The 70,085-nt window shown below is 43.2% G+C and overlaps 5 protein-coding genes across 9 annotated transcripts in view; 4 read left to right on the forward strand and 1 right to left on the reverse strand.

The window, feature by feature from the left end:
• The window catches only part of ddr2l (discoidin domain receptor family, member 2, like), an 18,369-nt gene extending 14,733 nt beyond the window's left edge, over positions 1 to 3,636 (forward strand). For all 4 annotated transcript variants that reach the window (XM_069523197.1, XM_069523198.1, XM_069523199.1 and 1 more), the window contains one exon: positions 157 to 3,636. In XM_069523197.1, the coding sequence (XP_069379298.1) occupies positions 157 to 291 (135 nt within the window). In that variant the 3' untranslated portion in view covers positions 292 to 3,636. The remainder of the gene's footprint in view (positions 1 to 156) is intronic.
• A 5,605-nt stretch (positions 3,637 to 9,241) lies between these two features.
• LOC109644542 (protein-lysine 6-oxidase) lies at positions 9,242 to 14,607 on the forward strand. The gene is made up of 7 exons (XM_020109943.2): positions 9,242 to 9,894; positions 10,893 to 11,001; positions 11,296 to 11,427; positions 11,495 to 11,651; positions 12,351 to 12,446; positions 12,973 to 13,088; positions 13,301 to 14,607. Exons 1-7 carry the CDS (start codon positions 9,351 to 9,353, stop codon positions 13,305 to 13,307), a joined length of 1,161 nt encoding a protein of 386 aa, XP_019965502.1. The 5' UTR covers positions 9,242 to 9,350; the 3' UTR covers positions 13,308 to 14,607.
• Positions 14,608 to 16,685: 2,078 nt separating this feature from the next.
• Positions 16,686 to 27,094, forward strand: sncaip (synuclein, alpha interacting protein). 2 transcript variants are annotated; one of them, XM_069523201.1, is made up of 12 exons: positions 16,686 to 16,824; positions 19,883 to 19,967; positions 20,110 to 20,182; positions 20,329 to 20,894; positions 20,972 to 21,140; positions 21,216 to 21,490; positions 21,962 to 22,141; positions 22,357 to 22,470; positions 22,758 to 22,883; positions 23,105 to 23,274; positions 23,574 to 23,663; positions 24,419 to 27,094. In XM_069523201.1, the coding sequence occupies exons 2-12, from the start codon at positions 19,911 to 19,913 to the stop codon at positions 25,395 to 25,397; spliced, it is 2,799 nt and encodes a 932-aa protein (XP_069379302.1). In that variant the 5' UTR covers positions 16,686 to 16,824; positions 19,883 to 19,910; the 3' UTR covers positions 25,398 to 27,094. The 2 variants fall into 2 exon arrangements, with proteins under 2 accessions (XP_069379302.1, XP_069379303.1); XM_069523202.1 differs by having other exon boundaries at positions 16,693 to 16,824; positions 19,880 to 19,967.
• Positions 27,095 to 38,100: 11,006 nt separating this feature from the next.
• Positions 38,101 to 42,069, reverse strand: rnf214 (ring finger protein 214). Its single transcript, XM_020112890.2, is given in 7 exon segments — positions 38,101 to 39,161; positions 39,163 to 39,201; positions 39,818 to 40,027; positions 40,154 to 40,382; positions 40,504 to 40,637; positions 41,012 to 41,241; positions 41,696 to 42,069. Coding segments are annotated over 7 exon segments (1,764 nt in total). The 5' UTR covers positions 41,856 to 42,069; the 3' UTR covers positions 38,101 to 38,399.
• Positions 42,070 to 42,841: 772 nt separating this feature from the next.
• On the forward strand, positions 42,842 to 58,362 carry snx2 (sorting nexin 2). The gene is made up of 15 exons (XM_069522929.1): positions 42,842 to 43,101; positions 45,437 to 45,536; positions 45,616 to 45,770; positions 46,215 to 46,281; positions 46,879 to 46,922; positions 47,015 to 47,156; positions 47,386 to 47,464; positions 48,420 to 48,495; positions 50,688 to 50,801; positions 51,202 to 51,295; positions 51,518 to 51,723; positions 52,272 to 52,415; positions 56,512 to 56,592; positions 56,701 to 56,772; positions 57,144 to 58,362. Exons 1-15 carry the CDS (start codon positions 43,000 to 43,002, stop codon positions 57,192 to 57,194), a joined length of 1,527 nt encoding a protein of 508 aa, XP_069379030.1. The 5' UTR covers positions 42,842 to 42,999; the 3' UTR covers positions 57,195 to 58,362.
• The last annotated feature ends 11,723 nt before the right edge of the window (positions 58,363 to 70,085 follow it).

A 70,085-nucleotide genomic window follows, 5' to 3' on the forward strand; every position in this document is an offset into this window, starting at 1 on the left:
CACCCACAAAGACTAGTTCAGCACAGTTCTGCCTTGTCCTTGTGTCCACGTTCTCATGATTCCACCCCTCACAATCTAAAAGGTCAATCTAGTTTTCCCGATTCGCCTTGATGGTTCTTATACCTGAGGAATGTTTTTGACTCTCCTGTGTTTCAGATTTTTCTCTACACCCCGCCTCTCTGCCCACCTTCTCTCTTTGAGCTGATGATGCGTTGTTGGAGTCGAGATATCCCCAACCGACCGTCCTTCGAGGGACTTTACCAAGCCCTGAGGCCCCACGTCAACCAGTGAGCCGAGGCCACTGGGATGTACCGCTCTGGCTTTCCTCCGCAAAGCATTTGTTTGTATCTGGACTCCTGGAAAACGACAGACTGACGTGAAATGAGAGCGAGTCTCAGTCAGAGGAAAGTGACGGAGCCACAGGTTGGTTTGCTTTGTGGGAATGGCTGAGAGACAAGATGGAGATGGGAAGGGGATGAAAAGGCTGGTCGACTCAGAGGAGGAACGTTTCACCAGATCAGAACCTTTCAGTCGTAGTGAACAAAGATTTTTAAGCTTTCCACAGATTTCTGTCAAAGTCAGTTTCAAAGTTTCATCCATCTCAAGCCTCTTTGACCAAAATATCTTGTCGGACCTTTTGACAAATCTTCTTTTCTTGTTGTTGTGGTGCCAAAGGTGCCTTAGACTTTATTTCCCTCCTCTTCAGTCCTGGTAGTGTCTCCTGTCCCTGTGGTTTTTATTATTATTGTAAAGCACTGTGTCTGTGTCTCAGTTATTCGTGTTCATATATTAACCCACACTGGAGCTAGGGTTAGGGTGAAGTTGTAGTGTAGGATTTTATTTTTTAAGATTTTTATTCAGTTTCATTGTTTTCTTGGTTTATTGTATTTTCACGTGTTTTTTGTGGATGTTGTCCAGCTGAGGTCGATCAGTGTCACACGGCTGCAGTGAAACCTGCGTCAGTCACTGTGGCTCGTGAGGGAAAGAAAGACAAGAGGAGGTTAAAACCAAATAAGATAAAAATGACTGAGATAATGAACAAAGATTGTTAATGTTAAAACGATTGAATTATTCTGGTAAAATTATAAAACTCATCCATATAAAAAATTGTATCAATGACATCTAAACTTGATGTTTTTATCCAAAGTGATGACATTTGAAGGAGGTGAGTTCACCTTCCAGTGCAAATCACAACTCTGGTTCTGAAAATGTGGAGGAATCAAACTTTATGTAAATATCGTAATGTCAAGGTATCAATTCATCTCTGTCTGTTTGTGGATCTTAAAACACGAATGTTGGAGTCCATCAGCCTCATGGTTGAGTTAGCTTGTGGTTTGTGTTAGCCAGCTAGCCACAGATCATTAAGACAGAAACAAATTAAAATGGCAAAGAAAATGATGTTGTTAGTTTGCATAACTGCAGTTGGTTAATAACTTGTTCGCTGGGGACAAGATTTACTTCAGTGTCAGATATATGCAAGCTAACTACATCGGCTAACTAACCGGCAGGTTAAGGTTCAGCGAGGTATAAATTAGGTTATAAGACTTTAGGGTTCGTTCCAGAAACAGTGGAGGTGTTGGTTAACCCATCACTAGTTTTCTTGCCCTCCCCCACATTGACAGTATCATAGTTAGACTAAGTTTGGTGTTATTTTACTGCTGCAGCCAATCCAACCACATTGAGGTCAAGTTTCGACAACTGGAGATGAGGCATTATGTCCATCGTAGCCTGAACGTAGCAGAACTACTGTGTTAGAATGGGACCCTGGGATCCGAGGGCCTGAGGAGCTGATCCACCTGAAACAGATGAAGATCTCACCCGTCGCTCTCTTCATCAACCAGCCAATCACTGCTGCACCTTCAGGCCTGACACTCTCAAGGAGGAGATTTCAGAAAATACAGATTCCTTCTCTAAATCAGCCGCGATGACCCGTCAACAAGGTGTTTCTTCAAATCTATGTTAATCTGCTCTGCATAACATTTGAAAGAGTTGTTGATGCAGAGAAAGAGGTGATGGAGATGTTACACACACGAACCGCACGATTGACCTTTTTATTAAGCTTTAAACAAGTTAAACCAAAGGCTCAACATTCTACTACAGAACATTGTTCTGTCGATCAACAACAAATCATCTCTGTTGATCTGACGTATGAGCTAAAAACAGGAAACGCTACCTTTGCTTTTCAGCGTCAGCTGTAACTGTTCCACACACATGGTTCCACAGTAACGAGACGGGAGTCGATACTAATATGTATTTAACACACTGAGCTTATTGTGCCATTAGCAATAATGGAGCTAGTGTTAGCTGGTTTTAGCTAAATGCTAAGAGTTAGACTGGATAGCTCTTCATGTTAGCAGACCTGCTACACTGACAGTTTTACCATAATTTCCCACTTTTCAAAAGCATTTAAGTTGTAACTTGAACTTTAATAGATATCGTACGTATTGAACAAGCATGGCATTTATTGGCTAACTGTTTTCAATGTTTTGTTGCTAATGTTTTAGTTTTGTTATTGATTAAACAGCTGGAATCTCAGCAGCTGTATCCACTGATATGATGACACTGTGTACGGTTGACGTTAAACACATGGCAGATTTTCTTTAGCTTCCCTTCCACATGACTTTCACACGGCATAAGCTAACATGGAGAGCTAGCATGTTAGCAGTTCGTTTGGTAACCAATTAGCGTGTTTCCGGTGTGATGAAATCTTCGCGCTGAAATAGAGATCATCTGAATGTGGTACAACAATTACATTTTGGTAAACAGCATTTTACGCCTCATTCTTTTTATGTTTAAATGTTAATATTGAATAATATTTTTCAATCAGGTCATCTTAAAAAAAAGTGGCTTGAAAATGTGTCCGTTGTCCAAAATGTAAAATGGCGTAAACCACAATAACCTTGGCAGAAACGGAGAAGGAGTGTTCGTTCAGCCTGAGCGCATCTTCCAGTGTTGCAGTGTTTCGTTATCTGTACTGTATCTTCACATTTCTACGAGTGTGTGTTTATCAGAAGTTTTGTGAGTGAATATTTTTGAACATTCCTCTGAACACTGGGAGCTCATTGAGATTAACGTGGTTCTAGTTGCTGTCGTGTCCATTAGATCAAACGAGGGAGAGAAGTTTTTAAAGGGAAAAAGTGCAGGAAGTAAGGAAACCACTAAACTCAATCTCCCAGAGTCCTTTGCTACAGTGAGCCTGTGCGTGTTGTTCTGGTTGCATCGGAGGGGTTGGTGTGTTGTGTACAGTACAAGTGATCTCTAATATCTCAGTGTGTGAATGCAGATTAGGTGTGATAATTGTTATTGATAATTGATTATCGATCAGAATTTATTGTAGCTACTTCTCTGATTATTTCTGTTTTGGGAAGTTTTTTCTTTAATCCAGCAGATTTGAAAATGTTTTTGTTTTCCTGCTGCGTCTTCTTCTGATTCTCATCCACTGTTTGACCCCCCCCCCCCCCCCCACACACACACACACACACTCATCTTCAGTATTGTTTCAGACACATATTGTACATAGGCTAGTAGCTGTGTATATTAATATATTGGGAGTTTAGAACTTTCCTTTTCACTTTGTACCCTCTCATGTCTCCGTTTGTTTTTCTTATAATGAAATAATAAAATTTGTCAAACAGAGTTTAAGCACTAGTTGTTTTTTTCATGAAGCTATCGACACCTTTCCAGCTGATAAGAATATGTGGGTCCACCATCACAAACATGGTTAGATCACTTATTCCTTACATTTCCCAAAGATACCAAAGGCTACATTTTTGGTAAATGACGTTGACCTCTGGGACGTGAGGTTTGTTGTGAGTTGGTGTCGATCACTACATCAGTGGATAAAACTCTGGTCAGAATTTCTCCTCCATGAACACGTGGACTCTAAATGAATGTGTGAATCTGTTGCAGTTGTTTTAGTTGAGTTTCAATGAGATAATCAGTGCAGTGTACCAACATGTTAATGTGTGGTTCACCAGCAGAGGGCAGCAGTGAGACAGACCTCCCCCACAGTCTGAATCCTGCAGCCTCACGTCCGAGGTCACTTTATGTCTCAAACATGTGAAACACACAGATCCTCTGGTGTGTGACTGACGGAGATTCTGAACTTTGAAATAAGTGAAATATTATTGTGTATTTTCTTCAGTATATCATCTGTGTGTTTCACTTTAGGTCGACAGCAGATATTTTTTTCTTGTTGCCCAGATTTTACAGCTAACAAATATGAAATCAATCAATAATATACCTTCATTAAGGTTGATTTAATATATTTTATCCACTAGGGGCAGCATAACAACCTGACATACACGGGAGCGTGATGATGTAGAATGAGAATCTATTCTCTTTTTATTTATGACACAATGTTTAGGAACTTCAAATCTGCTCCAATAGTAAGTCATCACTTCCTTGGCTCCGCCAAGTTTCACTAAAATCACTCCTGTAGTCTGTAGCCAGACAACAAACTTAAACACAACCTTTATGACAGAGGTAAAAAGAAAGTAGACCTCCGGCCTCATGGTGAAACTGAAGGCAAGTTTCCAAACTCTGGATAATAAAGTATTTGTATGAAAAGAATCAAATCAAACAAAGTCTCTAGCCAGGATCACTTGGATAATGACGGTTGGACATAAATTGTTTTTATTTTTAGGACGAGCTCCTCCTCACCTTTGTCGAGCCACACTCACTATAATTGTGTTTGGTGGAAGCTGAGCTAAGTGTAACAAACAAAGAAACCACGAGCAGAAGTTGGTTTGCAGACGTGGGTTCAGTGGCCACGAGTTTCATAAGAACGGTTCAACAACATTTTGGAGCCAAATGGAAAATCACTGAGGCCTCAACAAGGATAGAAGTGAAAACATAAAAACTCTGCAGGTTCAGGTGACAGATACTCGACTCTTGGCTGATTGGATGGAGTCAAACAGAAGAAACTATGAAAAACTTAAAACTTTAAAACTTTAACACTGAGTGAGGGGTCAACAACTTTTGAAGGTGTTGTCTTCCTCAGTGGTGTGATGTTAGAGTCCAGCCAAACCCGACCTGCTGTAATTGTTGGTGCAGCTTTGCTTTCTGTTGTCGTCCTGATTGTGTTTTATTTTTATCTCCTCAGTGTGAGAACTGTCACGTCTAACACATCGTCAGGATCTCAGCGGTTTAGAGCTTATCTGGTCACTTTGGGACGATCACTCTTCCGACGTTTTCTTTCATTCCATTTTATGTGCACCAAAGAAAAACGTAATCAGCAATTCTCGAAGGTCTGGGTTTAATTTGCCAGGTCGTCCACCTTCCGCTATTCTTCTGTTTAAGAAGTTATTTGATGCAACAAAATTGAGGTCAAACGTCACAATTAACAACTGAGACTGACTCCAGATTGCTTGAGTGTTTATCGGTGAGACCTCGATATCACGACTTCACACCAGGATCCCTTACTGCGAGGACTCTATCCATCCTACTGTCATACTGTCTGGGATATTTTTGACTTCATTTCTGAACAGTGGAAGGAAGTAGAGAGGTGTGGTCTGTCTTTACTTATGGTCCACGCTAACAAATTTAAAATCATGACAGTGACATCTCTGTTGCCCCAATGCATGCTGGTAAAGCTGGGCTGATGTTGACCTCAGGCAGAGAGAAAGTTGAGTGTCGCTGTCTGCTGGTTAATGGAAGGCATGTGGATCTGTCTTCTAGCTGTTTGACCCTGGACTCGGAGGTCAGGGGTCAGTTGGTTGAGGTGGGATCGGGCTCTGTTGTGGTTTACAGTGTTTTTATTGAGCCTGGTTTCTATTAGCTTCTATTACAGCAGGAGGGCGCTGTTCTGGGTGACGGACGGGAGAGGTGACTGCAATGTTCCAATTAAAATGTCTTTAGTCATTTCTGCTGAGGCCTGAAAGAATGTTGAGTCCATAGCGCTCGTTCTCTGATCGTCAACTTTACCACCTGAGCCAAAAGTAGAAATTCCTCCAGATATTGACTCATAAAGCACAAACAAGTGTTTTCCATCAGTTGATGTGAAATGACTTCCAATGGACAGAAGAAGACAAACCATAAATCTCCAACAACTTCCCTAAAAGCCTTAGAAACCACCTGGAAACACAAGAACAACCGTTCAAATCTGTCAGTGGGGGGGTGGTGTAGCGGATAGATCTGAGCCGGAACGTAAAGCTTTGGATTCACCAGTCGATCTTCCATCCCATAGTCATTATCTCTGGGTAGAGACCAGCAAACGAGACTGCAGGTACAAGCAGCTGAAGTACATATCCATGTTTAGCCTAGCTTAGCACAAACCCTGAAACCAGAGAGAAACTACCGAGGCCAATCAGAAGAGGAGGAGGATGAAACCTTCTGGAATTAAAGATGGACGTTATGACAGTTCCTCAAAACTCGTCTGGTCAAGTGTGTGTCGACGGGACCTGGTCAGCGTTGTGTATATTTGCACATGGTTGCATTTAGGTTCAGTCCGTTGCTTCACGTGTCTGATTTGCCGTGTGCAGGTGTGACGTTAATCACCGACATGGCACAAAGTCTCCAACACCTTCAAATCAGCCTCATACATTGTGGAAGGTGTTTGTGTGGAACACTTTCACTCATCGTCTCTCAGACTCACAACCTTGATGAACTGTGTGATGTTGTGGGTTCTTCCTTTGCCATCCCACACACACACACACACACACACACACACACATTAAAGATGATGATGATGATGTTGCTGGTGATGAAGGCAGTGCTATTGTGTCTGGTGTTTCCATGACTCTTTATGTGTCCTGTGTGCTGGAGGCCCCTGCAGGCAGCCAGCCCTCATTATGAAGCTGTTTAAACGGCTCAGATCAGGCCGACACCTGCTTCTCATTGGAAACTGCAGTCGCTGCTGCCTTGTATTCCTGAAAGGGAAGTGCAGAGCGCTGCGATAAAGTCCGCCCGACTTTGATCTTTACACAAAGGTCATAAAAACGCAGCTCTTGTTCAGCTAGATGATTTTTTTCCTTTCACAGTGGAGGAATCAGTTAAAGTGTGCACACGTGTTGTCAGCTTCCTGATGTCGGCACGGCTGCTAACAGCTACTGGAGGAAACAAGAGTGAGTTGAATGTGAGCTTCTCTACTAACGTCAGCTTTATCTCATATGAGCCATAACCCACAGGCAGAGAGAGATGAAGTCATGACATCACATCCAGGCTGGCGTCTGTTCCACGTCCGCTGTCCATCCACCATCTATAGCGCTCGTCCTTCTGAGGGTCAGAGGGGGCTGAGCCAAGCTGACACAGGGCGAGAGGCGGGATCACACCCTGGACAGGTCGCCGGCGTTTCACAGAGACAATCATTCAATTTAAAGTCTCCACATAACCAAACCCCTGTCTGCATGTGTTTGGACTGTCGGAGGAAGCCGGAGAAAACAGACACGGGGAGAACAAGTGAACTCCATTTGAAGAATTGAATTAACACAAGTTTGGAATTCCTCCTAATTTATTTTCATCCTTTCATCTTTTCATCCATATTGATAAAAGTCATCCTCTCTTTTAAAGTAATGTGTAACTTTCCCCAGTTTTCTCAGTCACTCTGTTATTACAGAATTCATAGACTCATCTGTTGACGTTTAAGTAGCAAATATCTCTGACTTATGAAAAATGCTGTTTATTAAATTATGCTGAAAGCCACTAATTTTTAAAAGATGACTTTATGATGTTGTTTATCAAAAAGACCATCATACTTTTGACAGAGTCGCCATTCAAACCTGCAACTTCTGCTTTGACCTTGAGAGGATGAGGATGGATCCAGAAGAAACATCCAGATCTGTGGGAAGAGTTTACTGAGGTCTGCGCTCTCGTTAGTGTCAATCTCAGGAAACAAGAGAACAGACACAGAAACGAATGGGAGTCGATGGCAGAAATGATTTAAGAAAGATAAAAGTACATGTTCAGTTTAAAAGTTTGTCTTGTTAGTCGTGTAGTAACTCGACTGAAGTGACTTATATGATTATAACTGTTATGGATCAGTTTAAAGGAAGAGTGTGTGTGATGAGCAGTGTGTGTGGCAGCCTGTGTGTGTTTTTTACAGTGCAGAAGGAAACTTCGCAGTCGCTAAGTGTTTCAGTTTCAGCTCTTTTGAAACATCCTGAGCGCCCAGCGGGGATGGCGAGGGGGGGGGGGGCGTTCTGAGGGGGAAAGTTCCTCTAATAAAACCAGACAAAAGCATCTTGATTGTGCAGAACCTCTGCTCGAGCTCCCAGACGCTGTTGAGGAAAAAATGTGGAAAATAAAAGATGAACGACCTGAAAGAGAACGGTGACGTCAGTATGGTCATAAACATGGACGACACGTCTCCACTTCCTCCTGTCGTAAGAAAAAGAAGATAAAATATCTCAGATACAAACGCTGCCATCTTGTGGTGGTGATGTCATTTGGTGTCTGTGGTAGTGATCGTGGGGCGGAGCCTTGGCGTCGATGTCCCACCCATACACTCAGCTGTCAATCAAGATGTCTCCGCCTGTTTTTATATCATAAATAACTGATTAAATCAAACTGATGAGAAACGTGAACAAACATCAGAGAGAAGAGCTGAAACGACAGAAACATCTTTGACAAACATTTATTTAACGTCTGCTTTTTAGTTTGGTTCATGTCCCATCTGCAGACATGGAGGAGGAGGGTTTATGACCTGTACTACAGCCAGACACCAGGGGGCGATCAAGGTGATTTTCCCTCACTGTTGGGATCGGTCGTCCATCTTTGTTTATCGTCGTGTCATTTGAACTCACAGCTCAGAGTCTTCAGTTTGACCACAGAGAAAATCCAACTGTAATTACAACTCGTCCTCTGGAGAGAAGGTCTGAGAAGGAAACTGTGATTTCAGCTGCTGTTAGAGAACAAACAGTTAGAGAACAAACTGTTAGAGAACAAACAGTTAGAGAACAAACTGTTAGAGAACGAACAGTTAGAGAACAGTTAGAGAACAAACAGTTAGAGAACAAACTGTTAGAGAACGAACAGTTAGAGAACAAACTGTTTAAACTCACACAAAGTCCGTAGTTTTGGTAAATGTGATAAGAGTTTCATTATTCTTTTAAAAGTGCAGCAGGGAGGATGTTTGTTTCCTCTCACTTCACATGTCATTTAGTCCAGATTTTAAAATTTGATCCCTTCAGATAAATATCAAAACTTGTCAAGGTCACATGATGAGGGTCAAAGGTCAAAACCTTAAAAAACTCCTCCTCTCTCTGCCCCCCCCCCCCCTCTCTCTCTCCACCCTGAGCTCAGCTCCGTCACTTCACCCTCAGATCAGCAGCGGTGTGTGTGTCAGTGTGTGTCTGTGAGTGTGTGTGCAGGAATACACAGTTTTTCAAGTATAATATAATCTGTCCTCAGACATGAAGGAAGTCTCTGCTCAGTTTTTCTTTTGGTCTTTCTCTCATCTTTGTTTCCTCTGGACTTTTCTGACTGAAGCTCGCGCTCAGGACGCAGCAGCAGCCGGTGATGACGCGCTCCGCCGCGGGTTGACATGGCAACACAACGGGCAGGTTTTCAGCATCCTGAGCCGCGGGGCTCAGTACCGACCGTCCAGCAGGAGGCAGACCGGCTCACCGGGCCGCGGTGACCCCGTGGTGGTGGTCAGCACCGGGAACGACACTGCGGTCTCCGCTGGAGCGCAGCCCCGCAGCGCCCCGCGGGTCCCCGCAGCCAGTGGCACTGCGCAATTACGCACGATAACGCGCCGGCGGCAGCAGCAGCAGCAGCCGGCTGATGGTGACGGTGCTCCGGTGAGACGAGAGGACATGATGGTCGGAGATGATCCGTACAACCCGTACAAGGCCTCCAACTATTACCCTTATTATAACTACTACAACTCCTACTACAGACCCAGACCCCGGACACACCAGCGGCACGGATACGGAACCAGCTACCACCAGCACGGTACGAGTCCACGAGTCCTGCTCTCACTACTCACTGCATGAATCTGACACGTTAAACACATCATCATCTCATGAAATAAGAAAGTTGTGCCTCTTTCTCTCTCAATATCAAAATGAATGGTACATATATCTCCACATATTCTATATGTGATATACAGCCACTGTTATTTATAGAGCACTTTTATATGCAACCGAACAAACTGTTCAAATACAGAAAGAACTGCATGAATCATAATGGTTCTAAAAATAATAGTAGAGATAAAAAACAATAGTAACCTGTCACACGAGGTAAATTCAGGAAAAAGACATTTTTACCTGAAGCTTAACAGGAAGAGAAGTGTGTTTGCCTGTAAATGTTTTATGTCACAATCTATTTGAGATGTTTAACTTGTTAAAGATTATTCGAATGATTTGCCTGAAGATGCTGCAGTGTTCAGGTTTAAAGGATCAATCTTTCGTCACTGATGGTTTGTTCTCTGGCTGAGTGAAGGTAAAACCTGCTGAACCCGCCCTCTGACCGTGTGATGTCACACTGATGGACGGTTACCATGGTATCTGAAAACTGCATCTGCAGCATCTGGAAGGTTCAACTCAGGGCAAAGAGTGAATTAAAGCCACGTGGAACACGTGACGTCATATAGTTTGTGTTCACACGTCCAGACTGAAGCTCGAGACTCAACAAGTCTGAACCGATGAAGCAATAATCACATAACAAACACTAAAATGACATCAGAGCTAAAAAGTGACATCATCTACGGAGGAGATACATCTCCAGACCAGGAGGGGGCAGTAGACCAGATAGAGTAAAACATCAGTGGTCTGTCATTTTGAATCCACAAACATAAATGTCAACCTGTCGTCAGTTGTTTGAGGCAGTGAAACCTTCTTTATTCAGTTTAAAAAGAATTTCTCCAGGTCTCAAATGTCACTGAAGGAACTGAACTAATGAGACGAAGCCGTGTGGGTCGTTATAACGAGGAATCGTCTGATTGTCCGCAGGTCTCCCTGATCTGGTTCCTGACCCCTACTACATCCAGATCGCCACCTACGTGCAGAGGATGCCCATGTACAACCTGCGCTGTGCTGCCGAGGAGAACTGCCTCGCCTCGTAAGACAGAAGTTCCTCTGCTGGAGTCCATCATATATAAAATATATATTCAGCTCCAGAACAAACGAAGAGACCGCTCCAGATTTATCTTGAATCTTTGGCAGCAGTTTCATTTCAGAGTCGTTTAAAGAATAAAACAAAAAGAGAGACACCAGACAGGAGAGTATCATGTTGTGTATTGAACAGTTCACATGAACGACTGGAAGTTCTCTCAGTTTATGCTTTACATAAATAAACTGTATTGTAAAATATGAAACATTAAACTGACTCTCGTCCGCGTGTCGTCTCCTCCAGCTCCTCCACATCTGCTCAGGATTACGACACCAGAGTTTTGTTGAGGTTCCCTCAGAGGGTGAAGAACCAGGGAACGTCCGACTTCCTGCCCAGTAAACCTCGATATTCCTGGGAGTGGCACAGCTGTCACAAGTAGGTGTCTGATGTTGAAATGAAATGGGAGTGGTTTTATAAACTGACGTCACTGTTTGTGCTTCAGTCATTTCCACAGCATGGACGAGTTCAGTCTGTACGAGCTGCTGGACGCTCAGACACAGACACAGGTCGCTGAGGGCCACAAGGCCAGCTTCTGTCTGGAGGACACTTCCTGTGACCCCGGATATTACCGCCGCTTCGCCTGCACCTCACACACTCAGGTACACACACACACACACACACACACACACACACACACACACACACACACACACACACACACACACACAATCACACACACGCTATTTGCAGGAGATTCATTGCCACACATTGATGAAAACATCAACGATGTTAAATCAGATTAATTTTTCCATTTATCATATGAAACAGGAAACACATGAGAGAAGGGAGTGAGCAAAGGAGCCTGAAAACAAGGATGGAAGGAAATACTGTAGGAAAGAGGAAAATTAGGAGAACATTTTAAATATGTAGAAAATATACAGTGTTTAAATTAATAATAAAGAAATTATAGTTGACTATTTGTATTTGTGTTTTATTTAAAATAGTTTTTGGTCAAACTGTAAAATATCAAAACTCGATCACGTCTTTTTCATAAGGGTTTGATAATGACATCTTATAATATAATTCACTCATATATATATATATACATATCAGCCAATATATCAATGTATCTCAAATGTTTTACTTTCTAACTGACTATTGGTATCGATCCACATCAGTCAGGTTTTTATTATTTGATAGTTTGCAACGATTCTCTGGTGCAGAGACGTCATTAGCCTAATTTAGCTTAGCACAGATGTTTGTTCTGAAAGAGATCAATAACAGAGTGTATGAGGGTGAGCAACAACAGTGTGTGTGTGTGTGTGTGTGTGTGTGTGTGTGTGTGTGTGTGAGTGTAGGGTTTGAGTCCAGGCTGTTATGACACCTATAACGCAGACATCGACTGTCAGTGGATCGACATCACCGACGTCTCACCTGGAAAATACGTCCTCAAGGTAAAACAAACGTTCACACATTTAGTTTTGAAAGAAAATCTGTTGTTCTGTATTTTCACCATCTCAGCACATGTGGATCAATCCGCCTCTAAAAATAGTCCCCAGCAGATGTTGCATGAGAGAAAATTACAACTGTTTTCTCAAACATTAAACTATTTATCTGGATAAACTTCTAAACTTCTTCATTCAAGCTCCAAGTGTTTGGTTGCATCTGTTTTGATTCAGATTCATTTATAATAAAGTTTATGGTTAAACTGTAAAATATCAAACTTTACTTACGTTCCTCCGTGAAAAGGCTTCGATAACAATTAACTTTTTTACACTTTAATATCAGTATCGTCGTCAGCTACAAAAACAACTTTGTTCAGGCTCAAGTTTTCAGATCTGTGTAAAAACATGAAATAACATTTGACTGATGAGCAGAGATCCTGTTCAGACGTTTTAATACTGAACATGGACCCAAAGAGAATTCAAGACAAAGAAATAAAAAGTGCATGATAATATCTGAAGGGTTTATTTTCTGTAGGTGACAGTGAACCCCCGGCAGCAGGTTCCAGAGTCCAACTTCAACAACAACGTGGTTCGCTGTGACGTCCAGTACACCGGCACCGCCGCCCACGTGTCCGGATGCACCGTGACATCGTAAGAAAGCTCCTCCTCCTCAGAACACGCCTGTTTTAACATTCAGACCCACACTGGAGATCAGTCGATATGAAACTGAGCTTCATATATTTCATTTTCATGCTTTTACAAATAGCTCAGAATTCAGTTCTGACCAGTTCAGTGAGTCTGGGACCAAATGTTCATCAGTACTTTGGATCAGATATTGATTGTGTTGTTTGTCTCTGTTGCAGCTACTAAGATGAAATCATGACTTTTCCTCGATGATCCTGAAGACGAACGAAGACGAGAGAATATTAACGTTACACTTTGTTTACGTGGGACTTTCATTATAAAATCAAAACCAGATTAAAGCAAAAAAACATAATTATTAGAAATGTCATTTGAAAACAACTACACCAAAGGAGTCAGATGAAAGGAGTTAGATTCATGTGATTAAGGGAGTTTAATCCAGCCAATTAAATAATTTAGATTATTCTAATAAATAAAGTTAGATCAATGTAATCAATGGACAAGGATTAATCTGATTAACCAAATTGTAATAATCATTTAGACTTTTAAAAAAAGTTAATTCATAGATCCGTGTCATCACTCAGGGGCCGCAGCCTTTAAACACTCTGTGACCACAATGTCTGAACCTAAACTAGCTAGCTTGTTAGCTCAGTCACTGGTGTGCAATGAATTCTGGGATAGCTTGGGACGATCCACCTGTTGAAAGACACATTTGTCTCATTTGTGACGTCACCCCTTCAGTTTGTCATCGGCCTTTTTGAAGCCTCCAGCTAAACTTTCTGTTCAGCGCCATCTTGGTTTTTTGAAACCAGAAGTAATCATAAATTGAGGGGGGTGGAGCCTGACTGAGAGTTGGTGGACACTGCACGCCCACCTACACCTGCCACCTGCACCAATTGGACGGTACTAGCTGTCAATCATGTGGTCATTTGCTCATAGATTTCTACAGAGACTCAGCTCTTTTAAAAACCAGTCGCCCCCTGCTGGTCATTCCAGAGGATGCAGGTTTCCTCCACATTGGCTTCCCTCTCTGGCTCCAGAGTTTTGAAAAACAGTCACGCTGATCTTAGTCTCTGATCGGGCTGAAGAAAACTTTCATTATGATGAGATTGTCCTTTCTGTGCCTCCATAGATTCTTTACTACAGAACCGACGCCTCACACTTTTATTCTAAGTTAAACATTTTACAGGTTTCAGGGACAACGTTAGTGTTTTAAACTTCCTGTTTCAAAGTTTCATCTTTCTCCTCCTGCTTCCTGCTGTCGAGTCGATCTCTGAGTTTTGGTGCTGAACGTTTTCACAAAACCAGCATTTGGTGAAAACTAATGTGTGTGTGTGTGTGTGTGTGTGTGTGTGTGTGTGAACGCTGTACAAAGTGTGTATACAGAGTACACAGTGTGTGTACTCGTGCTTGACGACGGCTTGATAACCACTCATAACCTGCAGAGCTGTAGATATAAGGCGAGCTCACATGTTATCACCTGCATCACTGCTTCATATCACATTAAAATACTTTTGCTTCAATCACTTTTTTTCTGTCTGAATTTTCAGTTTGTGGTTAAAAACCAAGAATAATTAAAAACTATATTCATCACCTCTTCACACTGATGTCACAGTGAACTTGACCTTTGACGTCTTGGATATGACATCACATCATTTTGATGAAGAAGACCATGGCGAAGGGCGACAACTTCAATCAAAACACAGGGAGTGAACAGAAAATCAAAACCACGTGTTCAAAAATAAAGTGCATTAGGGACAAAGTTCAGATTAACAGTAAATTGGAGTTGAAAAGTAAAATGTATAGTCGTCACTCTGAGTCTGTGAAACTCTGATCAATCTTTGCTGTTGATAAAAGTTACAAACACTCGAGTATAAAAAAGTGTTGGGCTGAACTCTGACCACACGTCCGTCAGAACCAGACTCTGCCTCTAGATGACGCTGTTGAGTTTGACCATAGTTTATAACATGAACCCTCAGACAGCAGCAGAGCGTCTCACTCTGTCATTATGGAAACTCACTGGACAGTTTTAGCTCCGTCTCTGCTGCAGCTTTGTGTTTTTCCTCCCTGACAAAGTAAAAGTTATGTAAGTGAAACCATGACGTCAGAGGAAGATGACTCCGACTGTCAAGAGAAACAGAACAATAAAGGTTTGAAGTCACACAGTTGTAGTTTTGTGTTCAATGTGCTTAATTAAACTTTAGTTTTTATTAATAAAACACAGGAAACAGCAGTTCTCTACATGAAAGTAACAGAACAGAGTAGAAATACTCTCTGAACATGATCTTCTAGTACCAGGATTGTTATTTAACCTGTGATATTAATGTTTCTTTATTCATCTTCATCTTAATTATCTCAATCATCAAACAAGTTCTAAACTAATATAGTTCTGGAGAAATACTCTGTAAAGTACTGCAGTAACTGAGTAAATGTACTCAGTAAATGTACTCAGTTAATGTACTCAGTTAATGTACTCAGTTAATGTACTCAGTTAATGTACTCAGTAAATGTACTCAGTAAATGTACTCAGTTAATGTACTCAGTAAATGTACTCAGTTAATGTACTCAGTAAATGTACTCAGTAAATGTACTCAGTAAATGTACTCAGTAAATCCCGCTAGTTTAGGAAGAACCAAGTAAAGATTAGATTAGAGTTAGAATTTTCCTGGTGTTAAAGACACAACACAGACACACAGTGGTTTTATTCTGTCTGTAGTTTCATTCTGTCTGTAGTTTTATTCTGTCTGTAGTGTTATTCTGTCTGTAGTTTTATTCTGTCTGTAGTTTTATTCTGTCTGTAGTTTTATTCTGTCTGTAGTGTTATTCTGTCTGTAGTTTTATTCTAAGTCTGTAGTTTTAATCTGTCTGTAGTGTTATTCTGTCTGTAGTTTTATTCTGTCTGTAGTTTCATTCTGTCTGTAGTGTTATTCTGTCTGTAGTTTCATTCTGTCTGTAGTTTATTCTGTCTGTAGTTTTAATCTGTCTGTAGTTTTATTCTGTCTGTAGTTTATTCTGTCTGTAGTTTTATTCTGTCTGTAGTTTTATTCTGTCTGTAGTTTATTCTGTCTGTAGTTTTATTCTGTCTGTAGTTTTATTCTGTCTGTAGTTTTAATCTGTCTGTAGTTTTATTCTAAGTCTGTAGTTTTATTCTGTCTGTAGTTTTAATCTGTCTGTAGTTTTATTCTGTCTGTAGTTTTATTCTAAAACCAAACTAACGGTTTGACTTCCTCTTCAAAGATCGTCTATTTTACCGATGTGTTAGCAGGACGGAGTAAAAAGGAGACAGGAGCTGTGACACAGGCAGGTCTGACCCTCTACAGATGAAAGTAGGTAAATATGTATAAATTAAAATCCTGAAGATATAAATTAAAATACTGAAGATATAAATCAAAAGTTAAAATTGAATCTAAATGTAAATGTGAAATTCATAATTTCGATGATTCTACTCTTGTAAAAATAAATGATATAATTGTACATGAATGTAAATCCACGTGTTTTAAAGTTATATAGTAAAATAAATAATAACGAGCAGAATAAACATTAGTTCATCGTATCTGCTGACTGGTCCACGGTCTTCAGAAATGTGTTGGGAGTGAGAGGTCGTGTCTGTGCTGCGGTCTGTGCTCCATATGTCTTTGTGCTTTTCATCGACAGAGAAAACTCCGCCGGACCCGAGGCTCCGCTGGCGGCTCCGCTAACGGCCTCATCCCGGGACCAGCTCCGCGGCCGCCGTCACTTCCAGCAGGTACGGTTCCCCTCAGTGACGTTCAAACCGGAGACGGGCCGTTTTGTCCCGGAGCTTTCTGCTGCTGCATCCCCGGCTAACCTTAGCGTTAGCTGCTCCGGAGCTAGCTGCTAAGCTAATTAGCCTCCTGCTGCTCGGTGAGCAGGGATGAGGAGATTAACCCGAGACTTAACTTTCACCTGTTACAGCTGAACTCACGTGTCGGTGACCAGATAACTGCCCACTAACCGACCCTCTGACCAACACGTGCTTTAAAAAGAGAGAATAACCACATTACATCAAGTGTTAATGTTTGGATCAGACACTGAGTGTTAGAGACCAGCTAACTATCCATCAACTAATCCGTGAACTAACTCTTAGTTCAGTTAAAGAAAGTAACTGATAATAAATGTTTGGATCAGACACTGAGTGTTAGAAACCAGCTACTCACTCACAAAATAAAGAAGATTCCACATTCAGAGTTAAACTTGTATTAATTAAATGCACAGATCTGTATTTCTATAAGTGTATTTTGAATTCAGACCAAGCAGTGACAGAGTTCTCTGGTTTAGTTTCTGTTGGGATCCTGAGTTTAAACCTGAACTGTTAATAAAGGTCTAACGATCGCTGTGAGCGGATGATGTAGAAGTTTCTTATATTTTTCTCTTTGTGTTGATTTTGTTTATGGATATCGTTTCAGGGGAAACTAACTTAGTGTTTGTTCTGAACGCATCATAAGATGTTCTGTCAGGTCAGTTTGAGACTTGAGTTTTAAGTGAAGCCACATCACTGCTGAGATTGAACCTGGCGTCCTTCCAGTCTGCAGCTCCTAATGCCTGTAATCAGGTTTCCATGTACCGCCGGTCGAGGTGGTGGAGACAGCAGGTTAGGTGTGCGTTGCCATGGCGATGTAACCCTAGAAACTCAGGGTTAAACCTGAACACATCCTGCAGCGTCGTGCGGTCTGGACGTCAGAGTCACTGCTCCTCGTTTACATCTCTGTTTTTACTCCAGTGGAACAAACGTGTTGTCGTGTTGGAAGGTTTTCACGTGACCTCTGAGTGAAACTTGAGGAAACTAATGAATTTAAACTGATCCTGGGTGAAATCTTGTGTTTTCAATTTGCCTGGAAGGATTTTCACTCGTCAGCTGTTCACAAACAGAACAGACGTCCACGTCCTTTTTTAACTCGGTCTTATTTTGGACGTGGGGTTTCAGACAGTTGTTATCAAGGATGTTCGGCTGCAGAGTTCCTCAAAGCTGCAATCAGAGGCTTTTATTTTGACCGGTTTCAGTTCTGTGGTTCCTCCCACACAGTCTGAAAACAGCTCCTCTCTTTGTAGCATGTTGCTGCTTTTCTCAACGTCATGCTGCCTCAAACCGTAAGAATGGGTTCATTTAAAAACATGTGGAAAATGAATTTAATATGTTTTAATACGAGGGTTGAAATCAGCCCCTGACTCAAAGTTAAAAAGCAAAACATTTTCGTATTATTGTCCAGCAGAGACATTCTCTCATTCTAAAGCCGTCTTCAGGCGTGACCACCGGGTAGAATCCAGAGAATCGTCTCCAGAGTTCGTGTTTCACAGCTGAACAACTCAGCAGCAGGTTTTCTGCACAGACTCGTTCACAACAGCGTCAGATCCTCCTCGTTCTTCAGGTGAGAGGTGGAGCAGACAGACAGGAGGTGATGGATTAACTCTGCTGCAGAGGTCATGGGATCATGTTTACACTGTCGTCGGCTCTTATCACCACAAACTCTCTCGACGTCTCGGTCGGTGTGCCACAGCTCCCGTGCGGTTCATGTCTGAAAGGCTTGTGTCTCTGAGCAAAGCACGAAACAGCATTAGTCCCCCTGACCTCTGACAGTCTGTCACCACAGGGAGGTTAGAGTCCAGTAGCTGATGGTTCAGTTATTATTGTTACTGACACATTCAGGTTTTAATGTTGTAGCTGGTGGAGCTAATTTTAGATCACTGATTTATTGTTTATTATTTCCTCACATGTTTTATGTGTTTTGATAAATGAGTCGGTTGAAGATTTTTCTCTTTACATGAACTGAACCTCAGGCTTCTTCTTCGTGCTCAGTGTTTTTGTTCAGGGTTTAGTTTTGGTCACCGGGGTCGGATCTCGCTCTGGTGTCACTTCAGGTTGCGTGCTTGCGTCTCTAAATCCGTGTGCGCGCTGCACGAGTCACGCTGGTCTCTGATCAGTCCTGAATATCCTGCTGTTTGTTGCCTGTGATCACAGCGGCTCAGCCACTTTGTGCAGTCGACAGTTTGAGCTGCAGTTTTAAAGCTGAGGTATTACTCTGCAGAGACGCATCAGATTTACTCCAACAACACGTTTTACACTTTGTTCCATGAAAATCTTTCATTTCCTCTTCACTGTCGCTGCAGCACTTTGTCACATCGCTCAGAGAAAGAACAGAATCACAGAAAACAAGTTTCTCACTGATTCGTCCAGTGTTTGATTCCTAACGATCATTTAATGACTTTGACCCTCTGACGTCAGCAGTAGAAATGTTCTTCCAGTGTTTTCTTAATGTGATGTCATTTCCTGGAGAATGCGTCATGTCTCTAGAATCTGTGCCACCTCAGCTAGAAAGGTTATTTGAGGTTAAATGATAAAAGTACTAAACTTACATAACTTAAATAATTACATAAATTAGACATTCACCAAATTAAAACATATTGATCCAAAATATTACTAATTAAAGAAACATTAACTAAATATTTCTTAACCCTCCATAAGTTATTTAAAAATATAAATTCTTTAGTTTTTGAGAGATGAAAATTTGTTCCTCTCCTGCCTCTGCACATGAAACATAGTGACGTCATCAGCGAATGTGTTGTGGTGGAAGAAAGAGAAAAGAGTTTTAAATGATATGGTTTTTATTTTAGATCCATTAAATCACAATCGTGAAAACAACTGGGGGCGTCTGATTCCAGAGGGTTAACAAGTGTTTAACTTATATTTATGATCAAGATGCTGTGCGTGTGTGTGCGTGTGTGTGTGTGCGTTCTGAATCTGTCGTGTGTTAAACAGGATGATGTTCTAACGTGTTTTTCTTCAGCAGGTTGTGAGGCTGATGATGTGCTGTGAAGATGGAGGCTCCTGAATATCTGGACCTGGACGAGATCGACTTCTCTGAAGACTCAGTGGTCAGTTTCATGTCTGTCTGTCGGTGGATAGAAAGCGTTGCTAACTCCAAGAAAAGAAATCCTGTTCTTAGTATTTCGCAGAGTAAACGATCTATTTTCTGTTTACGTTCGGTCCTTGTTGTGTTTCCCTCTCGGCCCACAGTATTCTGTGACGTCTCTGAAGAGCATCCCAGAGCTGTCCAGGAGGAGTGATGGTCAGGCCGACGAGAGACCAGGTAACTCTAGTGTCATGAAAGTTTAGCCTAATAAGAAATTACAAAACTTTAGCAATACAGTATTTGATGTCCTCGTCTAGTTTTTATTCACAATTTCTTCAGTAAGTTGCTCATGTAATCTCTTTCCATCTCTGTTCCTCGTGCAGCTCCATCCATCAACTGGAGTCGTGGCGTTTCCTCCCACAGTGGCGGGGGAATCAAACCCACAGGGCTCGCCGAGGTCCATAGTAAGTTCCGGCCGGTGAAGAGAGTCTCTCCCCTCAAACACCAACCTGAGACGACCGACTCAGACTCCGATGGGAAAGCCCCGGGTCAGGGGCTGGGTCTGGGGGAGCCAGGGGAGGCCAGTAAAGATGACCCTGGCTCCGACAAGCCAACTCATGCCTCCACCTCCTCCGACGGGCCGGGGGAGAAGGTGAAGGGCCTGGGCAGCGTCGGTGTTGGTGTCGTCGGAGGGAACAACCCTCAGGCTCTGTTCGGGGAGCTGGAGCACTACGATCTGGACATGGACGAAATCCTCGACGTGCCTTACATCAAATCCAGTCAGCAGATGTCCACGCTGCCTCGCGTCCCCCACGACAAGCGCTCAGTGACGGGGAGCAACCTGGGCGGGGGCACGCTGGAGAGGAACCGGGGAGGAGGGCTGAAGAGCTCCACTTTGTCCCACAACGAGCCCCTGAGCCTGGGAAGCAGCAGCAGCTCGCAGACTCAGGTACAAATGACTCCGATCAGATTTGAACAGATTGAATGTTGTGTCTTTATCTGAAGCCTCCCTTGTGTCTTGTGCAGTACTGTGTTCTGTCTCCGGTGAAGTGGTCGGACCTGAGGAAGTCCAAGTCGATGGATCCAGATCTCCACCACCTGCACCGCTCCCAGACTGGAGGAGGTTACCAGCCAGAGCTGCTCTCCTCCGGACTCCTCAGCTGCTCGTCCTCCCTCTCCTCTTTTTCTGATACAGGTAATAAAAGTTCTGTCTCTTTTTCTTCTTTCTTCGAGGATGAAGCTTCTGTCATGTTTGGATGTTGTCTTCCAGACAAGCTGCTGTCAGCGCGGGTTTACCCAGACTCCCAGACCCAGAGGCCGGGCGTGGAGCCTCCAGGGGGCCCGGCTCTTATGTTCCCCCTGCCCGGGTGCAGCGTGGGCAGGCAGGACGGCTCCAAGCCCAGGGCCCCTGGAGCAGGAGGAGGAGGTGCAGGGGGGGGTGGGGGGCTCAGGGGGTTTGGAGGTGGAGGAGCAGAGTTGGATGAGGAGACGAAGAAGAACCAGAACATCATGAACATCGTCAGAGAAGGACAGATCTCGCTGCTGGTGAGTGTGACATCATCAGGGGGCGGAGCACACGATGAAAGGTTTTGACCAAAGGAGGTGGGACTAAACTATATCTGATGTTTTATCCTCCTCCTCCGACTCCTCTTCTTCCCTTTGTCCTGTTTTTCTGTTCCTCTTTCTTCCTCCTCTCAATCTATCCTTCTCTTCCATCTCTCCTCTCCCTTTCTCCCCATTCTTCTCCTTGCTGCTCCTCTTCTTTATTTTCCTCCTCTTTGCTCTTCTTCCTCCTCCTTCTGTACCTGTTCCACCACTCCCCTCACCTTTCTATGCTACTTGCTCCTCTTCTCCACCTCCACATTGCATCCACATCTTCCTCCCCTTCATTTCTCCCCCACTTCTTCTTTCTTTCCCTTCTCCTCATTTCCCTCCTCTACTTGCTCTTCCACCTCCTGTTTTTTTTCCTTCTCCCTCCTCCTCCTCTCCCCCCTCTCCCCCCTCTCCCTCCTCCAGCCTCACCTGGCAGCAGATAACCTGGAGCTGATCAGAGACGATGATGGAAACAACCTGCTGCACATCTCAGCGTCTCAGGGTCACGCTGACTGTCTTCAGCATCTCACCTCTCTGATGGGGGAGGACGGACTTAACGAGCGCAACAACCAGCAGCTCACCCCTGCAGGCCTGGGGGTCAAGGTCGGTATCTGCTGTGTGTGTGTGTTTGATGATGTAAGGAAGCAGTGTGGGCTGATGGGAGTTGTAGTCTTCTCTGGAGTCAACTTGTTATGGTTAGGATACAGGACGCCAGACAGGAAGTGTGTTATCAAGAGACAAGCTGAGTAACAGTGTGCTGGTTCCTGACTGGTGTGTCTGTGTGTGTGTCTGTGCGTGCGCGTGTGTGTGTGTTGCAGAACGGTCACCTGGAGTGTGTGAGGTGGATGGTGAGTGAAACCGAGGCCATCGCAGAGCTGAGCTGCACCAGAGAACATCCCAGTCTGATCCACTATGCTGCTCGCTATGGACAGGTAACGCACACACACACACACACACACACACACACACGCACACACACACGCACACAGACACACACACACACACACACACACACACACGCACACACACACACACACACACACACACACACACACACGCACACAGACACACACACAGACACACACACACACACACACACAGACACACACACACAGACACACACACACACAGTGACGGGTCTGATGTACGCGTGCGTGTCGGGTTCTCTTGTTTTGATAAAGAGTTAAAACGTTGTCTCTGTCTCCGTCCGTCTCTCCAGGAGAAGGTGTTGCTGTGGTTACTTCAGTTCATGCAGGAACAGGCGATCTCATTGGACGAAGTCGACCAGAACGGAAACACGGCCGTGCACGTTGCAGCTCAGTACGGACACCTCACCTGTATCCAGGTGAGCAGTTTCCTCTTCATCACAATGTGTTCTACTCTGAAGTTCGTTCTCGTGCAGTGGAGGTCAAGTGTTTTTTGTTTTGTTTTATTGCTGGTAGGAGGTACTTCCTGTTGCAGGATGTTATCAGTCGTGTCTGCTTCCTGTTAGCTCGCCAGCCGCAACAATCAAAACACTAAGTGTTAATGATCTGCTGTAGATAAAACAACCGTGTGTGTTTCCAGACTCTGGTGGAGTACGGCTCTAACGTGACGGTCCAGAACCAGCAGGGGGAGCGGCCTTCCCAGAGTGCCGAGAGGCAGGGACACACCACCTGCGCTCGGTACCTGGTCGTCGTGGAAACGTGCATGTCGCTGGCCTCGCAGGTCGTTAAACTCACCAAGCAGCTCAATGAGTAAGTTACAGTCTGTGATGCCATTGGTTCACGTTTGACTTAGTGACACCGGCGACACCCAGTGGCCGGAGGAAGTATTGTATGTTTTCAGGTTGTCCGTTGGCCCCATTGTCGTGAACACAATATCTTAAGAACAGCTTGAGGGAATTTCTTCACACTTGGCAAAACATTTCTCTCAGACTCACGGATTAACTGATTAGATTTGGGACAAAGCCTCTTGATGAATGACTGTAGACTGAAACTCCACGTGTTGGTGGAGACAAACAACCACAGGGCGCTGATTCTAGGTTTTCATACAGACAAGCAACAGAGAGGATGACTCTACAGAAACAACTGCAGAGACTGATGGACCCCAACAAGGCAGAAGGAACGCCCTCCCGATCTCCCAGGTAACACACACACACACACACACACACAGTTTGGAGTTAGACTAATTTCAGGATGCTGGGATTAGATGTTTCTACAGTAACACACGTGTCTGTGGATGAGAAGAAACACAATAAGAATAAGACCTGATTTCACTAATGAATAAAAATCTACGTTTAGTCGTGGAGAAGTTCGCATTGTTTCTCGAATGTCACTGTTGGGAAAACAGCCACAGTCGCCACAGCAGTATTTTGTATGTTCTTGATACGATGATAATCCAGTGATGAGACACACACACACACACACACACACACACACACACACACACACACACACACACACACACACACACACACACACACCTGCAGGTGATGGTGGGGCAGTAAAAAGTGAGAAATGAGCAGCGGCAGCAGTTTTCAGGTGAGCAGCACAAAAGGAACTTAAATACACCTGGTGCTGGTGGAGGGAAGAAATACTGTGTAGAATTTACTGCAATTATATCAATAATTAAATACTTTGATTGAATACACTCAAATTAAGTCCATATCTGTTCTAAAATGACTTAGTTACACTGCACGCTGGTTGTGTTGTGGTGGTGGTATAAGTTGCAGTAGCAGCAGTAGTAGTGTTAATTATGGCAGTACTACTGTTAGTAATATTCACATTATATGCAGTGATGGTAGAAATAGCAGTAGTGGGTCATAGTAATTATTAGAAATATTATCAAATGCACTAAAAGGATGTAAAGCAATAATTTCTCTCTCTCTCTGGACTCCAGCTCCCATCAGCCCTCAGTGGAGGCGTGGCCAGAGATGATGTTGACAGCAGAAGGGACTGACGGTCATTGGTTGGTTCGTCAGGGAGGTGTCAGTCAAGACTCAGTGCTCCGCCAGCTGCTGGGGAAGGAGGCGTCAGACTCGCTGTGTCCCAGGGAGAGGCTGCCTCCTGCTGGGGGCCTGAGCAGAGAGGGCCCCGCCGGCCCTGGGGCCCCCGGGGCCCGCAGGACAGGGCTGGTGGAGAGGAGAGAGCTCAAACTAGCTAGACTCAAACAGATCATGCAGCGCTCTCTCAGCGAGTCTGATTCGGATGGTTATCCCCCCGAGGAAGGTAAAAATCAAGGAGCCCCGCCCTCAAATACTGTGCGCCCTGATAGGCCATCACACCTGCCAATCACAGAGGAGGAGCCGGTGTCAAATCACCTTAATTCGATGATGAGGAAGCACCTCCCCTCCTCTTCCTCCTCCACAACTGAGAGGAAGCAGGCGTTTTCTCTCAGTGGTTCAAAGTCAGTGGACAGTATCGGTTACAATCCCTCCCCCACCTCCAGCGACCCCGAGGCCGCAGACGCCAAAACACCAGACGCTTCCCTCGACCTGCAGGACGCCGCCAACGGCCAGAAAGTCGCCACCAGCCCCAAGAGTGCACTGAAGTCCCCCTCGTCCCGCAGGAAGACGTCCCAGAACCTTAAACTGAGGGTGACCTTTGACGAGCAGGTCCACAAGAGCTCCACTCAGGAGGCGGAGCCAACCAAAGGGCATCATGGGAAGGAGAGGACTTCAACAGGAGGCTCTGAGAGCAAGCGGCCGTTTGGGGCGTTCCGCTCCATCATGGAGACGCTGAGTGGAAACACAAATCACAACAACAACAACAGTGGTGGTCAGTCGGGCGCTTCCTCTCAGAACTCACCCGGCAGGAAGTCAGAGAGTAAGAGCGGCTCAGGAGGAGCGAGAGTGAAGAGCAGAACCAGCAACGTTTAACCAGCCGCTGCCTGGGGACGGCGCCGAGCACAGAGCCAATCACAGACGAGAAAACAGACCGAGAGGCGGCGAACATGAGAAACTTCATCAGCACGTTCAAACATCTTCGGTTCACCTGTGGCTGCAGTGATGTCATCGGTGATGTCATTAGTGATGTCAATAATGATGACATCACCGATGATGACATCACCAGTGATGTTCTTTACCTCACACAGGTGAAAAGACGAGAAGTGAAACTGTCTCAGTTCAGATTTAAATCGATGCTGTGACTGAATCGCTGCCGAGCGACGGTTGTGTTTTTATAAACGTTCAGTATTAATCAGCGGAAACTTTTCATATCACACTTTATTTAGCTTCTTTCACATTTGAGTATCGGACTACAAACATTCCCAGAGTTCAGTCTGCTAAAAGAAAACTTTAATCTTTTCGTCAGCAGATTGAAAGTGTCTCTGAGTCACGCTCATGATGAACCTATGAATTATTAATATTTATGTTGATGCACCGTTATATGTTATGTGATTATTTTAATGTGGTTATAATCATGCACGTTGTTTACGTGCACCAGCACAAATACTTTTAAAACCACTGTATATGAACTCTAGTAGTATTTAATTTTTTGTACGTTATATTCCACACGTTTTTGTACGGTCAGTGTTTATTATCTATGCAGTATTTCCTGAAGTAGACGTTAGTCGTGTGATGTGTGTTTCAGACGTGAAGGTAGAAGGATGCACCTTTGACGGAGGCCGGACGACTCAGTCCAGATGTTCAGTTGAGCTAAAAGTTCAAAATACTGCATTTCTTTGTTAACACTAAAAGTTATGATGGTTTCATAAAAGGGTTTGTTTTAGAAACACTTCATTTTCCAGGTCTGAGAAGTTTCTCATAATTTCCAGTTTCCTGGAGAAAAAAACGAATTGAAGTGAGACACAGACGGTTGCTGGTGAAACTTTGAGTCGTGTGGACGTGAACGTGTCTAATGTTTCCAGGAGCTTCTAAAGTTTATATTTGTTTTATTGTGAACAGGAGGTGATTCAATCTATCATGTTCACACAAAACAGTGATAGAATAAAACTGTGATGTGTGTGAGCGCCCTCTGCTGGATCACAAGGTAAATTACTTCAGTCTGTTAAACTAAAAACTGTTGAACTGGTTAAAATATCAAGTTTCCCCCAAAATTTATAGAAATATATATAAAAAACTACTGAGTAAATATTTCTCAAAACCAACAGTTAATTAAAATCCCACCATAACGTCGTCTCCATGTTTCTGATCATTTCAACTAAATTACATTTGTTTTTTTGTCAGAAACTTTCTGGGAAAGTTGGTAAAATACAGAAAGTAAAAGAAGGTTGGAACTTCTTCACACGCAGGAAAAGGTTTCGCCTGAATCGTCTCAGATCTTCGTCATTGTTGGACAATGTTTCTGTGTGTGTGTGTGTGTGTGTGTGTGTTGATGAGATTGTTTTTGAAATGCAGTTTTAGTAGAAGAGTCGTCGTGGTAACATCAGGACGAGGGAGGAGCTGGACGTCCGCAACGTGTCGGATGATGTTTACTCAAAAAAACAAAATATCAGTGAATGTTGGAAAACACTTTTTTTTATTAACCTGTGTACAGAGACGGACGACTGATTTTCAGTCCTGTATTTAAACTAAAGACTGAAGACAAACTGAAATAAACTGATGTCTGGACTTCACACGCTGTCAAGTCACTTTCTTCAGCTTTAGTTTTCAATGTTTTACTGTTTCATTTTAATTTCAATATTATTTTAATGTATTTTTAAACTCCAATAAGAATTTAGCAGTATTAAAAATATATAGCTTGAAAGAATCTTTATTTATATTTATAATATTATTTGATTTAATGAAAAATAACATGAAAGAAGTTCACTTTAAAAATACATTGACAAATTTATTGTAAATTTCACTTTGTTTTATTTCATGAAACTTTGAGATTCAAGTGTAAAATTCAACATGTTCAGAAAACGTCATTTTCCTCCGACTGTTGCTGCAGCTCCTCTTTTCAGCCTCTGTCTCAAACTGCACAGGAGACAATCCACTTCCTGTTTACATCACACGACTAGTGAACGTGATGGGTCATGTGATGTAAACAGGAAATAGAGTAAAGTTTTCAGGTGTTAGTTTTGAAGCTTGTCATAATTTTTGTGTTTGACTTAAACATCGTCGTTAAACACGAAGACGTGAATGTTCACGTCGTCTTCAGATCGAAAGTAAATCCTGAAGCAGAGAAATCGATTAATTCTGAAGTTTAACATCAAGTTTAGCAAACTTCTTGAAAAATGAGTCTGTCTTTACTTCCACTGAGACCTCGTCCAACACGGTCAGAGTCCGTCCTCAGGTCCCTGGACCTGCTTTTGACCACAGCTGATCAAGATGGATGTCGTGTGCGAATTGTGCTCTCTGGTCATTTAATGGACGAAACCAAACGGAGCGTGTATTTATTTCATCGCTTCAGCTGCATCAGAAACAGTCACTTAACGCAGCAGGATTTATGTTGTTTGTGAAGCAAATTGGCTTTTGATGGTTCCCACGCAGGGTCGACCGCTTCCCCACGGAGCCTAATGGGGTTTGTTGTAATCGTGCCCCTCAATCATCGCCGCGAATATGAAACATGAGCCTCCGCCTGACAATTAGCAAAACAACTCCGAGTGAGACGAGGACGTGAAATGTGAGGAACGCAGGATTTATCAGGTTCTCAAACGACGCCGGTTCATGGAACAAAAAACAAAAGCTATTTATTTTCTGTTTCTCTCTTTCTCCTCTCGCTCTTTTTCTTGGAGGGGGAGTTAAACTGATAAATTAGACCTCATTTATTGGACAACAATTTCAGTCGATACCCAGGGGCCCCCGCTCTGCGGCCTGACGAGGCTCCAGAGCCGCTAATTGGTTCGCTCTGTGTGGATGGAGAGGGTGTTTGGTGGGGGGGTGTTTAAAGGGGGCGGGCGGGGCAACCAGGACGTGTTGTGTGTTTGGCCGGAGCTGACGCCCACACACACACACACACACACACACACAAACACACAGGAACAGTTGTCTCGCGGCGGATGTCCACGGCGCACGCCACGAAAACAGACGAGACAAGCGCTTGATTTGACAGCCGGGGTGGAGGGGTGGAGGGGTGGAGGAGTCATGTATAGATTTTTGTGTCTGTTGTTTTGGCTTATTTGTGTGCTTCTTTTACTCAGTCAATCAAATTTAATTGACACCGCTGGGCTGGGGCCGGGGGCCCCGCGCCACGCTGGGATGACAGGCCTTTAATGCCAACGAGAGGAGAGGAGGTTCCTCTGCCTGTGAAGGACGGAGGGGGCCGCGGTGAGAGGGCGGGGCCACGGGGACAATTCCTCCACCCGTCAACAGCATTAATTGATGTAACGACAGCGATGATGGATACTAATAAATACAACCTTTAGGAAAAAAGCTAATTAGACGGCGTCCTGCTCCAAACGCCACCGCTGGTTCCAGGCAGGATGATAAACACCATTCGTCTTCGGCCGAGGACGTTGGACGGACATGACGTCCTCATTCACATTCTGATCAAACCCAGCATTTGCATTTTGGCCTCATCAAGACGATGATGGAAGTCAGGACGAGGTGGGAGGACCCGAACGACGGTGAACGAAACGTGTCGGTCATCACTTTGTTGTTCAAACCAGAGACTGTAAATAAAGATGGACGACATGACAGTGCCCACAAGCCAAAACATCTTTATCGCCCCCTGGAGGCTTGCTGTAGTTTAGTTAAGAATCCCTGCCTCCTCCATGTTAGCAGATGGGACATGGACCAAACTAAAAAAATGTTTTTTCTTCTATTTATCTTGAAGAAAAGTTTTATCTCAATTGATTTCACTGAATCTCTTGTCTTTCTTTTACATGTTTTAAAAAACTAAACAAAGTTTGACTTAAAATTTGAGCTTTTATTTTCTGTCAGAAAACAGGAAACAGTTTCTCAATCTCAAAATTCACGTTTTGAATTTTTGTCAAACTTTAATCCATCGATTCAAACTTTCACAGCGACAGAATTTCACTCAGCGATTTTGCCACTTTTATCTTTTCAGACGAAGGTTTTTCAAAAGATTCAATCAGACAATTCTGTGTAAAACTTTTTATCACATGATGTTTTCTCACGTCTGTTTGTTTGTTTGTTTGTTTACAATCACTCTGGATCTGAATAACAAACGGATTCATTCTGCGGCAGGTTTTAATGTCCTACACTGAACTCATTGTTTCCCACAATGCATCGAGAAAAGTGATAATTACCATCATGCATTCATGGTTCTACTCGTTTTTCTCGTGAGGAATCAAATAAACAGGTTTATATTTGCAGGTGTTTTCACAGACTGATCTTAGTTTATGTTCTTTATCTGAGTTGTGTCTGTTAAATGTGTAAAAATGAGCAGAGCAGCAGAAACTGCAGCAAAACAAGTTTATTTCTACGTTTAAATATTCATCATTCAACCTGTTTCTACCTCAAAGTATTAAAGTGTGAAACAAACGTTTAGAATTTATGGTGGGATTTAGTGAGTTCTATGTGGTGAGTTCTATGTGTAGAGTTCTATGTAGTGAGTTCTATGTAGTGAGTTCTATGTGTAGAGTTCTATGTAGTGAGTTCTATGTAGTGAGTTCTATGTGTAGAGTTCTATGTAGTGAGTTCTATGTAGTAACTTCTATGTAGTGAGTTCTATGTAGTGAGTTCTATGTAGTGAGTTCTATGTAGTAACTTCTATGTAGTGAGTTCTATTTAGTGAGTTCTATGTAGTGAGTTCTATGTAGTGAGTTCTATGTAGTAACTTCTATGTAGTGAGTTCTATGTAGTGAGTTCTATGTAGTGAGTTCTATGTGTAGAGTTCTATGTAGTGAGTTCTATGTAGTAACTTCTATGTAGTGAGTTCTATGTAGTGAGTTCTATGTAGTGAGTTCTATGTAGTGAGTTCTATTTAGTGAGTTCTATGTAGTGAGTTCTATGTGGTGAGTTCTATTTAGTGAGTTCTATGTAGTGAGTTCTATGTGTAGAGTTCTATGTAGTGAGTTCTATGTAGTAACTTCTATGTAGTGAGTTCTATGTAGTGAGTTCTATGTAGTGAGTTCTATGTAGTAACTTCTATGTAGTGAGTTCTATTTAGTGAGTTCTATGTAGTGAGTTCTATGTAGTGAGTTCTATGTAGTAACTTCTATGTAGTGAGTTCTATGTAGTGAGTTCTATGTAGTGAGTTCTATGTAGTGAGTTCTATGTGTAGAGTTCTATGTAGTGAGTTCTATGTAGTAACTTCTATGTAGTGAGTTCTATGTAGTGAGTTCTATGTAGTGAGTTCTATGTAGTAACTTCTATGTAGTGAGTTCTATGTAGTGAGTTCTATGTAGTGAGTTCTATGTGTAGAGTTCTATGTAGTGAGTTCTATGTAGTAACTTCTATGTAGTGAGTTCTATGTAGTGAGTTCTATGTAGTAACTTCTATGTAGTGAGTTCTATTTAGTGAGTTCTATGTAGTGAGTTCTATGTGGTGAGTTCTATTTAGTGAGTTCTATGTAGTGAGTTCTATGTAGCCAGTTCTATGTAGTGAGTTCTATGTAATGAGTTCTATGTAGTGAGTTCTATGTAATGAGTTCTATGTAGTGAGTTCTATGTAATGAGTTCTATGTAGTGAGTTCTATGTAGTGAGTTCTATGTGGTGAGTTCTATGTAGTGAGTTCTATGTGTAGAGTTCTATGTAGTGAGTTCTATGTAGTGAGTTCTATGTGTAGAGTTCTATGTAGTGAGTTCTATGTGGTGAGCTCTATGTAGTGAGTTCTATGTGTAGAGTTCTATGTAGTGAGTTCTATGTGGTGAGTTCTATTTAGTGAGTTCTATGTAGTGAGTTCTATGTAGCCAGTTCTATGTGGTGAGTTCTATGTAGCCAGTTCTATGTGGTGAGTTCTATGTAGCCAGTTCTATGTGGTGAGTTCTATGTAGCCAGTTCTATGTAGCCAGTTCTATGTGGTGAGTTCTATGTGGTGAGTTCTATGTGGTGAGTTCTATGTGGTGAGTTCTATGTGGTGAGTTCTATTTAGTGAGTTCTATGTGGTGAGTTCTATGTAGCCAGTTCTATGTAATGAGTTCTATGTGGTGAGTTCTATGTAGCCAGTTCTATGTGGTGAGTTCTATGTAGCCAGTTCTATGTAGCCAGTTCTATGTGGTGAGTTCTATGTGGTGAGTTCTATGTGGTGAGTTCTATGTGGTGAGTCCTATGTAGCCAGTTCTATGTGGTGAGTTCTATGTGGTGAGTTCTATGTAGCCAGTTCTATGTGGTGAGTTCTATGTGGTGAGTTCTATGTAGTGAGTTCTATGTGGTGAGTTCTATGTAGCCAGTTCTATGTAGCCAGTTCTATGTAGCCAGTTCTATTTAGTGAGTTCTATGTAGTGAGTTCTATGTAGCCAGTTCTATGTGGTGAGTTCTATGTAGCCAGTTCTATGTGGTGAGTTCTATGTAGCCAGTTCTATGTAGCCAGTTCTATGTGGTGAGTTCTATGTGGTGAGTTCTATGTGGTGAGTTCTATGTAGCCAGTTCTATGTGGTGAGTTCTATGTAGCCAGTTCTATGTAGTGAGTTCTATGTAGTGAGTTCTATGTAGTGAGTTCTATGTAATGAGTTCTATGTGGTGAGTTCTATGTAGCCAGTTCTATGTGGTGAGTTCTATGTAGCCAGTTCTATGTAGCCAGTTCTATGTGGTGAGTTCTATGTAGCCAGTTCTATGTAGCCAGTTCTATGTGGTGAGTTCTATGTAGCCAGTTCTATGTAGCCAGTTCTATGTGGTGAGTTCTATGTAGCCAGTTCTATGTGGTGAGTTCTATGTAGCCAGTTCTATGTGGTGAGTTCTATGTGGTGAGTTCTATGTGGTGAGTTCTATGTGGTGAGTTCTATGTGGTGAGTCCTATGTAGCCAGTTCTATGTGGTGAGTTCTATGTGGTGAGTTCTATGTAGCCAGTTCTATGTGGTGAGTTCTATGTGGTGAGTTCTATGTAGTGAGTTCTATGTGGTGAGTTCTATGTAGCCAGTTCTATGTAGCCAGTTCTATGTAGCCAGTTCTATTTAGTGAGTTCTATGTAGTGAGTTCTATGTAGCCAGTTCTATGTGGTGAGTTCTATGTAGCCAGTTCTATGTAGCCAGTTCTATGTGGTGAGTTCTATGTGGTGAGTTCTATGTGGTGAGTTCTATGTAGCCAGTTCTATGTGGTGAGTTCTATGTAGCCAGTTCTATGTAGTGAGTTCTATGTAGTGAGTTCTATGTAGTGAGTTCTATGTAATGAGTTCTATGTGGTGAGTTCTATGTAGCCAGTTCTATGTGGTGAGTTCTATGTAGCCAGTTCTATGTAGCCAGTTCTATGTGGTGAGTTCTATGTAGCCAGTTCTATGTAGCCAGTTCTATGTGGTGAGTTCTATGTAGCCAGTTCTATGTAGCCAGTTCTATGTGGTGAGTTCTATGCAGCCAGTTCTATGTAGCCAGTTCTATGTAGCCAGTTCTATTTAGTGAGTTCTATGTAGTGAGTTCTATGTAGCCAGTTCTATGTGGTGAGTTCTATGTAGCCAGTTCTATGTGGTGAGTTCTATGTAGCCAGTTCTATGTAGCCAGTTCTATGTGGTGAGTTCTATGTGGTGAGTTCTATGTGGTGAGTTCTATGTAGCCAGTTCTATGTGGTGAGTTCTATGTAGCCAGTTCTATGTAGTGAGTTCTATGTAGTGAGTTCTATGTAGTGAGTTCTATGTAATGAGTTCTATGTGGTGAGTTCTATGTAGCCAGTTCTATGTGGTGAGTTCTATGTAGCCAGTTCTATGTAGCCAGTTCTATGTGGTGAGTTCTATGTAGCCAGTTCTATGTAGCCAGTTCTATGTGGTGAGTTCTATGTAGCCAGTTCTATGTAGCCAGTTCTATGTGGTGAGTTCTATGCAGCCAGTTCTATGTAGCCAGTTCTATGTAGCCAGTTCTATTTAGTGAGTTCTATGTAGTGAGTTCTATGTAGCCAGTTCTATGTGGTGAGTTCTATGTAGCCAGTTCTATGTGGTGAGTTCTATGTAGCCAGTTCTATGTAGCCAGTTCTATGTGGTGAGTTCTATGTGGTGAGTTCTATGTGGTGAGTTCTATGTAGCCAGTTCTATGTGGTGAGTTCTATGTAGCCAGTTCTATGTAGTGAGTTCTATGTAGTGAGTTCTATGTAGTGAGTTCTATGTAATGAGTTCTATGTGGTGAGTTCTATGTAGCCAGTTCTATGTGGTGAGTTCTATGTAGCCAGTTCTATGTAGCCAGTTCTATGTGGTGAGTTCTATGTAGCCAGTTCTATGTAGCCAGTTCTATGTGGTGAGTTCTATGTAGCCAGTTCTATGTAGCCAGTTCTATGTGGTGAGTTCTATGTAGCCAGTTCTATGTGGTGAGTTCTATGTAGCCAGTTCTATGTGGTGAGTTCTATGTGGTGAGTTCTATGTGGTGAGTTCTATGTGGTGAGTTCTATGTGGTGAGTTCTATGTGGTGAGTCCTATGTAGCCAGTTCTATGTGGTGAGTTCTATGTGGTGAGTTCTATGTAGCCAGTTCTATGTGGTGAGTTCTATGTGGTGAGTTCTATGTAGTGAGTTCTATGTGGTGAGTTCTATGTAGCCAGTTCTATGTAGCCAGTTCTATGTAGCCAGTTCTATTTAGTGAGTTCTATGTAGTGAGTTCTATGTAGCCAGTTCTATGTGGTGAGTTCTATGTAGCCAGTTCTATGTGGTGAGTTCTATGTAGCCAGTTCTATGTAGCCAGTTCTATGTGGTGAGTTCTATGTGGTGAGTTCTATGTGGTGAGTTCTATGTAGCCAGTTCTATGTGGTGAGTTCTATGTAGCCAGTTCTATGTAGTGAGTTCTATGTAGTGAGTTCTATGTAGTGAGTTCTATGTAATGAGTTCTATGTGGTGAGTTCTATGTAGCCAGTTCTATGTGGTGAGTTCTATGTAGCCAGTTCTATGTAGCCAGTTCTATGTGGTGAGTTCTATGTAGCCAGTTCTATGTAGCCAGTTCTATGTGGTGAGTTCTATGTAGCCAGTTCTATGTAGCCAGTTCTATGTGGTGAGTTCTATGCAGCCAGTTCTATGTAGCCAGTTCTATGTAGCCAGTTCTATTTAGTGAGTTCTATGTAGTGAGTTCTATGTAGCCAGTTCTATGTGGTGAGTTCTATGTAGCCAGTTCTATGTGGTGAGTTCTATGTAGCCAGTTCTATGTAGCCAGTTCTATGTGGTGAGTTCTATGTGGTGAGTTCTATGTGGTGAGTTCTATGTAGCCAGTTCTATGTGGTGAGTTCTATGTAGCCAGTTCTATGTAGTGAGTTCTATGTAGTGAGTTCTATGTAGTGAGTTCTATGTAATGAGTTCTATGTGGTGAGTTCTATGTAGCCAGTTCTATGTGGTGAGTTCTATGTAGCCAGTTCTATGTAGCCAGTTCTATGTGGTGAGTTCTATGTAGCCAGTTCTATGTAGCCAGTTCTATGTGGTGAGTTCTATGTAGCCAGTTCTATGTAGCCAGTTCTATGTGGTGAGTTCTATGCAGCCAGTTCTATGTAGCCAGTTCTATGTAGCCAGTTCTATTTAGTGAGTTCTATGTAGTGAGTTCTATGTAGCCAGTTCTATGTGGTGAGTTCTATGTAGCCAGTTCTATGTGGTGAGTTCTATGTAGCCAGTTCTATGTAGCCAGTTCTATGTGGTGAGTTCTATGTGGTGAGTTCTATGTGGTGAGTTCTATGTAGCCAGTTCTATGTGGTGAGTTCTATGTAGCCAGTTCTATGTAGTGAGTTCTATGTAGTGAGTTCTATGTAGTGAGTTCTATGTAATGAGTTCTATGTGGTGAGTTCTATGTAGCCAGTTCTATGTGGTGAGTTCTATGTAGCCAGTTCTATGTAGCCAGTTCTATGTGGTGAGTTCTATGTAGCCAGTTCTATGTAGCCAGTTCTATGTGGTGAGTTCTATGTAGCCAGTTCTACGTATCGGGGTGATCAGAGATTCGATGGTTTGATCCATTAGAAATCTGGACGCAGTGGATTTAAACGTGATCAGAAACTAATTAAATTTAATTAGTTTCATCAGAAACTAATTAAATTTAATTCTCGTTAATTTGAGGTGAATTGTGCTGTGAGTCTTTGCTGTGCAGTTCTCCTGCTGGGCCAGTAGGGGGCAGTATGACAGTTCCCAGGCTGCTGGGCCTCCTGCAGCAGCAGTTGTGCTCTTTAGCAGCAGTTTGGCATTTAGCTGCTCTGTCACGGAGTCGATGAGTTGATTGTGAGCATGAAAACAGCGGCGGCGCCTCGTTAAAGTGTTTGTTGCTCCTCTGGACTGTTTGTCCCCAGAGGACGGACTCGCTGCGAGCACACATCATGAATAACCTGCAGGAAACTGGCGTCTTATTTGAATTTTCTGCCTCTGTAATTGACAGTGGGCTCAGTTTGTTCTGTGCAGAAGCAGAGTTTGATCCCGTAGACGATCGTTGATGATGTTCTGTAAAATGTCAGAAATACACGAGTGTTACTTTCACACTGATGATGGATTTTCACCCAATTTCACACAGAGTCGTGTGAAAAGGTTTTCAGCTGCAGAGACGTCCTTTAATAAACTGCTGCTGTTCTCCTGAAATACTGTGAGTACTGCAAATAATGATATACTGATAGTACTGGTAACACTGATTAATACTGAAATATACTATAAATACTGATAAATACTCATAAATACTAATTAATACTGATAATACTGATTAATACTGATTAATACTGAAAATACTGATAAATACTGATAAATACTGATAAATACTGTGAATACTGTAAATACTGATGAATACTGATTAATACTGATAATACTGATGAATACTGTGAATACTGATAATACTGATAATACTGTAAATATTGATTAATACTGATGAATACTGTAAATACTATAAATGCAGATAAATACTGTAAAACAAGTCAGTCTTGTGTTTTTATATCATTAAATAACTGATTCAAACCAAACTGATCAGAAACACTTGAACAAACATCAGTGAGAAGAACGAGGGGGGAGGGGTTAATGACCGACACTGCAGCCAGCCACCAGGGGGCGATCCAGATGCTTTGGCTTCACTTTTAAGGAGCCGTCATGTCGTCCATCTTTGTTTAGTCTCTGAAACGTCCATCAACACCACAACCTGACGTTTAGTGTCGAATCAAACTGTTTCCTGTTTGGTGAGAAAATAAAAGCTCCAGTTTTACGTCTGCAGGAGAAAAATCTGCTTTAACTTTAATTTTGTTTTTTAAAGACGTGAAAGTAAGAAAAGAGGAAGAATTTACTTCAAAACAAAAGAACTGATGTTACTGAACCTGGAAATTTTTTTAACAAAATAAGACTCCAGGGATTCAATCACAGAAAAAGAGAACTTGATTTAATTTCTAATATTGACTCGAGTGTCTGAGTCGCCTGCGGCTCCTTCATCCAGCAGAGTTTCATGAACTGTTCCTTTAAATGGACGTCGTGTTTTTAGAGCTGCAGGTTTTTGTGTGTTTATCGTTTAGAGTGAAAACGAGACTCAAACCTCTGATCGCTCATTCTCTCTCCTCCTCAAGAAATAATAGTCAAATAAAACTCTCTCATTTCGCTGAGGGGCCCCCCGGGGGCCTCTTAAGGGCCCCTGAGGGTCCCCAGACCCCACTTTGGGAGCGGCTGGTGGGGGCCACGTTTACAGGCGGCGGTAATGATGCTTGTTTGTCCGGCGGTTTGTAAATCACACGACATTAGAGCTGTCACAGGATCCACTGGAGACACAGCAGAGCTTCACTAACACGTTCCAACCCAGAGACGCTCCTGAGCTCTACGTCCCGGATCCATAACCTCCTGCTCCTCCTTCTGCTCCTCCTCCTCCTCAACCTCCTGCTCCTCCTCCTGCTCCTCCTCAACCTTCTGCTCCTCCCGCCAAAAACCAAATCTTACAGCGAGCTGCAGACATTGTTCAGGTGAAGTCATTTGTTTATTTGATCTTTTCAAAGACTCAGACGTGATTCCGATGAACGGAGCTCAGGTCAGATCTCTGCATCGTTAATTGTGTTAGTCGTTGAATTTGTGGTTTCCAGAGAGACATTTCCTGCTCTCTGCTTCGTGTGTGTGTGTGTGTGTCTGTTTGTGTGTTTTGATATTTACAGGGAAGCGACGGCTCCTTTAATCTCGACCATCGACCGCCCAGCGCTCCCATTAAAGCTGCCTGTTGTCTCCACAGGGAGAGAGAGAGAGTTTGTCTTTGAAAAGAATCTTTAAAAGGTTGTTGTGTTTATGAGCTGGTGTGTGCGTATGTGTGTGTGTGTGTGTGTGTGTGTGTGTGTGTAGCCACATCAGCTCTGTATTTTCACATCATATATATTATAAATATATTTCAGTCCTTTTTCAACATATATTTTATAATTTCTGATTTTAAAAGTTGAATTAATGGTTTCGTGAAGACACTTCCTGTTTCCTGAAGTCAACTCTAACTACTTATTTCTTATTTATTGGTTTTTACGAGACTGAAATGTTGACATCAGTGTTTTTTCATCTTATTTCCCAGAAACTTTCCTCATAATTTCTCAGTTTTACCTGGAATTTATTTTTAAAAAAGGCAAATACACACAAGTTTCTATAGACTTCTATAGAAACTGCCTGTGGAGTCGCCCCCTGCTGGTCAGTGCACAGAAGACAGGTTTCACTTCCTCCAGTCTGTTTTTATTATCAATAATAAAATGATATTATCATTAATATGCAAACATTTAATATCTGTTATCAAATATCATGATTTTATCACGAGTTTTGATAAATTCCACAAAAATGTTATCATACAGAAAACTTTTATATACAGTCACATGACTTCATCATATAATGATTATCGCTGAATCAATATTAAACCGTCTCAGCGTGTGATCGTTGGCACTTTACTTCAAAAGCTTCCCATTAACCGAGGTGACGTTAGCATGCTGCTGTCGTGCTCTGTGATGTCATGGAGTCACTTGGCGGGACAGAAGGGACACGAGTTGTTCTTGCTGGACTGCAGCCACATGCGGATGCAGTCTCTGTGGATGGTGTGGGAGCAGCTCAGCGGGTGGCGGCTCTCTGGCTCCACGGCGTTCTGGCACATCAGGCAGAGTTTGCGGGCCCCGGCGCTCGGACCTCCAGCCGGTGTTGCCACCGCTCTGGCTCTCTGCGGGGAGGGCGGCGGCCTCTGGATCGGGCCCAGGAGCGCGGGCCGGACGATGGGCCCCGGGGCCACCCTCTCATTCTGTGCCAGCTTCAGGCCGACCTGCTCCCCGACCTCCTCCATGGACATGCCAGCTAATGTGCCACGGGAGCTCTTCACCTGCTGCAGCAGCTGAGTCAGCTGAGCCTTGTTGCATTGTGGGAACCGAGTCCCGAGCTTCTCTAGGACTTTGTCCAGTTTACCGGCTGAGGTGGCGGTGGCGCCAGAAGGGGGAGGCGGCGAGGGAACTACAGGGTAGACAGGTTGAACAGGAGGGGAGGGGGAGAGAGGGGGCGTCACCCTCAGCGGCACTCTAATGTGCGGCTGGAACTGCGGTGGCGGCGGCTGGAAGTAGTGATCGGGTGGTGGCTGGAAATAGTGATCAGGTGGCGGGTGGTGGTGTGGGTAGCGCTGACGGTACGGAGGTCGGAAAGGGGGCTGGTACTGGTCCTGGTAGTAATGTGGGTGTCGTTGAGGGGGGAAGGATCGGACCACTGAGATGGGAGGGGGGGGGGGCCCCAAACTGCGGCTGAACCAGTGTCTGTATCAGCTGATTGATCCTCAGGTCGACCTGCGGGAGGAAACACAGCTGATCAGTGTTTACACAGAGCAAAGTATTTATCAGAGCGTCATGTTTTCTTTACGGCTGCAGGAAGTAAACCGTGTTTAAAAAGAGTAAAACATAAAAACATCCAGTCAGTGTCGTTGGAGCGAACAGCAGCTCGTCGATGAGAAACTCAAGTTGCTGTGGTCGATAACAACCACTGCAGACTCATGAGGTCACTGTGACCTTTGACCTGTGAAATCTAATCAGTTCAGAGTCCCAGTGACAACTGAAGAAGAAATTCAGACACATGTGAGACGTCAGCTGTGTCACACTTCAGGGTCCGCCTCCTCTGGGACCACGTAGACCACGCAGGCGGAACCGTGATAAGACGGTCTGGTCAAACTTGAGTTGAGGTGCGATACTCAAGCATCACACATGTTGCTCGCCGGCTTCATCGCCTCATTGACTAAAGTGAAATGAATCCTGGGAATGGCTGGTCGGGAGCCAGTGTTTGTTTTCTTCTTTATATATTAAAATATGTTAGAATGTTTTCATTTGTGTTTAATCACATGAAACTACAAATCATTGACGAGAGTTCATCAGCTGTTATTAAAAGCATATGATGTCACATGTGTCTTACCATGGGGACATCCGGCAGAGTCGGGATGTGGACCTTTGTGAGAGACTCTAATTCTCGGCCTTGCTGGAGCTTCTGCATCACTTCCTGGAAGTGGCTCTGGAGCTCGGCCTGACTCCTCCGCACCGCAGCTTCCTTCTTCTCCCACTTCTGCCTCTCGAGATGATACTGCTGAGGGGACTCCGCCCGCAGAGCGTTCAGGTACTGACCCAGCTACGACACGAGAGGACACGACTACAGTTATCTGTCTTTAATCATGTCCACTCTTTTATTTGTTCCACGTAAAAGACAAATCACATCAGCTCAAACATTTAACTCTTCAAAATAAAAGCTCTGTACCTCTTTCAGCCAGACATCGATTTGAGTTATGGCGACGTCCCTTTGCTTCTCCACAGCTGCTTTCTCGTCCTGTAAGGCCTGAAGCTCCGCCTCCTGCGCCTCCGTCCTCACACGCTCCATCTCCTGCCTCAGCTCCTCCAGCTCCTCCTGCCACCTCCGCTGCTCCTCGCTCTGCTCCTCTGTGAGCGCCGCCAGCTTCCGCTCGCTCTCTTGCAGCTCATTGGCCAACCTGATCCACAGAGGAAAGATCAGTGTTTTCAGTGTTTTCACCAAAAGCTCTGGAATCTCCTCGTTATATCACAGGCTGAGATGACTCAGCAGAACAGAGACACGGTATCAGTGGTCTCTACCTGTTCTTCTCCTCCTCCGCTCGATCCTTCTCTGACGCCATCTCCTGTTTTTTGGACAAGAAGTTCTTCCTGGCAGCCTTGGAGTTGTTCAGCTGCAGTTTGACTCGCACAGACTCCAGTTTTTCCATCACAGCCTGAAACACACAGTCACAGTCTGAGGGTGAAACAGACGCTTCAAACTCCAAACACGAGTTTTCTATCATGACTGAATCGTGAGAAGTTCAACAACTTGAGCGATGTCGACAACCGCGACAACCACGTCTGACACATGAGGTCAAGCAGCAGCAGCGTGTTGGTTCAGTGGAGGAAATAATGCGGCAGTATCACCCCAGCGTAATGATGAGTCATTAACGAAAAGGTGGATCTGCAACAAACTTGTCATGGCGCTCTTTTATCACTGAGTGTTATTTTCAAATGAAAATCCCCTGAATCACACGACGCTCGACACCGACTGAAACAATCTGAAGCCACAGAAATATGACATCGTGTTCGAGAGGGTCAGTCTGACCTGGTGCTGCCGTGTGGCCTCCTCCTTCTTCTTCTGCAGTTGTTGTTTCTGTTTCTCTTGGTCCGCCTCCTCTTCGTCCTGCTTCCTCATCAGACTGTCGTACTTCTCCGTCAGACTGACGCCGTAATCCAACATGGCCGACACCTGGCTCTCCCAGTCGGGCTCCGTGTTGACGCCCGACTCTTCTGTGGTGGCGTCCGTCTGCACGGCTTGAACCTTCTGCAGCACATCTGGGGGAGGAACGTTTTATTTAATTCATGTCCCATCTGCTAACATAGAGGAAGCTGAGTTTTTAACCAATATTCCAGCCAACCACCGGGGGGCGATCAAGATGCTTTGGCTTCACTCGGGGGAGCTGTCACACCTCTTTACTATTTTAGATGATTCCTTTCTTATCTTAATCAGACTAATTGTCTGATTCGGGTTAATATGAGAATGTTGGTGTCCATGCAAATAAAGTTATTGACAATTTATATATAATAAATATATCGCCTCATGTGTTTAATATCGGTACCGTCAGGTTCAGATCGCGATACGAGATGATGAAGGTTTGATTCCCGGTTTAAGAATCGAACTTCCACCGTTTCATCACAGCGTCATGAACTGTCAGACTGACTTAGCATTAGCATCATCATTAGCATCAGGCAGGTGTTCCTAATAACCTGAGTAAACTTGTGGTTTTACCTTTCGCCGTCATGTCTAACTCCTTCTCCACCTCCTCCAGCTCCTCGTCCTCCAGCTCCTCCCACTCCCCATCTTCCTCCAGCTCCTCGTCCTCCTCCTGTGCCCGGTGCTGGACCTCTTCTCCCGGATTCATTCTCACAGTCTTACCGCTAACATCCATGCTAACACGATGCTAACACCGATGCTAGCAGAGAAAGAAAAACGCACCTTGAAGTTTAGATCACGTCACGTTGCGTTTCCTGCGCAGCTTCAGATTCTCGTCGTGTTTTTAATCAAACGCGTAAAAACTCAAACTAACTTTATTCAGCTGTGTCGCTGTTCGTGACTTCCGACCTGCGCAGAACGGTTGGTGCGTCGATGAATTTGATCCGACTGAAACGCGTCACCTGGAGGAAGGTTCCGCTACAAAGATCGTCTATGTTGAGGATGCACCCATAAAAAAAAAAAGCTTTGAACTTAGAATAATCAAAAAAAAGAATAAAAAACTAGATTAAATATTATGATCGAGAATCATGGTGAAGTTACATGTGAATGTTTAATGATAACATGAAAATACATATTTTATTTACCTAGCCTTGTTTTCATTTTAATATATACAATTCAATTAAATTATTATTATGTTAATTCAATTTGTTTTCCATTGTAATCATTTCTCAGACTTTTCCATGTTTCAATATTTTATTTCATTCGAAAAAAACGATTCAGTTTGATTTAGTTTACTTTTGTTGAATTTGTTTATTAAATTGTTTCATTAATCTTGTTTTTATTATTTTAACGTGACGTTTTTAATCCAATTAAATTTGCTTTATTCTATTCAAATAGTTTTGTTTTCCATGGTTATATACATTATACATAATAATTACAATTTACACATTCACCCTATAATTATTAAAAGGCTTTAACGAATGAAAACATGTAATTTAATTTATTTACATCAGCTGAAGTTTCTAAGCATGAAAATGACACAAGCATGAATAATGAAATGTGGTATGATGACATCAGTAAAGAGAATGTTCCATCATGAGCTGTATCATTATTATTATTATTATTATTATTATTATTAGAGTTTGTTTATTTGTTTTTCTTCAGTGACAGCTCTTCAGGAAACGGTCCCAGGAATCAGCGGCGGAGTGAGTCCTCGCCTCTGTGCTGTCTCTGCAGTCACATGACAGCGGTGTGACCCTCCGGACGCCCCGCTCCTCTCTCCTCCCTCTGCCCGTCACACTCGTCTGTTTTCCGGCTGAGGGTCTGGGTGTGTGTCGGCGTCAGCTTCCATCACAACCCGCCGCAGGACCCACGCGAACATGGCGGACATCACCAGGGAGCCTGCACCGGAGCGCACCGACTTCCAGGAGCTGGAGGAGGCCGAGGACCTGTTCCCGGAGCCGGCGGCCGCACGGGAGGAGGTGAGCGGGAGGAGAAGGAGGAGATGACGGGGAGGCCGAGGGGGGAGAGGCGGTCAGGGCGTGAAGCCTCCGGCTGAGCGCGGAGCGACGGAGCCGTTAAATCTGTTGTTTTGTGAATGAGGTTTGGTGCGTGAGTTCCACTCTGTCGTTGCGTGAAACCGCAAACCCGCAGTCACGGTGTCCCGCACAGCTACGGGAGCCGCGGGGGGTCATGTTCGCGGTGTAAGACGCAGAGTGGGCGTGTCCCTGTCCGTCAGGTGACAGTCACACAGGTGAGGGTGGTGCCTTCAGGACAGGCTGGGAAATAACAACCGCACAGAATCATTCAACACGTTTCGTCTCGAAACACAAAGTGAAACATGATCGTGTTTGTGTCACAGTTTTATTACAGCTGGAGTGAAACGTCAACACTTTCTGATCCACCTTCTTCACACGCTGCTTTCAGACTGACCACTGGTTCCTCCTGATTCTCTCAGATCCTCCTGGTTCCTCCTGATTCTGCAGAGTCAGAGCGACCTCTCCGTCAGACTCAGGTTCAGTGTTGATGACGTTTCTAACACACACGAGAAGACACCGGCGAAGACGTCAAGAGAGCGTCTGTTGATAAGAGACACAACCACGTGATCTCTGCAGCAGCATTCATACTTCCTGACGCGGCTGCTTCACCTGAACACTCCGGAGGTTTCTGTGTTGTTGTGAATGCGTCTGAGCAGCGAGTGAAACTCCAGACGATGTCCGGACCCAGTTCTCCGGACATCGTCTGGACGTTACTGTAGGAAGTGAAGTGAAATGTTTCTTGAACTGACTTTGGAAAACGTTTCTCGGTTGTTGCGACCTCACTTCCTGCTTCCTTCCAGGAAAAAAAACCGAAGCGAGCGGTTTTTACTTGTTTTGACAGTAAAGTTTCAGTTCCTGGTGGAAGACGGACTTGAAAAGTGAAGACAAGGCTAATGTCAACGCTGCTGGCGTCTTTATTCATTACATTTACATTGTGCAGCATGAATGTCATTATGACAAGTTAAAGTAAACGTCAAGATGCAGAACCAACGGTCTGATATCTGAGGCTCCTTCGATCTCCAACTGTTCCGTGACAGTTTCCAGGTGGAACTTGTTTCCTCTGAATGTGTCTTCGTTTCAGACGTCTTGTCCAATCAGCTGCGATGTCTAAATAAACTCGTATTAAACAGACAGTGACCCAGTGGACTCTGAAGTTCTGGTGTCACTTTATTAGGAACAGCTGGTGCAGTCCTGCTGTGACGTCCTGAATCTTCTCATCGTCACTTTGTGTTGATTCCATCATGTTGGACGACGTCGTCTGAGCTGCTGCTGCTGTTGTTCCCAGAACAAATTAATTTCCTCTACTCGTGTCCTCATGTCCCCTCCATGACTTCCTGCTGCTCTCTCTTTTACTCTGGTGACGACTGTTCAAAATGTTTCAGTCACAGTTTTCTGGATTTTTCACAAGATTCAGCATCTGTAAATGATAAGCGTCAAGTTAATTCATATTCATATTTCCATCAATATAAATAAAAACAAAACCAAACTTGTTTTAATTTAAAATGTTATATGAACAGCTTTTTAATGGTGGTTGAATGGATACACTGTGTATGTGTGTGTGTGTGTGTGTGTGTTTCCTCTGACCTCTGTGTGTTTGCTGAGTAAGGAGGGAGGAAGCTCCTCGTTATCATCACTCACTTCCTCTCGTCTTTCTGTCCTCTCAGCTGAAAATCTCTCTCCTCCTGGACTCCAGCTGTTAGTGAGACCTGGAGTTCGTCTGTTCAGGTGCTTTCAGTTTCAAACATTCACCTGGAGAAACTAAACCACGTGTTCACTACCAACATCAGCACAAGACTTTAGATATATATTAAATATTAAATATCTAAAGTCATGTGCTCAGTTACTTCATGACGGCCGCTTGTATCTGTGATCTCACTCTTTCGCTCACTGCCCAAAGCTCATGAACATAGTTGGTAAACTTTGTTTTCTGGTTCAGCTCTTGTTCAACACATTTCGGTTCCTGGTTCCTCAGACGTTCCTCAGACGTTCCTCAGGCGTTCCTCCTGCTCAGACCTGACCTGAGCACATGACTTTAGATATATAACTTATATTAAAGTCATGTGCTCAGTTACTTCATGACGTCCTGACCTGTACAGTTTGTGTGGTTCTTTTTTCACCGGATCGGGAGTTTAAATGTCTGAGGATGTTTACGATGACAGAGCTGGAGGTTGTGATTATGTTTGTATATAATGAATTCTTTATATAAAAATCCATCTCATCGAATATCACTTAACAAAACCCATGGGCTGGTGTGTGTCTGTGTGTGTGTTTTGTTCAGTCAGGACCAGCCAGTCTTCCTGCTGAAGACATCAGCACCAACTCAAACGGACCCAAACAAGATTCACTCTTTGATGACGACCCCGAAGACCTGTTTGCAGGTAAACACACACACACATGCACACACAGACGCACACACAGAGACACACACACTAACACACTGTGTTTGTGTTGTCACAGAGGCCACAGAGGAGGTTTCGTTGGACAGTCCAGAGAGGGACGTCCTGTTGTCCGACGGTCCGTCCCCCGCCATCACCCCCATCACCCCCCCGACCTCCGTCATCACCCCTTGCATCGGTCATGATGACATGTTCACACACTCCTCCTTTGATGAGGTGACTACACACACACACACACACACACACACACACACACATACACACACACACACACACACACACACACACACACACACTGCTAGTTTTATCTCTTCCATCGGATCCTTTCAGGTAAATGTTTGAAGGAGATTTAATGAACTAAATAATTAGTTTGGCAGATTTTAGCTTCAGGCAGATTCAGAGACTTTTTACTTGATACCAGAATAAACAATAATTTTCTTATTCCTTTTTACACTGTTGTTTACTTTATTTGATATGAACTGTAACTTTCATCCTTTTGGTTTTTCTTCATTCTTTTGTTGACAGGTGCTCGGAACAGAAAATGTAAAAACTGAGACTTTGGTTTAGGGCACAGGAAAGATGTGGGTTAGAAATAAAGTCTGTAAAAAGTGTTGACGTGTTGCTTCACCCTCAGAACAGTTTTGTTCCTGTTGTCTGCAGATCGAAGAGGAGGAGGTCGACGATTCATTCGATATGCAGATATCAGTGTCTGACCCTGAGAAAGTTGGTGAGTAAACTCTGATTTCACATCCCATCAGCCCTTGCTGCTGTTTCTAAAGAGAATAAACTAATTGTCTGTGATGTTTTACATCAAAGTTTTTGCATTTTCAGTTTAAAAGCAGCACCAGACGTTCGTCTCTTAGCTTCTTGACTCTTTGAGACAAAAGTCAGGAGAATAATTGTGGTTTATTAACATGTTCACTGAGCTGAGTGCAGGAGTCTCATTACTGACAGTCCCTGAATGTAAATATGAGCAGGGGACAGTAAAGGAGGATGGTAAATAAAACTGTTGAACACTTAAGAACCAGTCGATCCAGTTTCTGAGCCGAGTGTCGCAAGCAGCGGCTGAGAAAATTATTATCTCATCTGTTAATATTCAAATGTTTAAAAGAATCGAACACGTCCAGAGGAGTAACAGTCACGTGTATATTTAGAACTAATACAGAATAAACATTGGACATGTCTGAGTTTTACTGCACAGAGTCAACACAGAGAGAAGGAAGGTAAAGAACAAAAAGAAGGAAACAAAAGAAAAGTAAAAAAAGTATAAAAGTCAGATGAAAAAGTTCTGATGGTTAAATTATTGTGATTGTGTTTGTTCCAGGTGATGGGATGAATGCGTACATGGCGTATAAAGTGACGATCAAGGTGAGAGTTCTTACTTCTATTCTATTAAGTTACGTGATGTCAGAAATGTTTGCTCATTTAAATTCTCTCTCTCTCCCCCCTCCCCCCTCCAGACCTCCATCTCTCTGTTCAAACAAGATGAGTTTTCAGTAAAAAGGCGTTTCAGTGATTTTCTGGGTCTGCACAGTAAACTGGCCTCGAAGTATCTGCACATAGGATACATAGTGCCTCCTGCACCAGAGAAAAGCATTGTGGGTAAGTGAAACCACTGCCAACCACCCCCCCCTCTACTGTGAGGACACAAACATCTGTTTTCATAACATACGTGTGTGTGTGTGTGTGTGTGTGTGTGTGTGTGTGTGTGCGTGTGCGTGTGTGCGTGCGTGTGTGTGTGTGTGTGTGTGTGTGTGTGTGTGGATTAGCTGCGTCTGTCCTCATCCTCTATGTTCATCAGTTATGTTAATGAGCGTCTCCTCGTCGGCAGGAATGACCAAGGTGAAGGTGGGAAAGGAAGACCAGTCGTCCAACGAGTTCGTGGAGAAGAGGAGGTCGGCACTGGAGAGGTACGACCTCCAGAAGACACACAGACACACACACACAGACACACACACACACACACACAAACACACAGACACACAAACACACAGACACACAGACGATCACTGTGTTCAGGACGTCGAACCACAAATATTAGATCCATGATTATCAAACACTCATAAGTGTGTGTGTGTGTGTGTGTGTGTGTGTGTGTGTGTGTGTGTGTGTGTGTGTGAGTGTGTGAGTGAGTGTAAGAGTGTGTGTGAGTGTGAGTGTGTGAGTGAGTGAGTGAGTGAGTGAGTGTAAGAGTGTAAGAGTGTGTGTGTGTGTGTGAGTGTAAGAGTGTGTGTGTGTGAGTGTAAGAGTGTGTGTGTGAGTGAGTGAGTGAGTGAGTGAGTGTGTGTGTGTGTGTGTGTGTGTGTGTGTGTGTGTGTGTGTGTGTGTGTGTGTGTGTGTGTGTGTGTGTGTGTGTGTGTGTGTGTGTGTGTTGAATCCTGAGGAGCAGAGAGGTGGGTGGGTCTGACATTCTGCTGCCCTTTTCTGATGGTGTGTGATTGACAGGAAGGTCAGCCGGTGACAGCTGATGGAGCTGAGAGCTGCAGAACTCTACGCTGACACACACACACACACACACACACTCACACACTCACACACTCACACACACACACACACACACACACACACACACACACACACACACACACACACACACACACACACAGTCACGTCTCCACAACTTCAGAGGACTTTACATTAACTTACAGTAAATTGCTCCAGACTCTAACTTTAACTTCTTCTTTCAGCATCTTAGCTCAAGTCTCATCGTGTGTCAGGTTTTTAGTCTAATTATACTTGAACTGTCCTCGAGACATGAAGGTTAAGACTCGGTACTTGATGTTAATACACACTTTCTCGTGTGTGTCCCTCTCTCTCCTCTGGACCAGAGAAGCTTTCTGACGTGCTGTGACTCTTGTGTTTCAGGTATCTGATGAGGACAGTGAAACATCCCGTTCTGCTGAAGGATCCGGACGTCCTGCAGTTTCTGGAGAGCTCAGATGTAAATAACTCAACAACACGTTTCCCTCTGAGAACGTGAACTTGTAGATGTGATCACGTGTTCAACTCTCTTTTGTCCTTGGTGCTGGTGAAAGTTTAGTTGATCTGTCAGGTGACATCACTCTGTTACTGTTGGTTTCAAACTCACAACAGAAAATCTACAAACCCTGCAGACGACAGTTTTTGGTCCCTGCTTTGTCCGAAGCCACGTTCAGTTTCTGGACTTAAATTTTCACCTGGAGCCTCAAACAATGAGTCAGTTTAACTTTCTATAGAGACAACCAGTGGAGTCGCCCTCTGCTGGTCATCACAGAAAACACAGGATCCAGACACTTCAGCAGTGGCGTCACTTTCAGACTCTATTTTGATAAACTCTATGATTTTTTATCTTTTTGGTTTGTGTCTTGAACCATCATGAGAATTTATTAAATTTTAAAAGATAAACTCCAAACTAGATCGTCTGAGGAGGAGAAACTGATCTGACGACCGATGCTCTTTAACCTGGATTCACTGCCCCCCCCCCACTAAGATTTATCCAAACAAATCCAGTTCACTCAGAATCTTAGTTTGTTCTGTTCTGTAGATTAGATGGAGTCTAACTGAGGCCTTCGACAGTTCGATACACAGACAAACCAACCGACTGTGTTCAGCCTCCGACGGGACGAAAACAAATGACCTTTCCTCCAGAAAGGCAAAAAACTCTTGTCTCAGTTTTCCCGTCTCTTCTTTTTCCCAAACCAGCAGCGAAATGTCCCAACAAGGTCAAAGCAGCGAGCGTCCGCCTGCGAGCCGAGCCTCTAAAAACTGCCTCAGGGTTTAAGAGCTTGCAACATTTCCTGTTCCCTCACTTTATCGTCCGCTCAAACTAAATCGGCTGCAACATTTCGTCTCGTCTGCTCAAAGTCCCCCCCCCCCCTCGCCGTCACCCTCCTGAGTGTTAGTGGGATTGCGTTGTGAGGGACCCGCCAGTCGTTGGGTCCAGAATAAATGGCCTCGTGTCACCAATTTAACAGATGAATCGCTCGGACGCTTGACCGAGCATGTCGGTCCGTCCGGCCGCTTAATGAAACACAACCAGAGGAGGGGGGGGGTACAAATGGGACCAAGCTGCAATTGAAATCTATTTATAAGCCCCCCCCCCCCACCCGCCTCTGCTCATTTACCCTCATCCTTCCATCAGCGAGGGCCTCGGGGACGAAGCCGTCCCCCGGCTGCTGCCGCCCCTGCTAAATGAGCCTGGAGGTGTGTGTGTGGAAGGGGGGGGGGGGGGCTGCGCCGCCTTTAGAGGAAAACCTCGTTCGTCCCAGAAAAAAAAAACTTTGGCAAAATGAAGAAAAATGAGCCAATTTTCACGTGGACGTCTCGTTGTTCTCAGAGTGACGCGCTGCATTCGCAGGCGTTTTTTTGCAGCTGGTTAAAGTTGCTCGACAAATAAAACGTCTGCATTAAATCTGTTCCGAGCTAAAACGTGGGAGACATTCCAATCAGAGGAGGAGAGGAAAGACCACAGCTCTGTCAGAGAAGAGAGGAGAAGAGAACAAATAGAAAATCTAACAAAACGAAGAAGAATCGTTGAAGTGAAAGAAGAAAAACTGAGCGAGAGAGAAAATCTAAAATTAATTCACTTTGAAATGAGACAAAAATGTGAAAGATTTCAAAAAGTAAAATACTGAAGCACCAGGGAGGGAAAGTACACGAGTCCGTTATTTGTCACGGGAAGTTCAAGTGTCTCAAATGAGGCGAAATTTAAAAAAAAAAAAAAAACTGATTGAAAAATAAAAAGTAAGAAATAAAGTAAAATAAAAACAATATTTAGGGAATATCAAATTAGTTATATGATAATGACTTGTGTTAAATTCAATACAAATGTTTCAAATTAAAAGCCCATCAGCCTTTAAGATGATGGAAGACTTTTAAATAGAAACATCGTACAGGAAGTCAAAAGTTCAGCTCAATGCTCCAAACTAATTTCTGTTTCTCTGTTTGTTTCTCTGTTTGTTGTTTGTTTGTTTCATTGTTTGTTGTTTGTTTCTCTGTTTGTTGTTTGTTTCTCTGTTTGTTTGTTTCTCTGTTGTTTGTTTCATTGTTTCTCTGTTTGTTGTTTGTTTGTTTGTTGTTTGTTTGTTTGTTATTTGTTTGTTTGTTTCTCTGTTTGTTGTTTGTTTCATTGTTTGTTGTTTGTTTGTGGTCCAGTTGCCGCGGGCCGTCAGCACTCAGGCTCTGAGCAGCGCCGGACTCCTCCGAATGGTCAACAAAGCCGCAGACGCCGTCAACAAGATGACCATCAAGATGAACGAGTCGGACGCCGTGAGTGAAGGAGGGAGGAGATGGAGGGATGAGGGGAATGTTAGAGCAAAGGAACGACAGAAGGAGGCACAGGAAGAGAAGGAGAGGAGAGAGGAAGAAATGAAGGAGGTAGTGAAAGGAGGGATGCAGGAAGAAAGAATGGATGGAAAGAAGAAATTAGAAATGAAGGAAGTGATAAAAAATGAAGGAAGAGAAGATGGAGACAGAAGAAAAACTGAAACAAGGGAAGTCAGGAAACTGATGGAAATAAGGAAGGAAGCAAGGAAGCAAGAAAAGGAAACAAGGAAGGAATTAAGAAGAAAATTCAGATCAAGACGTAATGATCGTTAGATGATTCTGATGTGTGTGTGTGTGTGTGTGTGTGTGTGTGTGTGTGTGTGTGTGTGTGTGTGTGTGTCAGTGGTTTGAGGAGAAGCAGCAGCACTTTGAGAACCTGGATGTTCAGCTGAGGAAACTTCACGTCAGTGTGGAGTCTCTGGTTTGTCACAGAAAAGGTAGAACGAACTTTTTTCATTTCTGTTTCTCGTTTGTGAAGTTTTCAGAAACTCGGTCACGTTTTTTTCTTTGTTTGATTTTAACAAAAGAAAATATTTGTTTCTCTTCTTCTGTTGTTAGAACGTTTTTAAAAACCTTGATCTCATTTTCTCTTAATGTGAAGACACGTGATGTCACTGATGTTTGCTCCGGGCTCTTGAGCGTCTCCTCTCGTTCTCCAGAGCTCTCTGTGAACACGGCGCAGTTCGCCAAGTCGGCAGCCATGTTGGGGAACAGCGAGGACCACACGGCGCTCTCTCGAGCTCTGTCCCAGCTCGCTGAGGTGGAGGAGAAGATCGACCAGCTGCACCAGGACCAGTCTGACGCAGACTTCTACGTCTTCTCCGAGCTACTGGGCGACTATGTCCGCCTCATCACCGCCGTCAAGGTACGACCACGTCCTCGTCTTGGGCTCAAACCTGTGTCAGGAAATGTCAGAGCCTCCAAAGAACAGTGAGACAGTAACTGTCCTGATTGTCTATGAAGACGATCAAGTACTTTCCAGAAATGAAAATGAAAAAATCTGATACGAACGCTGCCAAATATGTCAGACGCCATCTTTTGGGAAACGAATCAGATTTTTTTAGTTTGGTTCATGTCCCATCTGCTAACATGGAGGGTTAATGACCGGTACTACAGCCAGCCACCAGGGGGCGATTGAGACGCTTTGGCTTCACATTTAAGAAGCTCTCATATCGTCCATCTTTATTTAAAGCCTGTGTTTTGCATGTTTTTCTTAATTTCACTGAGTCGCTGCTCCACACGTAACACCTGAGTCCAGGTACGAACGAGACAGGAAGTGGGACAGTACACTGGAGTACAGTAGAGTACTCTGGAGTACAATACAGTACACTGGAGTACAGTAGAGTACTGCAATTATTTGTCAAGTATTTGCTGAATGAATGAGTTGATTATAAAAGTCCGTGTTGTGTTCAGGGCGTGTTCGACCACCGGATGAAGACGTGGCAGAAGTGGCAGGACAGTCAGATGCTGCTGCAGAAGAAACGAGAGGCTGAAGCCAAACTTCAGTTCACCAACAAACCAGATAAACTGCAGCAGGCGAAGGACGAGATCAAAGAGGTGAGACGAGGGGGGGGGCGGCGGAACAGTAATAGATAAACATCGATAAACATCAGCCACTAGAGCGTCAGAAGAACTCAAACCTCCACCAGGACCCAACATCCTCCTGATGAACCCACATTTGAATTCACTACATGTCAACAAGACGCCGTGTGGACGAGCTGTAAACAACAACAACACAATTTAGACGCCATGTCCCGCCTCCTGCTGCTCTACAGGCTCCACCCCTCACCTGAATGTCCCCACATGTTCCTGTTGTTGTGAACGAGTCGACAATCACACACACTGACTACACAACATGACTACACAACATGTCTACACAACATGTCTACACAACATGTCCACACAACATGTCCACACAACATGTCTACACAACATGTCTACACAACATGACTACACAACATGTCCACACACTGTTTTCTAGATTTCTGGAGAGTTCACGTCCGAATGTGAGAGAAAACTAAACGAATCAACTAGTTATTATTCATCACATGGTTAATGTGTTAACAATCATGTTATCATCTCCGTGTGCGGCCGCTGGTGCGTCCAGTCCAATAAAACAAGCGCACCTTGTTCAGTCGTGTGAAAACTCCTGTTGTTCTTCTTTTTTTTTTTTTTAGTATAAATGTTGTTTTCTTACAAGAACTCGACAAACAAGAAGAGAGGAGAAAAGAAAAGTACTTTATTAGAGCGTCTGTTGAAGCTGTCACCGCACAAATTCATCCTGCGCTGTCTGTCAGGGTCCAACACTCACACACACACACACACACACACTCACACACACACACACACACACACACACACACACACACACACAAGGCTTGGTCGGGGGTCTGTGTGCTGGAGCGGACGAGCTGTCAGATGTGGGGTTTTGGGGGGAGGTCGGGGGGAGAGATGGGGGTGGAGGCTGTCAGAAGCTGCAGACGAGGACAGATCGCAGTAGAGTTACAACCAACATTTATTTGGGGCAGACGAGAGTTCGGCCGCCTGTCAGGAGTCGGGTTTTTGGTTCACGCTTTGACAACAGCAGAAAACACACAGCGGCTTTTTCTGCAGTGAAAAAAAAAAAGAGGGAAGAGTTTTACTTCACGTTGCGGCTGCAGGTTCCAGAGTAACTCCAGAGATTAGACGGCTCCACTCCTACTCTCAGATACCTTTATAATCTGAGGGATTTTATTAAACTCGTCCTCTCTGATGCTTTTGATTCTCTTAAAAAAAAAATAGTTTGCATAACTTGACTTTAAACTTTTATTTCTGGCTCAGGATTTAATTTACTCTCTGCACACGACTCGAACCTTAGTTTACGAGAAACTAATTCTGACTTTCAGTCAAAACTCCGCCCACGCTGATTCGTTTTCATTTCAAACTAAAAAACACGTCCGACAGAAACGCTTCAGTCGGTTTGATTTTCACGTCAAGTAGAATCAGTCACATCTATTTATTTTATTGTTGAATATTTCCTCCTTGTTAAGGTTTCAATTAAAAACTTTATAGACACACACACATCACCATGACATCACCCTGACATCATTATGACATCACCACGACATCACCATGACAACAGCATGAGGTTTCACAGTTTGTGATGAAAAGAATCCACATATTTAAGTTTCGTGTTTTAACGTCAGAGTCGATCAGTGAATTAAACTCATCTCCTGGTGACGTTCTTACTCTGTGGTGAGGTTCATCACTGCTGGTCAGATTACCGCACTACTCCGCCCCCTGTGGGCACAAAACAGAAACAACAGCCAGAGTTAAAACCAGTTTCACTGTCTGAGACGTTTTTCTAAAGAATAAATCATTCAGGATCATTTTCATTCTTTAGTTCACTTGATTTTATTGTTAAATTAAATCTGTCTTTCTTCTTCTTCTCACAAAGAACAAGAAAGACTAATATTTTTGAGGACCTGCTGCTTTTCTCTTTCATTTCACTAATTAAACACTGAGCTGCCTCCGGCATCAGTTTCAATGTTCGGATATAAAACCTCCTCAGTCTGAGACGTCAGGACGTCGCACAGCTTGTGTTCGTGTGTCGTCTCATTCTGAGCAGAGTTTGAACCCAGTTTTTTATTTCCAGCCTTTTTAACTTATGTTGCACTTTTCTCTGTCACGCCTTCCTGCATCAGGAGATAGAGGAGGTAGGACCGGTCTGTGTCTGTCTGTCTCTGTGTGTCTGTCTGTGTGTCTGTCTGTGTCTCTCTCTGTGTCTGTCTGTCTCTGTGTGTCTGTCTGTGTGTCTCTCTCTGTGTGTCTGTCTGTCTCTGTGTGTCTGTCTGTGTGTCTCTCTCTGTGTGTCTGTCTGTGTGTCTCTCTCTGTGTGTCTGTCTGTCTCTGTCTGTCTCTGTCTGTATCTCTCCGTCTGTCTCTCTCTGTGTGTCTGTCTGTCTCTGTCTGTCTCTCTCTGTCTGTATCTCACCGTCTGTCTCTCTGTGTGTCTGTCTGTGTCTGTCTGTCTGTGTCTGTCTGTCTGTGTGCCTGTCTGTGTGTCTCTCTCTGTGTGTCTGTCTGTCTCTCTCTGTCTGTCTGTCTGTGTGTCTCTCTCTGTGTGTCTGTCTGTCTCTCTCTGTCTCTGTCTGTATCTCTCCGTCTGTCTCTCTCTGTCTGACTGTCTCTGTCTGTATCTCTCTCTCTGTCTGTCTGTCTGTCTCTGTCTGTATCTCTCTCTCTGTCTCTCTCTGTCTGTCTCTCTGTCTGTCTGTCTCTGTCTGTCTCTCTCTGTCTCTGTCTGTATCTCTCCGTCTGTCTCTCTCTGTCTGTCTGTCTCTGTCTGTATCTCTCTCTCTCCGTCTGTCTCTCTCTGTCTGTCTGTCTCTGTCTGTATCTCTCTCTCTCTGTCTGTCTCTGTCTCTCTCTGTCTGTCTGTCTGTCTGTCTGTCTGTCTCTGTCTTTATCTCACCGTCCCCCGTCTGTTTCAAATTGAGTAGAAAACTGTCCTGATCATAAATGTTTTATTTTTTCTTACTTCAAACCAGAGTCACGTGAATCCGTTTGTCGTTGTTGATCAGAGTTTTCAAATTTAATATATTTCAGAATAAAATTTTAAAAAGTCTGAGAACATTTCTGAGAAAACCTTTTTCTTTAAGTCAACAAGAGACAAACCCGTTCATGTGACGACTCAGACCAAGTGTTCATTTGCATCTGCACGGCTCATGTAGTGTGGTTGTCTTCTTCCTTCACGTGATGAGTTCAGGACTTGAATTAGATTCCATCACTAATCAGCTGGTTGTTGTTTTAGTTCATTAAATATCAATAACTTCAATTAATTCGATTTAACTACTAACTACAAGTGTCGCCACAATTAATGTTAATTTCATCCATAAACTGTAAATAAAGACGACGCGTCTCCACAAAACTGAAGCTTAAATACCTCAGACACGAACGCTGCCCTCTTGTGGTGATGACATCATTTGCAGAGTCGGTGCAGTAGAAGTCCCGCCCATACACACACCCGACCAATCACAAGTCATGTTTATTTGACCTGTAGTTTTTTAGTTTTTTTTAATTTGGTCCACGTCACAACATGGAGGAGGCAGGGTTCATGACCTATACTGCAGCCAGCCACCAGGGGGCGATCCAGATGATTACACTGTCATGATGTTGATCTTTATTTACAGTCTGTGTGTTTCATTAACGTTCAAATACACATTAACTAGTTTTACACTTGAATTCAGTCTGAGCTCACGATCCAAACGATCGGTGATACGGACTGGAGCGTCTCCTCTCGTGTTTGTAAAATATTTTATATATCTGTATATTTTATATTATACTTATTTATATTATTCATTGACGCTGTCGTTCTGGTTTGAGCTGAATGTTTGAGAGATCGACACAAATACGAGGGAAGTGTCAGTGTCACAGCTGAAAGTACAGTCGTATTTTATTGACATTATTTATTAAAGGTTGGATCGGTGATTATCCAACATTTGTTTTCCTCCGGTTCATCCAGACAGTAAATTCCCTTCATGTCGATTTCAGCCTCAAAACTTCCTGAATCACATTTTCAATTATTTACAACAAATTGTGTGTGTGTGTGTGTGTGTGTGTGTGTGTGTGTGTGTGTGTGTGTGTGTGTGTGTGTGTGTGTGTGTGTTTTCAGTTGGAGGGGAAGGTGCAGCAGGGAGAGAGAGACTTTGAACAAATCTCCAAAACCATCCGTAAAGAAGTCAGCAGGTTTGAGGTGAGGAAAATAAAGAGGGATGAATGAATGAATTCCAATTCATGGATCGATGTATTTGACGTATTTATTGAAAATGAATCTTGTCTCTTTGACTTTTTTTTTACACAGAAAGAGCGAGTGAAGGATTTTAAAACAATCATAATCAAATATCTGGAGTCTCTGGTTCAGACACAACAACAGGTAAAGAAGATTCAGACTATTCAAGTGAAAAACACCAAAATGGCAGAATTATTATTTTAATGTTTGCAAAGGATGGACAGTAACTTTAATCGAATTATAATTTTTTATATTTAATTTCACTTTTATGATGGTGGTGCTCAGACAATCATTCGTCATTTTAACTACACGTTTTCAATAGTGAAACCTTTGGTCTAAATTCATGAATGATTTCATCGTGGCAGCCACGTACCTTCATACCTTCATACCTTCATACCTTCATACCTTCATACCTTCATACCTTCATACCTTCATCATGGAACTTTAATGTTTAATGTTTCAAAATGTTTAACAAATTAACGTGGAGTGAACTTTCTTTTCTTTTTCTGGTGCAGCTGATAAAATACTGGGAGGCCTTCTTACCCGAGGCCAAAGCCATCTCATAGAGTCACGTGACCGGATCGGGTCAAACTACACTACCCATAATGCACCTGTCCTCCTGGGCCTCCCTCCTCCTGAAGAAGAGGCAGCTCAAAGTGACATTTCAAACAAAACAGACAAAACTCTTTGATTTCCTCTTTCATTGGTCTTCTTGTTTCCTGTGCTGCGCTCAGGTCCCGTCAGTTCAAAACTCAAATATTAATATATTAATATCTCACTCACGGTTTCATTCTTCATGACGTCAGTAAGAGAAAGTAGATTTTCATCAGAAAACTACAATTAAGTTACTGCGCCGGCTTCGTCACACGCAGATTCTTATATGACGTCACTTCCTGCCTCATTTCTTCGCTTTTTTAACCGAGAATGTGAACAGAACTTTTACTGCAGGACCCTGAACGCCTCACGCAGCTCCACCGCTGCAGTCAGCTGTTTTCACATAAACAACGTTTCCAACTTTATCAGAACTTTAAACCCCTGAAAACAAACGTCACGTCTCAATATCTTTATTTTGGCGTTTGGAACTCGATCTGTGAAACTGATGTGAGTCGGTGATGAAGGACGACAGACTTTATTCCTCTCTTATTTTGTGTCTCTTACTTCCTGTCACCGGTCCCCCTTGCTTCCTGTCGCGCCTTTCAAAACAAGAGCCTTTGTTTGTGTTGCTGTATGATCGTGAGTGAAGGCAACATTCTGCGTCTGATCCTTTTTGTCGACTTGTGATGTTGTTCAGTGAAATGAAGGATTTCCTCTTGACGGAGGCTGAAGTGGTTTCAGGTTTGAGTGAGTGTGTGTGTGTGTGTGTGTGTGTGTGTCCGTGTGTGTCCGTCCAGAGATCAGAGTGTGAAGACTCCCCCTGATTTTTATTTTTGTTGAATTCAGAGTTCGTTTCATTTCAACAGATTATAGGTGATTTTTAAAACTGGAAATATTTATGATTTTCTTTCTCCTTCACTGCTCCTGAATCTGAAATCATGTAGCAGTGCTGATTCTACCTTTTCTATTTCATTCTCCTTTATTTCACATCACTTGCTTCCTGATGGTGTGCAAAGTTTTTACTGATTGTTTTTTGTTTATTTTGAAAATGATGAAATGCTAAATCTTCGGTTTGGCGTGACGTTTCCGTGGCAGAGCAGATGTTTGAGTACTTTAATTATAATAAAGGAATGTATCTCATCCACGGCTGGAGTGGCTTTCATTATTTAAAAAACGAAGAGTTTATTAATGTTGTCATTATTACCTCAATAATATAATGTATACAACTGTTTTACACTTGGAGGCGAACAACTATTAGTACATTTTATTCTTTTATTCAACATGGTATCACCAGGAGGACGTGAAGACGTTTCCATGTGGTTCTCTGTTCATGTGAAAATGTTCCCTTGAGAACCGTCAGTTAACGATAAGGATAGAACCTCAAGTGTTTACAACAAATGATCTCATTGGTCATATGAACACAAAGTAGAATACAGATAATAAATAATATGTCTGTTTTATTTCGTTTCCTCACAGAAACATAAGAACGTATCGGAGTATTACAGGAGTAATAAATGTAAAGTTATTCTGTTGAAGAACTGCTGTTATTATGTTATACGTGTTTGAATTGACTACAAATACAATATAATAACCCAAATAACTTATTTTCCTGTTTACATTAGCAGTTATTGTTCCATCTTAGTTATAGGTCAAAGTTACACATATACTGTATGTTTATATCTATATATATATATATATATATATATATATATATATATATATATATATATATTATACATATTATAAATAAGAGTGTGATGTCATGTTCGTTTGGTTTTCTATATTTTTTATAAAAGAAATCTGGTGCCTGCTTTGAGGGCGGAACTATGAAATTGCGCTCCACTTCCTGTGGGACACATTTGAGCGACGCTCCGGGTCAGAACAGAGCCGGATGTAGCTGCGGAGCTAAAAGTTTGATTCTTCATGAATCTGTTAAAATGTTAAAATGTTTGATGGATGATTTTGTTCCCGCGGCTCAGGCTGAAGTTTCTGTCGCAGTTAACCAGGTGAGTTTACCAGTTTAGTCAACTTGTACTTATTTAGTAATAGTTTGACGGAGCTAATGTAGCTTAGCCTGCTAGCTTGGTTCAGAACCGCTGGAGCTCATCCCGTTGTTTCTCTCATCAGTCTCCACCGGTTCAATGGACATCGATGGAATAAACAACGACCCGTTCGTCTGCTTCACATTGAGCTTCACGTCTCTGGAGTCACCGGTGAACCTGCAGCGGTGAGTCCACCACTACTCAGCGGCGAGGAGAGCGTGATGGCCGGTTAGAGCCTCTGCACATCACAGGGGGGAGAACCGGGGGAGGAGAACCGGAGGAGGAGAACCGGAGGAGGAGAACCGGAGGAGACGCAGAGTCCGAGATCACAACATGTAGAGACCCTGGTCCAAATATCTGAACACACTTTAGAAAGACAGGAAGTTGTTCAACTTGTAGAAACGATGTTGAACTGATCTTCTACATTTGATTGTCTGGAGCTTTAGTTCAGCTCGATCTGTGTTCACATGTAAAACACTGGAGAGAACGAGTGAAACAAATGAACCTGGAGTTATATTTGCAGCAGCGTCTGAAGATCTGCAGGATCCAGTGAAACCAGAAGTCTGAGCACTCGGACTCTTCACCTCGTGTTAATGAGACTGAGCTTCAGGTTCCAGCGGATCATTGTGTTAAATGTGATAGTGATTAAAAATGAGGTCAGAACTCAGTGAAAATGTCAGAAGTCAGATCGTTATTCTGAGTAAAGAAGGTTTTTCTCAGCGTCAGATCATGGACAGACTGAAGGTGTCTAAGGGGGCGGTGCATGGAACGCTGAAACGCGTCGCAGAAACCGGGTCGGTCGTGTCCAAAGCTCGATCCGGCCGACCTAAAGTGACCACGCCCTCCGAGGATCAATACATCAAACTCAGCTCCCTGACCAACAGGAAGACGACTTCCTCTCAGATACTGAACTCGTTGAATAAAGAACGTGAGACGCCGATCAGTAAGAGCACAGTGAAGAGAAGGTTGCACTGCTGCGCCCTCGGAGGACGAGTCTCTAAAGCGCCCGTCAGGAGGGGACATGAGTCCAGACGTCTGGAGTGGGCGAGGAAATACCAACATCTCACAGTGGACGACTGGAAAAAAGTCCTGTTCACTGACGAGACCAAGTTCGAGGTGCACAACGAGCCGACAGTGACACACGCTGGAGGAGATATTCATGTGTGGGGTTGTTTTTCTCACTCTGGGGTCGGAGCCCTGCACAGAATCGACTACACCGTGACCAAAGAGAATTACCACTTCATTCTCCAGAGACATGCCGTCCCCTCTGGTCTCCAGCTGTGCGGAGAAGGATTCACGCTGCAGCAGGACACTGACCCCAAACTCTGCTCGAAACTCTGCACGAACTTCCTGAAGAGCGAAGAGGAGCAGGGCGTCCTGACGCTCATGAACCTTCCTCCGCAGTCACCTGACCTCAACCCCATCCAGCAGTTATGGGGACACTTGAAGACTGAGAAAGACAAACATTACGTGACGTCACAGGAGGCTCTTTGGTTCATAGTCAAATCGAGCTGGGACAACGTGGATCACAAGGTTTTACACAAACTCGTGGAGTCGATGCCCGCTCGGGTTCACGCTGTCGTTAAAGCAAAAGGAGGACGAACCAAATACTGGTGACTTCTGAAACTCACGGGAAACTTTACAAAGATTCAAACTGTTGAACTGATGATATATATTTTTTTTTAAATAAAATAGTTTTACTTTTGAAACTGTCCTCACTCCAGTGTTTCTGACACTCGATGGCAGGGTTCACATTTCAGCTGCCGCGGTGACGCCGAGTCCGTCGGCGTCTTCAGAGAAAGTTGCTGTGATTGTTTTGTGACAACAGATCATTTTATAGATGAGATATGTTTCGTCCCTGAATGATCCTTTAAAAAACAAACAGAAATATTCATTTATGTCCTTTATGTTTATTTGATTGGCTCCTGCTCCTCTAAAGGATAAAGGATATTTATTTGACATTGTAAATCGAGAGGCTCTGTCCAGTGACATTCACCGAACTAACACAGTTTTAGTAGAAGAAATTAATAACGAGGCTGAAAATCTTGGTTTAAAATGTTTTGAACAAACGTCCTCGCTGAGACATTGTTTTTTGAAAATGCAGCTTTACATTTGCAGTCATTAGTTTTTCCAGTAGCTTCTACAAATATTACATTTTTCCCTGAGGCCTCGAAAGAAAACTGAGTTTCTCACATGTTGACGTTCACATGTTCTGAGTACGTCACTAACTCCTCCTCACTGAACCTGTAACTCAACCTAACAGTGATAATAATGGAGACACCAACTCTCACCTGAATGTTCCCACATGTTCCTGTTGTTACTTTTTCTAGCTTCCGGTTTTACGTCTAAAAACAGATTCCGTCAGAGTTCGAGGCAGCAGCTGCTGGTTTTATTTCTCTTTAGTCGATGTAAAGATTTTTGTCTGTTTCTACATTAAAAACCTGGTGAAAAGGCCAAATGTTCAAAATAATGTTCTTTAAATAAAAACACTGTTAAAGTTCATATCAGGAAAATGTCTTGATATCAGGTCATTAAAAATGTCATTCGATTTCCATCACTCGTACATTAGTGTTAACATTTGCTTGAGATTGACTTTAATTAGAAAGTCATTAAAATGATGGTAGCAGTCAGTTGGTATCTTGACGGAAACAGCCTCTGCACTTGGTTCATCCTCCGCTGCAGTCTCATATTAAACAGCTCTCACGCTGCCCGTGGTCTGCTCCTCTCAGAGTGAGAATAATGTAGGTAAACCTGCGTCCTTAACCTCCGACTATCACTTTAGCTGAAGAGTAATGGTGCATCCGTTTTTCCAGCTTCACCTCCACCTCTAAAATTTTAGCTTTGACTCCAGAATAATGCGTCTGCATCTGTTTTCCTCGCTCGCGCTCACCTCTCGCTCTCACATGACTCCAGAATAATGTAGATGTATTTATTTTTACACGCGCCGCCTCGACCCCTGCCACTATCAGCCCGGCTTTAGAATAATGCAGTCGCGTCTGTTCCGCTCAGCCTCCTAACCCCTCAATTTCCCCGCCACTTGAGGATAATGTAGATGCATCTATTATCTCCGCTCACACCAGCGCTGTTGTCTTCGACCTGGTTTTAGAATAATGTCACTGAATCTACACCCCCCCCCCCCCCCCCATCACGTTATCGCTGTGCGGTTGGGGAAATAAATAAAGTGCAGCGTCTCTGCTTAGAGCCTCAAACTCGTGCTGAGGTATTTATTATTTCAGCTCATCAATTACAACAAATCACCAGGTTTCCGTAGCGTCTCCGTCGGCCGCGTTAACTTTCTCCTCCTTTTCTCCGGAGACACAAACACAGAGGAGGTGCGGGGGGATGAAACAAAAGGCAGATAACAGTGTTGTTGCAGTGTAACCCCCGGCTTTTATTTATCATATCTCCAAATGGCGATGTAGCTGTTGTGCTGTGGTCAGGATACAGTGACCTTAGTTGATCAACTACCCCCCTCAGCCGCCTGATAAGAGGGCTAATATAACAGCGAGCGAGGGGGGAAGCAGTACTGTAATTATTTTTGCGCTGTCGGGGGGGTGGTGGTGCCGGCCCCCCTGCCGATTCAAATCTGAGGGGAAACTAAAAAGAGGAGGAGGACGGGCCGCAGCGACAACGACGACGCCACTGAGACAAATATCTGCGAGTCGCTGCGACGCGCCTGAAATTGGAGCAGTTTGTCATGCACGGAGCTGCCAACACACACACACTCATCTGAGAGGCTCCATCCAAACATCTGCTGGGTCAAATTAAACACACTATACCTTCCAATGTGGGTATAAATACTCACAGATACTTGTATGAGACGCAGAGAACCTCTGAAATACCAGTTCTTTCCTCTTGACTCACGATCGACAGGACAATCTCTGCTTCTCTTTGTCTTATTGTCTTTATTTTAATTAGAAGACAAACTGAATGTGTCTTCTAACGTGAAGTCCCTCAGTCCCCCCGTCCTTCTGTCACAGCTTAACGTCACCTGATGAGAATCCAAAACTATGAATTATTTAAACTATAATATTTGATAAATGCAAAGAATCTAACAAACAGAAGCTTGAACAAAAAATATCTTACATTTATTAAATATTCACCCACATATACTACTTATACTATAACTTAGATACTCACCCAATACTCACAAATATTTGAAGACATGCATGAAGTACTGTAAAAACACAGTTTTGCATCGTCAATTAAAGCAGCAAACCTTAAAATCTCTCACATATAACGTTTTCAAAACGCTGCTCGCTGCGGATTTTAAATTGCGAATCGTAAATGTGAATAGTTGAGTTCTATTTTCAGCGGCGGACGACTCCACGTTTAATCGTCCAGACGGTGTGTGTGTGTGTGTTTATAAAAAAAAAAAGACGTAAACTCCGGCTCTGGAAAGTGAAGCCAACACACAAGTGTCTGAAACCTGTGTTCTGTGCGATGACCACCGGGGGGCGACTCCACTGGTTGTTGCTATAGAAGTCTATGAGACTCTAACATTAAGAGTGTAGATGTCGGGTGTCGTTACGCTGCCTGTGCTAACTACTTGATTTACCGAGCACGTGTCTGTAATCAGGGAAACATCGGACCTCGGGTTCGTACGTCAGAAACGAGCTTCGTGCCCGATGGGTTTAGTCAGAAGAGCTCGGTCGGGTAAAGACAGAAAATAGTTTTAAAGACACAATTCAAGAAGTTTTCCTGAAAGGATGTAAAGTTTTCTTTCTTTTCATTTACTTTGTGTATATTTGTGTTTTTGTCGCCGTATGAATCGACTCAGGTTTTGTAACTTGGCCAGGACTCTGTGTGTGAACTGCTCCTGTTGCCGCTTTGTCTCTTTTTGTCCTTTTTCTTCTCAACTCAAACCCTCCTGACATTTTTTATTTACTTTTGATGCATCGGAAACAATCACGGTCAAACTTTTCCCAAAACACATGTAATTACAGGCCGTGTTCTCTGAGCTGCCGGTGATTTACGAGTGACTTCGGTAGTTTTTCAAACCGCCGGGATCTGAGGCTCAAGTTTGTGTGACCTTGAAAACAACAAACTCAAATCTGCCGTGCGGCTGCAGCAGCATATAATTGTTAAGAAACAAAAAAGTGTCAATTGTGGCCTTTTATTGTGAAGCTGGGAGGATGTATGGGCCCACGTCGCTCGGTGATAGATGACACGATACCCAGCTTTCCTGATTTCGCAAATTTCTATGAAATGTGTCCCGAGTTGGTGAAGGCGAGGAGATAAGAGGCTCACTGGCCAATAGGATTCATCCATTTCTCCTTCTTATCTGCTGATAGAAGAGGACCCCCCTCCACTCCTTCTCTACCTCCTCTCCTAACCTCCTCTCCTAACCTCCTCTCCTAACCTCCTCTCCCTTCAACTCCTTTCCTTTGTTTCTTCATCACCTTACGTTCCCTCGTCTCCTCCTCACCTCTTTCCCTCTTTTTGTCTCTTCTCTTCATCTTCTCTCTCCTGTGTCACAGATCGGTTGTTTTTCTCCTCTCTCTCTTTTCTTCTCCTCTTTTGATCTCCTCCTCCTCTTCATCACTTTCTTTTCTGTCCTATTAACATTTCCCTTGTTTGCTTCTCATCTCTCTTTATGTTCTTTACCCAGGACTTCATTGAAGATCTCAGTTTTTAGATGTGACAGTCGTTGTGATTTTGTGAATTTTGAATTTTGAATGTAGTATAAAGTTTTTAATAATCTAAAAATAATGTTAAATAATTGGTTGAAGTAGAAAAGTTCATGTGTAGAATCATAGAAATACGTCGGCATCGGATCAGTTTGAATCAACAGAGACGTCAGAGCGAACGACAGAATAACTCCGGTGCTGATGGGACCAAAGAATCCTCCCGATAGAAGTAAACAGTTCTACCTTTTCTTCGCTAGATCCCGATGGTTCAGTAATATGCTAACTTTAGTAAACGATAGCTGAGGACACGACAGCTAGCAAAGTTTAGCTAGCAAACAGAAGGTACACGATGCAAGTAACTATTGTTGCTGCGCTGAAAGAGAAATGTTTGCATTCAATGAAAAGACGTGATTGAAAACTCGCAGTGTTCCGCTCACTGATAATAATAAATGAGATAAACCAGGTTCAGGATCTTTGCATTAACACAAATGAAATGAACTTTCAAATCTGAAGACTCTGCTCTGCTCCCTCTCTGCGATGTGTTCGTTAAAACAACAAAAGTTTCCGACACAACTTGTTTATTTCCTCGTATAACTCCTGAGATTGATTTGGATGAGAAGCTGTAACAGAATCACGTGTGGTATTAATAATGAGAATAACTGCAGTGTTTCCTCTGTTTCCATCAGAACTCACCTCTGAGTCACTCGAGTGTTTTACTAAAAAACTGGTTCCAACTGTCTCTAAAATCCTCAACACAGCTTCCGGTAAAACTGCCACCGCTGCCGTTCGTCCGGCCGAGACACTAAATCTTCTTTAAGACACTTCCACCCTTTTTTGTGTCTTTCTGTTTTTTTAAGATCCCTTAAAACAACATTGATTGTTTCCCAGAATGACTTTCTGTCACCGGGGTAATGATTATGCAGATGTGGCACAACCTTTCCGTTTGACGGCCGGTTCCCACGGGGAAGCGGTGACACGGCGGCTGTTGCCACGCCGACAGGCGACTGACATGCTCCCTCCACCCCACCTGACCCTCCTCTTTGTGCTTAGTGCGGCCTTCTCCTCCGAGGTGGAGGATTTTAAACTCCACAGAGCAAGTGTTAAACAAACCGATCGAAGCTTCAGGTGTAAATCTATCATTGGTTTCACTGGAATTCAAAACATTCATAGAGATCGAAATCTGTTATTGGACAAAATTATATAATATTTACAATTCTTACTTTGTAAACAAGAAACTTAAATAGTCAAACATGTGCATGTGACACAAAACACCAGGCCGCCATGTTAAAATACAAACTGTGAACATTTAGATTATAATTGTCAGTTTAAAACCAAAGTCTTGTGTCTTTGTGTTCTCGTCTGGAGGAAATTAAAACGTCGTTGTTCGATTCCTACTTTTTGAGTTGAAGCTGTTTAAACTGTGACGAAGTGAAACCTCCTGTCTCCTCTCCACAGCTCCCTCCTCCAATGACAGCTGCGCACTGATTTATTCTCCCTGATGATTGGCCGTCTGCCGTCTCGTTGACAGCGAACCTTCTTCATCATATCTCCACTTTTCCTCCTCTTCTCCAAATCATTTTTCCTTTCATACCAAGTTTTTTTTCTCCCCCCCTCTGTTCTGCCACTGGACTTTATTTGACAGGAAATATTCCGTGTGGCGTGGTTGTAGATCTCGGGGCCGTGGCAGACGCCATCGATCGGGCTGATTTGCATACATAAATCTATCGGCTATCTGACACTTGCCAATATCCCGGGCAGCAGGGAGCGGCGGTGCTGAGTCGGCCAGGTCACATTATCATTGGTGATGGAGCTTTGATGAAGTGTGACACCAGCGCACAGCTGCTGACTGACCGGCCGGAACACTGCACTGTAAAAAATCATCCGTCAACTCCAGCACCGGTTTGTGGCTTTTTACCGACGTGTTTGTCAGGATTTATTCATATTTATGTCTCATATATTTTTAACATGACAAAGTATTCGTTCGTAACAATGAATACTTCAGATAACTGCTCCCCTCGTTGTACGTTTACCAGCGAAGCGATGACACAGGTTTTAGGAATAATTTGATGAATTGTGTTTTCATTTTTTATCGTGAATGCAAAGCGTCGCTAACACTTCCTGTTACAGTTCCTCCTCGTTGTCGCTCACGGAGAAGTGTGGACGGGGAATGTTGTCTTCTGATGTGGAGACGTGTGGGGGCGGAGCCTCAGTGGTAATTTGGATGTTTGCAAATCTATTAACGAGTCAAATCACACTTGAAGTCATATCCTTAAAAAATAACGTTTTACTTGTTGATGAGTTTGAAACTTTGACGATGACGTGATGTGGTAACATCACTGCTGCAGTGACACCTGGTGGTCGAAAGGTTGGAGGTTTCCGTACTCACCACAACCGCCTGCACAAATCTCATGTACATTTTAAACGATGTCATGTAAAGAGTAGAGACTGATATTATTTATATTAGATTTATATTATTAATATAGAGATTATTATTATCACTGTTCACTAATTGTGCTGCCACAGTCCTGGACCCTGGATATGAACTGTTCATAGACGTGTAGCTGACAAGCGTCTTGTTGATCGACCGAGTTAGACCAGAAAATATTCTTTATTCAGCCTTTTGTTATCAGAGATCAATAAAAGTGAGAGCGTTTTTTATATGTTACAATCTGACATGTACCTGGCTGAGACGATAACAAACTCCAACCTGACTTCAGGACAAATTGGACCATTCTCTCAAACAAAAACACAAATCTCCTCCGAGGAGCAGCAAAGACAAACAGACGGGCGGAAGAGAATCTAAACAAAGCTTCGGTTTTTAAAGGTCTGCAACACTGGTCGTTTAGAAAAGTGGATTTTTAGACTTATTTAGGGAAAAAAGAGAAAAAAGTCTTCAAGAAGTAACTAGAACCAGCTGATTACATTTTAATAGCTTTTCTAATTTGGCTTCAGCAACAGACCTGAACTGTTGGTGCAACACATTTTACTTCGACACTCATATTACTGTACATGCCTGTAAGGTGCGTCATATTATATATTTCCACATCTTAATTAAGGAGCACAATACAATATGCATATAATAAAATATATGGATTTAATTAATATACATAAATCTCGTCTTACATTCATTCTTTTCTTCATTTCAAAGTTTAGAATTTTTTTAATAAATCCTCTCTTACAGTAGTTTTACCACATTCTGTGACTCGTGTTAATATATATTTTGACGTGTTCAGTGGAAGTAAAGGTATATATTTATATTTATATATTTCAAGATGTCTGACATGCACCAACAACACCAAAACTAATTCCATGTATGTGTAAAAAAACTTACTTGGCAATAAAAATTTTCTGATTCAGATTCTGATCGACGGAACACTACGAAAACCCCAAAAATAAAAAAATGATAGTTTTATCGGCTTTTTACGACACTTCATAAATTTGACTTTATAAACTGGATACAGAAATCTATTTTAAATTAATCAATTGTTTGTGTGTGTGTGTGTGTGTGTGTGTGTGTGTGTGTGTGTGTGTGTGTGTGTGTGTGTGTGTGTGTGTGTGTGTGTGTGTGTCCGGCGTGTGCGCAGCCTCTAGTTTCTTTGTCTCTGACAGAGGGAAAGGTCAAAGTAACAGAGAGAATTAATTGAAGAGTGAGAGAGCACAGCTGTGTGTGTGTGTGTGTGTGTGTGTGTGTGTTTGTGTGTGTCATGTAAAATAAAGTACACACTAAATTCCAATAAAAACACTTTGTGGTATTAATACCTGAAGTCAGTTGGTCACATGATGCAGTTCTCTTCTGTCCAAACTGGAATTTATTGATGGTCCCTAAGTGAAAGCTTAATATCCAACTTAAAACTAACTTCACCACATTCAAGTCAATTCAATATAATCAACTCCACCTGAAGTAGAAAATATGAATAAAAAAATATTTAATAGCACAAAAATATACTTTATTTTTACTTTAATTTGGAAACTTTAATACTTGATGTTTACCTGAAAATCAATTTTTATAGTGTAGTACTGAAGCTGTGTGTGTGTGTGTGTGCGTGTGTGTGTGTGTGTGTGTGTGTGTGTGTGTGTGTGTGTGTGTGTGTGTGCGTGCGTGCGTGCGTGTGTGTGTGTGCTGCCTCATTACCTGGCAGTGTTCCCGGCGTGGTGTCGTCGTGGGAACGCACCGTGACAACCCTCTGCGTTGGTATGCAGGTGAACGGCGCTCGTGGCGGAGCACAGTTAATAGCTCTTCTGTGGCAAAGCTCTGATCGTTCAACACCCACACACACACATCACCCCCCACCCCCCCTCCACCTCCTCGCCGTGATACAAACACCAAGTGGCACAATTTAATGAAGTTCTGTTCTTTAAAGCAAGTGGCGGTTTGCAGGGGGGGGGGTATGAGAACCTCTCTGCTCCTTCAGCTCATCTGTTTCTTTGAATAGTTTCCACGAGCAGATCGATGCCTCGGTTTTCTCCTGGCCTTTCGCCGCTGTCACCCGTCATTGAGGGATGCAAATTCATGTCAGAAACTGGCCTGACACTTTTCCTGTTGGGGCCCGGCGCTGGAAAACACCGCAGCTCAGCAATAAACGGGGTGAAGGCCTCGTTTCTCCGAAGGCCGACAAAGAGAGAGAGGGAGAGAGAGAGAGAGAGAGAGACCTTTTCCATCAAAGTTTTCTCTCTCCGTCCTGACAAGACGAGGATGTGAGAGGACACTTGGTAAAGTTCACCTCTTTGTAGACGGAGCAGCGGCTGAGTCAGAAAAAAGGGAATAAGTTCTTCGATAGTCGACTGTTGAGGCAAGAAATGATTTTGATGCGACTGAACCAGAAAAATGAAAGTTTACAGAACGAAACTCGACTTTTATTCCTGATATTTCTTTCTGATGCATCAACACAATCTTTAGCTTGAAGCAGCCGCTTGATCAAAGTGAGTCTGATGTGTGAGTGTGAACGTGGAGAACGTTTCCTCCTCCGCTCCCTGAGCGTCTGTTCTCACTCTGCTGAGTGGAAGAGTGAAGCTGATCTGAGATCAGCTCAAAACACTGAGAAGTTCTTAACAACCAGAGTTTATCTCCAACGTTCAGCAGGAAACTTTAAAACATGAAGAACTCTGAACAGTTTGTTACAGCAGCAGCTCTGCTGGGTCAGGAAGCAGAGGATCATGGGTAATATCCATTCAGAGCTCAACACATTGAGGC

Source organism: Paralichthys olivaceus, chromosome 4 (assembly GCF_024713975.1).
Source record: "Paralichthys olivaceus isolate ysfri-2021 chromosome 4, ASM2471397v2, whole genome shotgun sequence".
Taxonomy (NCBI): domain Eukaryota; kingdom Metazoa; phylum Chordata; class Actinopteri; order Pleuronectiformes; family Paralichthyidae; genus Paralichthys; species Paralichthys olivaceus.

What these genes read in the sequence shown, in the direction of transcription:
- LOC109644542 (XM_020109943.2), top strand. Translation starts at nt 9,351, where the DNA reads ATGAAGGAAGTCTCTGCTCAGTTTTTCTTTTGGTCTTTCTCTCATCTT. An exon ending in GAGGAGAACTGCCTCGCCTC is followed by an intron (nt 11,002 to 11,295) that starts GTAAGACAGAAG and finishes CGTCTCCTCCAG; the next exon opens with CTCCTCCACATCTGCTCAGG. An exon ending in CTGGAAAATACGTCCTCAAG is followed by an intron (nt 12,447 to 12,972) that starts GTAAAACAAACG and finishes TATTTTCTGTAG; the next exon opens with GTGACAGTGAACCCCCGGCA.
- sncaip (XM_069523201.1), top strand. Translation starts at nt 19,911, where the DNA reads ATGGAGGCTCCTGAATATCTGGACCTGGACGAGATCGACTTCTCTGAA. An exon ending in GCAGCAGCTCGCAGACTCAG is followed by an intron (nt 20,895 to 20,971) that starts GTACAAATGACT and finishes TGTCTTGTGCAG; the next exon opens with TACTGTGTTCTGTCTCCGGT. An exon ending in ATGCTGCTCGCTATGGACAG is followed by an intron (nt 22,471 to 22,757) that starts GTAACGCACACA and finishes CCGTCTCTCCAG; the next exon opens with GAGAAGGTGTTGCTGTGGTT.
- snx2 (XM_069522929.1), top strand. Translation starts at nt 43,000, where the DNA reads ATGGCGGACATCACCAGGGAGCCTGCACCGGAGCGCACCGACTTCCAG. An exon ending in AGTTTCTGGAGAGCTCAGAT is followed by an intron (nt 48,496 to 50,687) that starts GTAAATAACTCA and finishes TTTGTGGTCCAG; the next exon opens with TTGCCGCGGGCCGTCAGCAC. An exon ending in TCTGGTTTGTCACAGAAAAG is followed by an intron (nt 51,296 to 51,517) that starts GTAGAACGAACT and finishes CTCGTTCTCCAG; the next exon opens with AGCTCTCTGTGAACACGGCG.